The sequence below is a fragment of the Urtica dioica genome, chromosome 2 (assembly GCF_054948205.1).
Source record: "Urtica dioica subsp. dioica isolate 48M chromosome 2, U.dioica_male_clone48M_v1_H2, whole genome shotgun sequence".
NCBI classification, from domain to species: Eukaryota; Viridiplantae; Streptophyta; class Magnoliopsida; order Rosales; family Urticaceae; genus Urtica; species Urtica dioica.
The window spans coordinates 53,978,450-54,038,893 of NC_142757.1; the positions used below are offsets into that span (position 1 = coordinate 53,978,450).

Below are 60,444 nucleotides of genomic sequence, written 5' to 3' on the forward strand. Positions count from 1 at the left end.
AATCATAACTAATTTCTCGTAATTGGGTGGCCCCATACATTACGTAGGTCCGCTCCTGCGTATAATTTTGATTTCATGATTCGCAAGAATATGTCGAGTATATCACAAAGTTGATTTCATTTTTTATTTTATTGATTAGTTTATAGAATTCACAGCTGTTCTAACATTTTTCACCATATAAAACTGTTAACAAGCTATATCAGAGTTTTAAAATAATAAAATATATGGATCGCATTTGTTTTATTTTATTGTAGTAGCGACACAATGATTTATATTTCGGCGTACGTCGCCAATATTATTGATTAATGAGAGATGCGAGACCACGTTATTTCAATAATAAGAAGGTGGGTGACATCGGCCACGTTTTTTCCTGGAGATAGACATAATATTCAGCAGTGTAATATGGTGGTAAATACAATTTATCTATATGAATGATTAATTTCTTCAACTGTTCATTCCTAAAGGCTATAAATACAGTAATCATTAGAAACTCATACGAACGCTATATAATCGATTCATGGCGAATATTATTCACGGCGAATCACTCTCTAAGCAAGATCTTGTTGATTTTCTTTCCTCTGGATGCAAGCCTAAGGATCAATGGAGGTATACATACATATATATATACGTACATATACATACATACATATATATATACGTACATATATATACATACATATATATACGTACACATATATACATACATATATATATATATATATGATTTGTTTTTTCTGTAATATTAAATCAGATTGTAGTCTCTAAAAGTCTTTCTCTAAGTGAACATTCATGAGAAGTTCTTTTTTTTTTTTTTGGAAAAATATATAGTACAAAACAATCATTTCAATTTAAATGATTAATAAATAGTTAAAGTTTCAAGTTTTCAATAAAATAACTAAAATTACATTTTCAAAAACTGTTTTGACGTTCTGATTAAATTTGTTGAGGATTTATGTAAGCAAGTTATCATTTTTCATAAATTTACTAATTTTAAACAAACTTTAGCTATTTTGTAGATCTATCTTTTTGAATTGGCTATTTAGTTATAATAACCCATTTTATTTCTTCTAAATAATAACACAATGGTCCTTGTATAAATTACTTTATTTCAGAATCGGTGTTGAACATGAGAAGTTCGGGTTTGAGCATGGAAGCTTGCGTCCAATGAGTTATGACCAGATCTCAAAGTTGCTTCATACAATTGCTGATAAGTTCGGTTGGGAGAGAGTTATGGAAGGTCACAACATTATAGCACTTAAACAGGTCAAAGACACACATATTATACACTCATTTTATTATATATAAAATCTCAGGTTGAAAATTTTACGTGTAATTTAATTTTATGGTTTAATTTAGGGAAAGCAAATCATATCTTTGGAGCCAGGTGGTCAATTGGAGCTTAGCGGAGCTCCAGTGGAAACTTTGCACCATGTTCGTGAAGAGATTGATTCTCACCTTTCTCAGGTCAAACTTAGACAAACGATTTAACCGTCCGTACATAACTAATTAGTAAATATAGTTTTTTTTTTTTTTTTTACGCAATATCGGATTATTTGATTTAAGGACTAGGTGGGTTAAACTCCATATAAGGGTTCTTTCATTAAATAGACACAAATTTTATATATATATAAAAAAAGTAAATGTATATTTTTTTTTTGTTTTCATTAAAATTTATATATAATTGATTTTTACTAGCCACAATTAATTTAAAATATAAAACATGTGAGATATAAATATTCACCAGTACTAAAATAATTGTCTCGTCAAAGATTTTTGGTTTAGTATCAAATTTATACAACCCACGCGGAGCGCGATGAGGTCTGCATGACGCGCACTTTTGGAAAATTTCTCCACTTTGCTTTCCTTACTATGTTTCGACTCTCGATTGTTTAGTTTTGTTGATAAATTACTCCAAGGAGCTTATAGAAGCTCATTTACTCCTTTAAATCTGTAAATCATCAAAAAACACTCTAGAACTATCAAAAGCACCATCTTATATACCGATATATTTAACACACATATTGGATTATTTGATTTTTATGTGTATACACATAGGTGAAAGCTATTGCAGAGGAAATGGGAATTGGGTTCTTAGGAATGGGATTTCATCCGAATTGCAAAATCGAGGACATTCCTGTTATCCCCAAGGTACGTATTTTAGTAATATATTTTTTGTAACACTTCAAATAAGTTCCGTTTTAGGAGGTATCGACATATATATCACCGTGTGGCACTATATCTATAACAATAAATAATAAGAAGCAAAACCCCTTCCAATTTTCGTCCAGAGGGCTGCCACGTGCATTCGTCAGACGGCGATACGTGACGACTTTTGTTTTTTTTTTTTAATCTTTTATTATTTTTGTTCTCTTTTTTTCTGGTTTTTTTTTATCTGTCTCAAACTAAACTGGTCTATATAGACAGAGGAGATTTATAATGGAAATTTGGACATTTTTTTGAGCGGTAGACATTATATTTTATGTTTTTATATTAATGTCCATTTATAATATAAAATTATATGTAACTATGAAAGAGACAGGAGAAAAATATATAAAGAACATAAACGCTTTATCATTCTAACAATAGTTAGTCATATCTTTGATAATCTTTTTGCGGTATCACTTCTAATTAATGTCATTTTTACAAGTATATTTAAGAGGGGAAAGAAAGAATAAAAAAAAATGGAAAGCTAGTGGATTGTATTCATTTTATTGAGATCTCGTGACAATCCTTTAGGGTCTTTTTATATGCATTTGAATTGGATGCAATTCACTCAAATATTATAGACTATTTATAACAGGTGTTAATCCCTTAGCATGTATTCTTTTCAAACTTAATTCCTCAACTATCCCTTTTATTATTGTTATATCAGAAATACCTTATTTACGATTTTATCTGAAAGTTTTTTTTTTGAACTGTTCACAATTTTCATCTAGCTTTTTTTGTACCCTTTGCTTACATTTTACTTTAGATTAAGATTAAAGGTAAACTTGTCTGAAATTTATAAAATAAGGTTTTATAGATTGTTTAAATATGTGGGATATTTTTTTATTATATCATTTTTTAATGAGTTATAATTTGTGAATTTTTCCCTATCATCTTTGATATACCTTGTACATTATTTCAGTAATCCTCTACTAAATTAGATTTTTATTTTTTATTTTTTTTTAGTTTTACTAAATTAGTATTTTGAAATTCAGGAAAAGTTTGCTATTGTTAAGGAATTCTTTCTCGAACTTGGCCCTGCCGGACCCGACATCTGCTACCGAACAACCAGTATTCAAGTGAGGGAGTAATTTATTTAAGCATTATTTCAAAAGCATGATTAAATAAAGAGTTTAGCAAGATTTTATACCACTTTTATGACAAAACATGTCATGAAAACTGCATTTGATGATAACTATATCAGAAAAAATTGTATCAGTGACATTTATAATAAAAAAAAGTGGAATAACGACTTACTAATATAGATCAAGGAAAAAATTCTTCTATTTAATCATATTTTTGGAATAATCTCATATATTAATGTGATTAATTTATATATTTTATAAAATTAATAAAATATGCATATATAATCTACACAGGTTAATTTGGACTTCAGCTCTGAACAAGACATGATCAACAAGTTACGCGCTAGTCTTGCTTTACAGCCTGTGAGAGCAACCATATTAATTATAAGTTTTTATTTATCTTAATATGTTTTCTTTTTGTGAACTTCTTACTATTTTTTTACAAGAGAAATTGACTCATTTGTCACAAATTTCATTATATTTTCTCACTTTCCACAAAAAAACTAATTTGGCCCAAAATAACACCATCTATGTCAACAATGCTGACATTTATTTTTGCCCGTCACTATTAGATGTCAACATTGTTGACATAGATGGTGGTATTTTGGGCCAAATTAATCTTTTGGTGGAAAGGGGAAAAAATGTTATGAAATTGATGACAAATGAGTCAATTTCTCTTTTTTACAATGACACTCAACCACATTTTGGTGTCTCCTTTTATGTTTTTTTTTTTTTTTTTTAACTTTCAATTAATTTATGGGACGGTGTTCTAGTTTTTCTTTATTATTGCTAGAAAAATAATTTCGTTGAGGAGACATTGAATGAGACAACAAAAGAAACCAAGATCTGAATTCATTACTTGATTTTGATGTTATAAAATATAACTTAAAATAAATATCAGATCAAATTTATATTGCCTAGTAAATAATGTAAAAATAAAAATAATTTAATATGAAAATAGTATTTTTCATTATTTATTTATTGGAATTTCGATAATTTGGTTATATATATAGTATAAAATTTACATTAATTTAACATATTTTTTAATTTTGTACTTAATGTTGAATGATATCTCAAATACATATATATTGTAATACGGAATAATATATTTCAACACTCGATCCGAATATATATATTACCAAATAAAAGGAGGGTTGTAAATTGTAATGACAATTCTACAGGTTAAAAAGAGAAATTTCATTTTGTAGACCCAAAAGTTATGAAAATATTTCAATTAGACTCACTAGTTTAAAAATATCTAAAATTAGATTTTTGTACCAATTTCGGACAAAAATACCCCCAACCCATTAAAACCTCTCTCTTTCTTATTCTCACTCTCAAAAAAAAAAAAAAAAAAAAAAAAACCGCCCCCCCTCTCCTCTCAAAATCCGACGATCTCCTCTCAAAATCCAACGAGACCCAACCATCACATCCACAAATCCGACCGTCTCCGACCATCATCTTCAACCACCATCATCTTCAAGAACTCAACCACCACCATAAATGTAAAAAAAAAGGTTAGTTTTTTTATGTTTTTTTCAAGGTTTTAGTTGCGTAGGATGATATAATACAAGATAAGTAGTTATTTAAGTTGATTTATATGTGATTTAGAGGTAAAACTAAGTTTTAGGGTTGTCAAATTTTCTGAAAATTTTTGGTTGAACATGAATACATTAAATAAAAAAAATACCGGATTTTTTCATTTTTCTGGCAACCTGTCGGATCCGGTCGGATCCCGCCAGATCTGGTCGGATTTCTGGCAGCCTGTCGGATCCGGTCGGATCCTGCCAGATCTTGCCAGATCCTGTCGGATTCTGGATCTTGCCAGATCCTGCCAGATCTTGCCAGATCCTGTCGGAATTTCAGCTTGAATTTCATCGGAAATAGTACTTAAATTTCATCCTAAACTATCGGATTTCATCGGAAATAACGTTAAATTCCGGGTTCTTTGACCTAAATCAACAAACTTTTTTGTTTCCTACACAAACTATATCAACATAACTATAAAAGATGAATGAATGAGCATACTAACCCATTTCGGCGGGATTGAACGAATTGGATACTCGAAAAAGATGAAAACAAGAGGAAATGAGAGAGAATGAGAGATGAAAAATGGTTATACTACCTTGAAAGAGTATTTTTGTCCGAAATTGGTACGAAAGTCTAATTTTAGATATTTCTGAACTAGTGAGTCTAATTGGGATATTTTCATAACTTTTGAGTCTACAAATTGAAATTTCTCGGTTAAAAATAGTAGGCCTAAAAAATAGTCAGAAAATATCTTCTTTTTCTTTTAATACAGAAATTAAAAAGTATGGTATTTAACTTCTTTATTTTCTTTATTGAAAACAGTTAGCAACTGCTTTGTTCGCAAATTCTCCTTTCACAGAGGGAAAACCAAATGGTTATCTCACCTTTAGAAGGTTGCTTTTACTATCGAATTACGAAAAACTTAGTTATCAAACATTATATATACATGCTAAGCAATTAATTTATTTTATTACATATGAAAAATTATATAGCGAAGTTTGGAATAATGCCAATAAGAATCGCACCGGAATGTTACCATTCGCCTTCAATGACTCTTTCGGGTAAGTCTTATTATGGCGCAAAGAAATGTTGATTTTTTTTCCAGATACATTTTTTATTATCATTAATGACGTCATTATGGGTTTTTGCGCCACAGATTCGAGAAATATGTTGAATATGCCCTAGATGTTCCGATGTTTTTTGTTCGAAGGCAAAACAAACACATTCTCACTCAAAATACTTTCCGGGTTAGACATTCCGATGTTTTTTTTTTTTTAAAAGCATGTTTACACAATAAAAATAAATGGTAACTATATATTGAAGGTATGAAAATGTGGATTTTAATTTTTGTACATTCGCAGGATTTCATGGCCGGAGAAGTTCAAGAAATCCCTGGCGAACTTCCAACCATCGATGATTGGGAACAACATATAACATTACTATATCCTGAGGTTGATTAATATATATATATATATATATATATATATATATATATATATGTGCGTGTGTGTGTGTATTATGTATATATTCATTAATATTAAATTACAATGAAAGAAATATACGATCCATTAGTGATTCCTAGTCTAAACCTAGTTAGTAATTCCACACCACTTTCAAAATTAAGTCAGTCGTGGATTCAATCCTCATTCGTAGCAAAGTTACCTTAAAAAAAAAACATATACTATTAATTAGTTGTGATGATTTTTCAGGTTAAACTGAGGAAGTACTTAGAGCTGAGGGGGGCTGATTCTGGGCCTCTAGGCATGTTATATGCATTACCTGCTTTCTGGGTATTTTTATTATTCCTAGTTATTAATTATTACTCGAATCCAAATATATATATATATATATATATATAATACATATTAAAAAAAAATTCTTCAATTGTTTTCTCGTTATATATATATATATATATATATATATATATATATATATATAAACAGGTGGGCTTATTATACGATGATATTTCACTTCAAAATGTTATGGACTTGATATCCAATTGGACCGACGAGGAGAGGGAGATGCTAAGAAATGAGGTAAAAATTATGTGTTAATTTTTTTAAAATAAATTATATGTTAATATCATTTCTTATATTATCTCAGTTATTTTTATTATGTCTTCCATGGGATATTCAAATATTTTTTATTGTACATATTTTTAGGTTCCTAGAACTGGCTTGAATACCATTTTCCGAGATAGATTACTTAGGGACATTGCTCAAGATGTTGTCAAGTGGGCAAAGGTAACATAAATAAATTTGATCTTGAACCATTCTCTTATTTTTATTGTTTTGGTGTCGTTTAATGGAATAGACACGTCGTTTTCTGGTAGGATGGTCTGGAGAGGAGGGGATTGGGAGAATCAAGCTATCTCGATGAGGTGGCTGACGTGGCGATGACAGGTAAGACTTTTTAGCACCAAAATTATTCGTTTTTTCAGCCAGGAAATCTTTTGAAGCAAGATAATAAAAAAATTATTAAAAAAATTATACAAGAGTGGTGTTAAGTTTAGCAGTTTAAGAAAAGATATATGATGTATTAATCTTGTAATTTCAGGTGTGACAAACGCTGAAAAGCTACTAGAGATGTATGAAGGAAAATGGGAACAACGCGTTGAACCACTTTTTGAGGACATAATGTATTGATATGATTTAATTTTATGCATCTCTTTAGTTGTGTGGCTGCTTCATTATTATTATTATCTTCTTTTTTTTTTGGAACTTTCTTTATTTAAATTAATGTTTGTTGCTTCTATGTTCACTGCCGAATGATTTGTATTGACCATAAAGCGGGAATTTATACAATCAAAATAAGGTATATAACATTGATATACAGTCAATGTGTCGTATTCTAAATTAAAACTTATAATACATTTACTTATCTGGTATGTCCCTTAGTTATAGATGAAGAAAGAAACAATTATAGATGAAGAAACATCTTCTTCCCCCTTTTTTTAACCACTAATCTTGGCTTTACACGACGTGGAATATTAGACTCTCTTTCTCGTTTCACCGAAAGTCTAAATTTTGAAAACTTGACTTTGACATTTTTTTTTTTTGAACTTCAGTCATTATGGGTTTCTAAGTTTCAGACTTTTTTTTAATCTAAATCGCATATACTTAATAACCGGTAATATTTATTTATCGGTAATATCATAAATTTATAATTAGAAGTAATTAGATCAGTAACCAAAAAGCTCGTCCTACTTTTAAAAAATAGCTCAATAGTTTCATTTAATATAAAAAAAATAGCTCATCGGTTCGCAGTAAATTAAATTAACTAAAAAGTTAATTTAATATAGGTTGGTGGACTATTTTTTTAATAACATAAAACTTAAGCTAGAATCTTAAAAGTAACCTGTAATAAAATGATTAATTGCAACAAATTTTTTTATAACTAAAATTTATTTATACCCTAAAAACCCGGATCAACAATAGGATGAAAAAATTAGGACCATTATACTTGAAGCTGATCGAGTGATCAAAACAAAGAGTCGTTAATATGTAAGTTGAAATTTGAGTTGCATCGTAATTATTCGTGCGTACAGTCTTTTATGATCACTCAATTTCATTCCCTTCATTTTGTCGGCAGCGATACCAAGTCAGCAACATTAAATGATTCTTTGCATTTTTATTGATAACACGTGACGTTAGCATTAATTGATACCACCTCCCCGGGGAAGCCACGTCACGATGATTTGTTAATCGTATAAAACGTTTTATATGATTATATACTAATCCAGTGTCTATCTAATCGTATAAAACGTTAAAAAATTTCAAATAGTCAACATTTCGTTAATTTTTTATAAATAGTTACATAAATCTATTTATGCTATCAAAATTATTTAAAAAAATACAAAGTATATTTTTAATAAATATGTGTAAATAATGTTGGTTATGTCATACTTCTGATTATTTACGAAATATTTTGGCTATTTACGAAAAAATTATAAAACGTTGGTTAAAACGCAAACATTTATGTTGATATATATATATATATAGTGCTTATAACTAAGACCTAACCTACTTTTTTTTTCTTTCTTCTTTTTAATTAATTTATTAATCAATATCTAATTCCTATAAAACAGTACTTGTAACTCTGACCTAGATGTATAATTTTCACCACCTTGATCTTTCTTCTCTTCTAGGCCGCACCAAAGTCGCTTCATTTCAATAATGGAATATGAATTGAAACAAAACCACCAAACTCTGAGCAGCCGTGTCTCCAACGATCCGATCGGGTGGTTTGAGGACATGGCGGAGAACGCTGTCGCGGTTCAGACACAGACTCTTCGCCGGATTCTCGAGCAGAATCGCCGGACCGAGTATCTCCAAAAATGGCTCGGAGAAGAAGTACGAGTCCAAGACTTGGGAGACTCGGAAATGGAATCGCTCTACAGAAAATCAGTTCCACTCGCAACGCATGCAGATTTTGAGCCGTTCGTTCAAAGAATCGCCGATGGAGAGACAAACCCTATTCTCACTCAAAACCCTATAACTTGTCTCTCTCTAACGTACGTATCGTTTAAAGTCTTGTTCTTAATATATAACAATTAGTTATTTCCTATTATTATGACTGTTACATTTGGAATCTGGATTCTGTTCAGGGTAAGTTCTTAGGGTTTCCATATGGACACAAAAACTAGACTGGATCACATGTTCATTATAATATTTTTTTTTTCCGACATGAACAAGGATTTTTAATACATTTTTTCTCATCTAAAATAAAATTTTCGCATCTATTACGTAACAACCTATTCTTTTAAAGAACGTATAATTTTATGATAAATGAAAGAGATTGTTTGATTTATTTTTTCTTGCGATAACTTTTTTTTTTCTCACAGGTCTGGAACCACAGAAGGGAGACAGAAATATGTTCCTTTTAACATGGACTGTGTAAATATTCGCCGTACATCATTGCTAGTGGACTCGGCGTTTAGATCAAGGTATATTCCGATCATTAATCACATAATTTACGTAAGAAATCTCACGTTGAAAACGAATGGGAACCTCTGGCATACTTAATATGGTTATGGACATGCACGAAGGCACAGGTGGAAGTGAGGGGTGAGAACTTTTCTATATTAAAAATAAAAAGTAGAAGTTTATTGGAAAAATGGCATGAACTAGCCAATTCAAACTATGGCTTTTGCAAAATAGCCATAGTTTCATTAGGTTAACCAAAATAGCCATTACTCTCATCCCTGGACTAAATTAATCCTGCCTGGATTAAATTTAATCCCGATATTTTGTGTGGATTAAATTTAATCCTGCCTGGATTAATAATCGCAGCTTGGCTATTTTGCTTATACTTGATAAACTTTGGCTATTTTGCAAATCCTTAAGTTCTATTTGGCCATTTAGCCGCTTGACCCAAGTTTATTATAGACTTAAACTCAAACCAATGACCATTAATTAATTGGGTTTATATGACAAATATTCACTTTAGTATAAATTGAAAACTAATACGAATAAAACACTATGTCGATGAAAAAAACATACCAACAACAAAGTTTTTTTTTTTTTAAATCTATTAATGATCATTTTAATACGAAAAAAAAAAATCAATACATTGATTCAGAGATAAAAAAAAATGATGTAACTAAATAACCAATTTAAAGTAATGAATTTGCAAAATAATCAAAGTTTGTCTTAATTTAGTGAAATAATCAAACTCTGTAATAATCTGGTTTCAAAAAAAAAAAATTTGACCCCAAGATTAATTTTTTTTAAAGTGAAATTGTTTATAATAATCGTCAAAATTTTAATCTTGATTGTCAAAAAAAATTTGAAAACGTAAATTTGGCTACTTTGCTGAAAAGTTGAAACTTCGACTATTTTGCTAATTAATATGTTTCAAATGACTATTTTGTACAATTTTTCTAAAAAAAATTAATTTAAAAGAAAATGGTTCAGTTAACATTAAGCGAATTCTTGACGTACGACTTTCATCTATTTGAAATTACAGGGTATGAAAACATTTAATTAAAATTTGATCAGGTAAATAATAAGTTTTTGTCAAATAAATAGTAACAATTAGCCCCCTGGCGATAATTTTGGCTTCTATATGTTTACAGACCGCAACAAAGCAAAGCATAGACGTTATAAATTTCAGATCTGATTGAGCCCTTTTCTGTCATTTTTATTTTAGAAAACAAATTACTAGAAGTACATGACACGATATTATTGAAATTCAAATGACTAGATATGAGATGCGAAAAATAAAACAAAATTAGCTTCATCTTAACTACGAAAAATAAAGTGTTATTAGTTGTAATTAAGTACTTTGGTAGTGTCTTTCAAGCGAGGGTACATAAAAAAATTATTGTACGACAATTTCCTCTACAATATTTACGCGTAAAGTTTGGTTACATATAAAAAATCTTACCTTTTCCCTTTTTAGGGCATACCCAACAAAGGAAGGAGGTAAAGTCCTAAGCTTCATGTATTGTAACACAAAATTGCCAAAAACAAAAGGAGGTTTAAATGTCGGATCAGTCTCAACCCTCTTCTTGAGCAGCTTAGCGAAAGCTAAGAAGTTATCGGCCGAATGTAGTCCGTGGGAAATTGCGTCTATGGGCGAGCACAAACAATTGACTTATTGCCATCTCTTGCTCGGCCTCTTCTTCTCCGAAAAAGTAGATTTCATCGTCTCCAATTTTGCGCATATAATGTTGCACGCATTCGCTTCTTTCGAAAATATTTGGAAAGACTTATGTCGCGACTTAAGTGAAGGCACTTTGAGCCCGAGGGTCGAGTGTCCGAAGATGCGAAAGATGGTCTTAGACATTATAAACGTGTCTCCAAACCCTAGTCTGGCTTCGAAGATCGAAGAAATGTGTCGCAATTTGGAGGGTTCCGATTGGTCTGGCCTAGTTCCCAAGCTATGGCCGAATGCTAAATATGTACGTTGCATAACTACGGGAACGATGAAACATTATGCCAAAAAACTAAGGCATTACTTGGGAGATTTGCCCATGGTTTGTTCTTGGTTTATATCTTCGGAGAGTCTCATCGGACTTAATGCAAACCCTAGCGCTGAACCTGAGTGTGTCAGCTTTTCGGTTGTTCCATACGCTTCATATTTCGAGTTCATACCACATCACAAAGAAAAAGGAGTGACACGTGGTGTTTCAGTGGGAGATAACTACATACAAGATGAGCCAATTCCACTCTCGCAAACCAAAGTCGGACAAGAGTATGAGATTGTGCTCACAACTTTCACCGGTAATTCTCTTGACTCAAGTATACATTTTGTGGTTACATGTCATTTTGCTAATTTCTTTCGAATTTTTAGGTAAATATTCCTTTTATATTAGTATGAGAGTGAAATTTTGTATGTGGTTACATATCCTACACGAGTTATTAATTTTGTATCATTTTAGTATATTCCATAAAAAATAAAAAATAAAAATTAAGCTTTTTGGTAACTTGTTAAACTTATTTAAAAAGTATCATTTAAGCAAAATCATACTCTTAAGATTGAAAAATTGCTATAACTTGCATCATTTTATTCAATGGTAGAATATAATTTATATCGTTTCGTGTATAAAATTGAGAAGTTATTGTAAGTTGACAAATATAATTTAAGTTTCTTAAATGATAGCTTTCATTAATTTTTTTTTTTAATATTTGTATAAAAAATATGCATAAAACACCATATTCAAGAGTTGGAGACTATTTTGCTAAAAGAAAATAGTTCATGCACAAAAAAATTGTTACTTCTATATAGTATCTCTCTTCATCCATTCCATAATATCTCATCCCTAGGGCTTTACCGGTATAGACTCGGAGATGTAGTGGAAGTGGTCGGCTTCCACAAAAACACGCCGAGACTAAAGTTCATACGCCGAAGCAAAGTGTGCTTGAGTATAAACATCGACAAGACTACGGAGAAAGACCTCGAGATAGTAGTGGAGAGAGGTTCCGAGCTTCTAAGCAAGAAGACAAACGCGGAGATGGTCGACTATACGAGCCACGCCAATCTAGAGAACCAACCGGGGAATTACGTAATCTATTGGGAGATCAAAGGAGATGATATTCATGATGATGAGAGCATTAATGCAGTGCTTCAAGAATGTTGCACGGAAATGGACAAGCTGTTTGGCGACATTTGCTACGTTGTGTCTAGGAGAAGCAATGATATAGGGCCTCTAGAGCTATGCATTGTGGAGAGAGAGACTTTCAAGAGGGTTTTCGATTGTTTTGTCGAAAATGGTGGTAATGTGGGACAGTTCAAAACTCCAAGATGCACAAATAATCAAGCTATTCTTGGAGTGCTTGAGGATTGTATTGTCAAGAGGTTTCACAGCACAGCCTATGGGAACTAAAAAACTGAAGACGGATAAATTGTCATTTTTTATTTGATCATAGTTCAAACATTGAGATGTTGATTTTTGTTGATTAAGTTGTTTAAGAAGTTTGTTGGATAATTCTGATTAAGAATTTCCGAATCAAATTGATGATATTTTGGTTTGGAAATCGCTCATCTATTTGGGTAAGATTTTCTAGTGCATATTTGTTTATCTTGGATGACACGAAATTAAACTTGAATCGCTCTACACACAAAATGACCGTTCGTTCAGAGAATCGAATGGAGATACTCAGATACATTCCCTATTTTCCCTCAACAGCCTATAAATTCTCTCTCCTTGACGTACGTATATGTATTTTGGTACTGTGACACATTTTGATTTTCAAAAAAACCAAAAAAGAAAAACCTTAAGCTTGATGTATTTGTTTAATTAAATAAAAAGATGACATGACTTATTTTAATCGAAGGGACACCAAAAAAGGACAGAAAATTTCATAAGATAATTATTCATAAAACAATTATTAGTGGCCCATGTAAGATTAATTTAATTTAGATCCGTCTGTGGTGTGTGATTAATTAATCCCCTGCGTTTCATGTGCTTGATAAAAGAACATCTAAAATTGTAAGAACTCTGAGGTTATAATAATAGTTTATGAAACTATAATATTTATTCTATATAAGAATGATAATGATAGTTTATCAACCCATCCACAAGATAAGATCATAAGACAATATCTGTATGTAGAGAATATATAATTCTTTTTTTACTAACGTGAATCCATATACATAGCTGTATATTCTGACAGAGACGACCGAAGAAAAATATTTCCGATAATTATTTTAAACTTAATACAGGTCATTTGTCGTTCCAGTAGTTGGCTCCAATAATCTAAAGAGACAGATGTGATATGAGAACACCAACTACATATCAGATATAATTAATCACACAAAACTACACTTGCAATCCATTTCGATCAGAAGGTAAGTTCAAAGATTTCTGAATCTCAATAATAAGATCTAATTAATTTCATCAAAGTAGCTTTTACGTAGAAACAAGCAGAGCTACGAGATGTCGATCGATGAAGACCCGATCGAGTGGTTCGAGGAGATCGCAGAGAACGCGGTGGCGGTCCAGACTCAGACTCTCCGACGGATTCTCGATCAGAACCGCGGGACCGAGTATCTCCGGAAATGGCTCGGAGACGTTCGGGTCCAAGATCTGGAGGACTCGGAACTCGAATCGCTCTACACAAAATCGGTCCCTCTCGCGACCCGTCCAGATTTCGAGCCCTTCATTCAGAGGATCGCCGACGGAGATACAAGCCCTATTCTCACTCAACAGCCTATAAATTCTCTCTCCCTCACGTACGTATATTTTTGCGTGATACATTTTTAATTTTGCACCCACAGTTACTAATTGCATGAGTACGTACGTACATCATTGTGTTATATGTATCACAGGACTGGTACCACAGAAGGAAGGCAGAAATATATCCCATATACCCTTGAATACGTAGAAACCTTTCAAAAAGCTATGATGGTTGATAACACTCTCATATCAAGGTATTTCTCTCATAATTCCGCCAGACCCAGAATCTTTTATTTATAGATTTATATTTTAAATTTTAAATATGTTTTTTTTTTTTTGTATGGGTGATGTAGCTAAATAGCCAATTTAAAGTTATGAATTTATCAAAGTTTGTCTTAATTTAGTGAAATAGCCAAAATGTGCAGTAATCTAATTTCAAAATATTTTTTGAACCCAAGATTAATTTTTTTGAAAGTGGTAAATTGCTTATAATAATCGTCAAAAAATTTAATCTTGGTTGTCAAAAAAATTTTGAAAACGTAAATTTGGCTACTTTGCTGAAAAGTTGAAAATTTGTCTATTTTGCTAATCACTAAGTTTCAAATGGCTATTTTGTACACTTTTTCCTTTTTTTTTTTTATAATTGATTTCGAATGAAGATCAACACGCATTTTTTTACTACCCCTCAAAACGGATTTTTCATTTCAAAACTAATTATACTAATATTTATATATTAAATTAGGGTAAATTTGAGATTTTTTTTTTTAGGGTACATCTATGATCTATTTTTTATGAGAAAATGGCATTAGTTGTCCCTTATTTTAAGATTGGTAAGATTTTATGCACTACTATAAATGTTGGATTCTACAACTCATTTTCTACAACGCTTACGACCAGTGGCGGATCCAGACTCGGAAGGCGGGGGGGCGGGGGGTGGGGGGCCAAAACTGAATTTTGGCTGGAAAAAAAAAAAAAAAAAATTAAGCCTGATTTTTTTTTGGGGGGGGGGGGGGGGGGGGGGGGGGGAGGGGGGGCCAGGCCTCTTGAGGCTACAACGTGGGTCCGCCAGTGCTTACGGCTAAGTGTTCTACAACTAAGTGTTGTAGAAACTGGTAATTCTACAACACTTATAGTAAAAAAAATACATTTATTTTGAAACAAATGTAGAATGAGGAATAGATGCTTACCGCTAAAAAAAATGGGTCAATCCAATCTATTTCCCATTTTTACAATGTTGTCACAAGACACTCAGTTTTTGTGACAACATTGTCACAAAATAGTCGGCTTTTGTGACAACATTGTCATAAAGTGATAATAAATTTATCTGTTAAATATATATATATTGTTATGAAAACCAAATGAATAACTTGAATTGAATACTCTTTAAACACTAATATGGTGAGAATTTAGAAGAGGAGAATATGAAGAGTAGAGAGAAAATGGAAGAGAAATTCTAGGAATTTTAGGGATGGATTTTTCATTCACCATCCTCATGTATTTATAGTGAAAGTTTGTGTACATTAGTCAAAAGTTAGGTGTAGGGTAATTAATTATCTACCCCATATTTTTGACTTTATTTACCCTATATTTTTTACCTATGTGAGCATACCAATTTATTTACAACACTCCCCCTTTGGGATGCTCATTGATACATTTACATGGTCAGCTGCCTCATTAAAAACCTTACTAGGAAAAACCCAGTGGGATAAAAACCTCAGTAAGGAAAAAAGAGTACAGCTATGCAAAGCTCCCCCTGATGCAGACGTTGGTGCGGTCTTTCTACAAATCTTGCAATTTACACATTCCAATGTCATGAACATGTTTTCTGAAAGTTGAAGTGGGGAGCGCCTTTGTGAGGAGATCAGATGAGTTATCACAAGAACGAATATACTGGATGTTGATAACCTTGTTCTTCTCTAGCTCTTGGGTGAACGAAAAGAACTTCGGAGGGATGTGTTTTGTTCTGTCGCTCTTGATGAATCCTTCCTTCATTTGAGCAACACATGCAGCATTATCTTCATAAAGTGTGATGGGGTCTTCGATTGTTGGAAGACCACCGGTGGCTCTGATATGTTGCGTCATTGATCTCAGCCATACACATTCACGACTTGCTTCATGTAGTGCTATAATCTCCGCATGATTTGATGATGTAGCAACGAGCGTTTGCTTTTGAGAACGCCAAGAAATTGCAGTCCCTCCATACGTAAACACGTATCCAGTCTGAGATCTCCCTTTGTGTGGATCTGATAAGTAACCTGCATCTGCATAACCAATCAAAACTGGTTTTGTCTTGTTAGGATAAAATCATCCTAAATCAATCGTTCCTTGAAGATAACGAAGCACATGTTTGACACCATTCCAGTGTCTCTTTGTAGGAACTGAGCTGAATCTTGCTAATAGATTAACTGCAAAAGCTATATCTGGTCGAGTGCAATTAGCAAGGTACATAATGGCTCCAATCGCACTGAAATATGGTACTTCAGGACCAAGAATCTGTTCAGATTCCTCACATGGACGAAATGGGTCTTTTACCACATCTAGGGATCTGACAACCATTGGAGTACTTAAAGGATTTGACTTATCCATATGGAAGCGTTTTATCACCTTTTTCGTGTAATTTGACTGATGCACAAATATTCCATTTTTCACGTGCTCAATCTGTAAGCCAAGACAATATTTTGTCTTCCCAAGATCTTTCATTTCAAATTCTTGCTTTAAGTAAGAGATTACTTCTTTAATCTCTTCATCAGTCCCAATGATGTTTAAATCATCAACATAAACAGCGATGATCACACATCCGGATGTTGTTTTCTTAATGAATACGCAAGGACACAGAGAGTTATTGACATAACCTTTCTGTATTAAATATTCACTTAAGCGATTAAACCACATTCGTCCGGATTGCTTTAACCCATATAAAGATCTTTGTAATTTAATGGAATATTTTTCTCTAGGCTTCGAACTAGATGCTTCAAGCATCTTGAATCCTTCAGGGATCTTCATATATATTTGAGTATCTAGCGATCCGTATAAATAAGCTGTGACAACATCCATGAGATGCATATTTAGTTTCTCATGCACTGCTAGGCTGATCAAGTATCTGAATGTAATTCCATCCATTACAGGGGAATATGTTTCTTCAAAATCAATTCCGGGCCTTTGAGAAAAACCTTGGGCAACAAGTCGAGCCTTGTATCTCACAATCTCGTTTTTCTCATTTCTCTTTCGCACAAATACCCATTTGTATCCAACAGGTCTCACATCTACAGGTGTGAGTACTATAGGTCCAAAGAACTTGCGCTTGTTAAGCGAGTCAAGTTCGGCTTGAATTGCATTTTTCCATTCCCCCCAATCGTGTCTATTTTTACATTCAGTAACAGACCTTGGTTCGGGATCCCCATCATTTTCATTCATGACATCGCATGCCAGACTATATGAGAATGCATCATCGATTTCATCATTTCGGTTCCATTGTATACCTGTATTGGCATAATTAATTGAAATTTCTCGATTTTCCTCGTTTTGTATTTCTGGAATACATTCCTCCATTTTGGGGTTATTTTGTCTCTCTGCTCCTTTTCTTTTCCGGGGATTTTTATCTTTGGAACCAAATGGTCTTCCACGCTTCAGGCGTGTTGTGACTTCATGAGTGACTTTATTTTCAACATGTCCTTTTGGAATATCAATTTGCGCAGGAGCATTTGCAGCTGGAATGTATGATTTAGTCACTCTTTTAGTGTCTGTAAACGCATCAGGAAGTTGATTTGCAATACTTTGCAAATGTACAATCCTTTCCACTTCTCCTTCACAATCTTTTGTGTAAGGGTCAAGATGCAATAATGTTGGTACAGACCAAGTAATTTCCCTTTCCAGCTGTTTTTTTTCTCCCCCTAATATTGGGAAATTTTCCTCATCAAAATGGCAATCAGCAAACCGTGCTGTAAAAACATCACCAGTTTGAGGTTCTAGATACCTAACAATAGATGGACTTTCATATCCTACATAAATTTCAAGCCTTCTTTGAGGTCCCATCTTTGTTCTTTGAGGTGGTGCTATAGGCACATAAACAGCACATCCAAAAATTCTCAGATGAGATATATTTGGTACTTGGCCAAGTGCAAGTTGCAGAGGGGAATATTTATGATATGCACTCGGTCGGATGCGAATTAATGCAGCATCATGTAATATTGCATGACCCCATATTGAAGCAGGGAGCTTTGTTCTCATTATCAATGGTCTAGCAATAAGCTGGAGGCGCTTGATTAACGATTCAGCTAGACCATTTTGTGTATGTACATGAGCAACAGGATGCTCAACATCAATCCCAACTGACATACAATAATCATCGAATGTTTGGGATGTAAATTCACCGGCATTATCGAGCCTGATTTTCTTAATTGTATGATCAGGAAATTGAGCTCGTAATTTAATTATTTGAGCAAGTAATTTCGCAAATGCCATATTGCGAGTTGATAACAGACAAACATGCGACCATTTGCTAGAGGCATCTATCAATACCATGAAGTATCGAAATGGACCAGATGGTGGGTGAATAGGCCCACATATGTCACCTTGAATACGTTCAAGGAACGTAGGTGATTTTGTTTCAACCTTTCCCGGTGAAGGTCTTATGATAAGCTTTCCAAGAGAACAAGCTTTACATGGGAAAATATTACCTTGAGGGATCTTCTGGCCCTTCAATGGATGCCCATGTGTATTTTCAATAATTCTTCGCATCATAATAGAACTAGGATGACCCAAACGATTATGCCATGTCGTTAAAATTGAAGACTCAATGACTACCGAATTTGATTCTATCGCATTTATATATGTGTAGTGCAATCCAGTAGGGAGCATAGATAGTTTTTCTAAAATTTGTTTCTTTCCGAATTTGGATGTCGTAAGACACATATATTTCATGGTGCCTTCAGTTATAGACTGAGTATTAAATCCATGAGAATATATGTCATTAAAACTCAACAAGTTTCGTTTGGATCTCGGTGAAAATAAAGCATTATTTATATTAAATTCTGTTCCATTTGGCAGTGTGAAATTTGTCTTACCAATACCTTCAATCAGATCTACAGGACCTGATATTGTATTCACAAAATTTTTCGTTGGTTTTATCATTGAGAAAAACCTTTTATCATTCAAAATAGTATGCGTTGTTCCACTATCCGGTATGCAAATTTCTCCAGTACCAACCATTTGGTTCGCCTCACAATTTGCTTTTTCCATATGATAACTTCAGATTAAAACAAAAATAAAGTTAATGAGAAAGACGTACTTATATTATATAATACTAATGTGTTACAAAGTCTTGAAAAATATTACACATATTATACATAATTATATTTAAGTAACTAGGTAAAATACTGGACTTTACTTCATTCCCAAGCATGGGAAAAACATACATGCATCATTAATCTAGAAGTCTTCTGTGAAAACAGCAGAATCAGCGACAGTGTGCGCAAGATCACCATCGAAGTCGGAAGCATTAAGATGAGTGGAGTCATCTAAAGGTTCTTGGTCAATAAAGTTGACCTCTCTCTCTTTCCCCTTCAAGGATGCTTTATATAGATTGCACAAATGTTGAGGAACACGGCAAAGTCTAGACCAGTGTCCTTTTGTGCCACATCTATGACAAACATCTTCACTACCCTTGGAAGTACTTGGGTATTTTCCCTTTTTGTGTGGATAATCGTTATTCTTTTCATCTTGCTGCTTCTTATGATAATCTTTCGTGGTATTGTAAGAATGGTTATGATTATAACCACTTCGACCACGTCCGTATCCACGTCCGCGACCATGACCACGACCACGACCACGACCACGACCTCGACCTCGTCCTCGACCCGGAATATAGTTCCGTTGTTCAGTTTCTTCGGAGTTGACAGCGTTTACTTCAGGTAACGCTTTTGAACCTGTCGGACGGGATTGGTGATTCTTTATCAGTAATTCATTATTCTTCTCTGCGATTAGAAGACAAGTGATTAGTTCAGAATATTTTGTAAATCCTCGAACACGATATTGTTGTTGCAATGTTACGTTCGATGCATGGAAAGTGGTGAACGTCTTTTCCAGCATGTCATGATCTGTCTTTTGGTCTCCACAAAATCTCAGATGAGATACTATTCGGAACATCGCAGAGTTATATTCGCTGACTTTTTTGAAATCTTGGAACCGTAAAGCGTTCCATTGATCACGGTATACTGGAAGCATGATCTCCTTTTGGTGAAAATATCTGTCCCTCAACTCCTTCCAGAGTAAACTTGGATCTCTGGTGGTGAGGTATTCACTTTTCAATCCCTCGTCAAGATGTCGACGAAGGAAAATTAAAGATTTTGCCTTGTCTATATTTGACGAGGTATTTTCTTCAGAAAGTGTTTCCAGTAAACCCAAAGATTCCTGATGCATTTCTACATCCACCTTCCAAGGCATGTAGTTTTGGCCTGTGATGTCTAGAGGACTGAAATCGAGCTTGACGAGATTTGCCATGATGATAACTATTATGAAATATAAAATTTCTTAGATTAATAATTAAAGACATATAAGTCTACAAGAATTGTAAGGAATAAAAATAAATACATGAATCCAAACATTACTACAACGAAATAAAATTCTTTCGGTGGAATTTCTATGGTAGAAATATAAGCATTAAACATTACAATAAATATGGCAATAAAGACTAGTAGTAAGCGAGACATTTTGAGCTTGTACCGAAAAAATGGTAGGAGAAGAGAAAAATATGTATGAGGTAGAAAAATTTGAGATTTTTGTGTGGTTAAAAATGAGTTGAATAGATATGTATTTATAAGGTAAAATATAGCCGTTTATAGCCGTTATATTACCGTTGGTATTTATTAATTTTGTGATAAAAATTATTGTATTTAAGCATAACAATGTGTAATAAACAATGTGTATATGTACGAGTATTGAAAAGATATAGCCAATTAAAGTAAAATATTAATTAGAGCAGTTAAAATAAATTTGCAATTAATAGCATTTTTCTATAAGGTGGCAGAGCCTCCTGTATATAGAAAATTGATATTAATTACAAGTAAGATATAGTTCACATCACTTTACTATAAGGAGGCAGAGCCTTCCATATGTATAGTACTATGATGTTATACATTAACAAAGTTAAAATATTGTAAATCACATCATATTACCATAAGGTGGCAGAGCCTCCTGTGTATAGTAATTTGGCGTTATACAATAAATAATAGTTATACGAGTTTTAGTGTTTAGAGTATTATACCTTCGAATCGATCTTGACGAGAGTGATCGTGCTGATAACGTGTTATGAAAACCAAATGAATAACTTGAATTGAATACTCTTTAAACACTAATATGGTGAGAATTTAGAAGAGGAGAATATGAAGAGTAGAGAGAAAATGGAAGAGAAATTGTAGGAATTTTAGGGATGGATTTTTCATTCACCATCCTCATGTATTTATAGTGAAAGTTTGTGTACATTAGTCAAAAGTTAGGTGTAGGGTAATTAATTATCTACCCCATATTTTTTACTTTATTTACCCTATATTTTTGACCTATGTGAGCATACCAATTTATTTACAACATATATATATATATATATATATATATATATATATATATATATATATATATATATATACACACACTCTAATTTACTCATAGATATAGATATGTTTCTCTCTAAAAAAGTTTGAATGATATATATTTTACTTTTTTTTTAATAATGTTGTAGGGCTTACCCAACAAAGGAAGGAGGGAAAGTCCTTGGCTTCTTGTATTGTGCCACAAACTTACCAAATACGAAAGGGGGTTTAAAGGTCGGGTCCGTCTCAAGCGTCTTCTTGGGCAGCTTGGCAAAAGCTAACAAGCTATCGGACGAATGTAGCCCATGGGAAATCACCTCCATGGCCGACCACAAACAATCAACCTATTGTCATCTTTTGCTCGGTTTGTTCTTCTCAGATAAGGTAGAATTCATTAGGTCCAACTTTGCCTATACGCTAGTGAGTGTATTCGCCTCTTTCAAGAATATTTGGAAAGACTTATGTCATGACCTAAACGAATGTACTTTGAGCCCGATGATCGAGTGTCCCAAGATTCGTAAGATAGTCTTGGACATTATCAATGCGTCTCCAAATCCTAGATTGGCTTTGGATATCGAAGAAAAGTGTCGGGTGTTGGAGGGTTCCGATTGGTTCGGACTGATTCCCATGCTATGGCCGAATGCGAAGTATGTACGTTGCATAACTACGGGATCGATGAAACATTATGCCAAAAAACTTAGGCATTACTTGAGGGATTTGCCCTTGGCTTGCTCTTGCTACGTTTCATCAGAGAGTCTCATCGGAGTAAATGAAAACCCTGGTGCTGAACCCGAGGCTGTCCAATTTTCAATTGTTCCATTTGCTTCTTACTTTGAGTTCATACCACTTACTGAAGAAATGGAAGCAATAAGTAGTGTTTCAGTTGGAAATAAATACAAAGAAGACGAGCCGATTCCACTCTCACAAACCAAAGTCGGACAAGAGTATGAGATTGTGCTCACAACTTTCACTGGTAATCAAATCTTGACTCAAGTTTATGTTTTGCTGTGACATTTTGGTCTATAAACTAGTTAATTGTAGCATTTTAGCTTAAATTTTCCATTATTGGACGAACCTAACTTTGGTTGATAGCTCTGCCCCTAAATAACTATTTCCACTAAGAATTTTGTTTTTATTCTGAATACTAACTAACTCTCATCATCTATGATTAATCCTCTCAAGGACTTTACCGGTACAGACTCGGAGATGTTGTGGAGGTGGTTGGCTTCCACAAGAGGATCCCGAAACTGAAGTTCGTATACCGAAGCAAAGTGTGCCTGAGTGTAAACATCGACAAGACAACAGAAAAAGACCTCGAGATAGTGGTGGAGAGAGGCTCAGAGCTTCTAAGCAAGAAGACAAACCTCGATATGGTCGACTATACGAGCCACTCCAATTTGGCGAACCAACCAGGGCACAACGTAATCTATTGGGAGATCAAAGGAGATCATAATGATGATGATGATGATGAGAGTATTAATGCAGTGCTTCAAGAATGTTGCACAGAAATGGACAAGATGTTTGGTGACACGTTCTACACTGCGTCTAGGAGAAGCAATGAAATAGGACCTCTAGAGCTATGCATTGTGGAGAAAGAGACTTTCAGCAAGGTTTTGGATTGTTTTGTTGAAAATGGTGGTAATGTGGGACAATTCAAAACTCCGAGGTGCACAAACAACCAGGCATTTCTGCGAGTCCTCGAGGAAGGTATTGTCAAGAGGTTTCACAGCACAGCCTATGACAACTGAAGAGGTGAAAGATACATGGATGAATAACCATATGGTTCAATAAAGCTTGTCGGAATATATTTTCGATACGTTCAAGCTCTTTTTTTATTTATTATTATAAAGTTTGTTTGTTTAAATCAAGATGTTGTTTTGTTATTTGAATCATCAAAAGAGCTTTTGTTGGATAAATTTGAGATATATCCCTGAAAACAAAAACCCTATGTTTGTTTATTTATGCACTCAGACTTGTATTTTTACCACTGAAAACAATATTAATATCATATATATAAAAAATTAAAAAAAAAAAACAAAGATAAACATGGACTTTATCAATAACTTAAAAAATCTGGCGGAAATCCAGTGATCCTACAATGGAAAGAACAGAATAATCGTCTCATTGTATTAAATGTGTTCTCTATTCAAGTTCACTATTGTGTTTACTAAAAAGATACAAACAATCCCTACAAACGGGCTAGCTACAAGTTAATACTGGTGACATTATGTACAACCTTGTAAGTTTCACAAACTCAATCCAACCAGTCTTGAGTTCAAATCCTGTCAATCTACCAAAAATAAATACAAAAATGAGAATCTGAGTTTGTGCTCACACATTGATCCTTACCCGAGTTTCAAGATTACGGTTTATTAATCCTGATTCCGGGTACATGTCTCAAGCCCATCTTCACCGCTGTCCTTCGAGCCAAACCCGGGGGCGTTTCAAGACCGATGGACTCACAAAATACGTTAGCCGATTCGACGAGCGTGGTTTTGTCTCTCCCGATTTCCCTGATTGAGTTGTAATAGCCAAGCCACGAATGATACGCTGCTTCTTTGACGCTCTCGTCAATCTTCTCCATACATTTATCCACCTATGTGTACGAATAAAAAAATAAAAAAATAAAAATTACACACCACAAATGATAAATGTGTACAAACAATTAGAGCAGAGTTCGAAAATGGAAATATGTACAAGATGAGAGTATGACCTTAAATTTTTCGTCTAAGTCGAGACGGCCTAACGTGAACTCTTCGAGAGGGAGATCGTTTAAATCTTCGAGAAAATATTTCTCCCATGGAGCAATCAACAATATTCCTTCTCCGCCTTTCCCTTCTCTTCCCGTTCTTCCAATACGGTGTATATATTGCTCCCGCGACACTGGTATTCCAACCTAATTATACCAAATTAAGTGTATTATACATAATCAACGGGTTAGTTTTCTTTTGTAGCCCTTTTTATAATCCAGATTGTGATAAAACGGCCTCTATAATTTTTTCTCGGCAATTTCTTGCATATTGGTAAAATAAATAAATATGATGTTTTCGGACATAAAACTTATTAATATATGCGTGCGACATTGCTATATTAGATTATAATTCAAACATTAATTAAAATTATATATTTACCTTTATAAAGTCAAATATAGGTGGAAATATTTCACTCAAAAATGAAATTTATAAGATTTGCCGAGAAAAAAAAAAAGTGTAGTATAATATATGGGACAAACTGTCACCACCCAGATAGTTCATATAAATATATGTATAAACAGAAACCCGTTTCGAAAATCAAGTGACGTACCTGAATGACAAGAGTAACATCGGGATAATTCATTCCGTTGGCTGAAACATCAGATGTCACGAGAATCCTCTCTTTTGATATTCTAAATTCCTCAGACACTCGAGATCGATAAATCTGAGGTTTCTTGGAGTGTATCTCCTTGACATTCATCTTCATCTCATTTAGGAGCTCGTACACGAGCGTAGTTATCATCGCTGTTGGACAGAAAACAATTACCTGAAACCGATAAATAAATAAAATAAAAAGTTAAGGGCACGCATGAAAGAAAGAGTATATGCCAAGAAATGTGATCTTTAGAATCTGACCTTATAGTCCGGCGATAGCATAATATGGTCCTTTAATAGACGGTGCACTATTTGAAAATGATATTCATGTGGCGCTACAAGATAGGATTGCCTAACCTGTATTCAGAGAGAGAGAGAGAGAGAGAGAGAGAGAGAGAAAACAAAATCAATACAAGGTCATCGCAAAACCAATACCTGATTCGAGCGTCCGTGATGAATGAACCTTTACCTTGGAAACAGTTTCAACATTTCCCAGACCAGTCGTGTCGATATATTCATGTTCTTTTTTCAGGATAAGCTGTGATATTCGGTGGACCTGGGTGTTCACAAATCATAAAAGTTAACACTAAAACTAAAAAAAAAAAAATTAACTGAGTTGATTGGTCAATGAACAAGGTTTGAACCTCTTTAGGTACGGTTGCAGAGAAAAGCAAGGTCTGTCTCTGACGAGGCAAACAATCGACAATTTTCTCGATGTCCAAACGGAAACCCATGTCCAGTAAAGAGCGAGCTTCATCGAGTATAAGCATTTTCGAGCACATCAACCGTGAAGATATCCCGGACTTATTCTCGATATGGTCCATCAACCTCCCCGGGGTTGCAACAATGATCTGTAAGAATTTGGCAGAATTGGCTTTTATTGCAAAAGATAGGCAAATGACTTTTTAAGAACACAATATACTCTTACGCAAGTGGTATTTTTGTTACTATTTTCATAAAAATATTACCTTTTCATGAAATGAACACCTAAGCAAGAAAAACATATTTAAAAACTATAATTAAACTAAAAACTTACTCTAAAAATCCAAAATTGTTTCAACTTTTATTCAGTAATGTTTTTAATTAAATCATAAAGTTCACTTACTTAAGTTGCCAAATATAAGTTTCTTAGGTTATTTATTCATTAAAAAGTTAAATATTCACATGGAAATCACTTAAACGCTACAAAATCAACAGCTTGAAGACCATTTGGCTATAAATAAATAAATAAAAAAGCATACTTTTTTATTTGACAATAAATTTTATGATTACACCAATTCAGTTCGAGGAAGAGGATGTATGAAAAAACCTGGCTAGGACCCGATTCGAGGCGTTGCCTCTCGTCTTTGAATCTTGTTCCGCCGACCAACGTTTGAGCACCGATCCCATCGTGGAACCTCAGAAGAGCATTCGCCTCGGCCGCCACCTGGCTCGCGAGCTCTCTCGTGGGACAGAGAACGAGCACGAAAATCGGATCCACGCCACGGTGACCCGATTTACTATTCATAGCCTTCAGAACTGTTTCAATAGCGGGAACCTGTTTGTGTTTAAACAACAACTCTAATAACACCAAGGCCGTGGATTCCCCGAAATTCAAGGGAGAAAAATAAAGGAAATTACCAAATAGGCCCCAGTTTTCCCGGTACCGGTTTTAGCTTTGACCAAAGCGTCCTTTCCTGTCCCAATAAGAATAAAATACAAACCATTCTAAATTTTTCCCTTCTGATATCTCTCGTTAAATCATTCAATTTCGTGTGCCCGGTCTTTGAGCGATTATAACACAAATTCGATATATAACTAAATAAATAAAAGTTGCAGAAATACCGTCCATGGCAATGGAAAGAGCAGCCTCTTGTACTCTGGTCATCTGATCATAGCCGGCCAAGCTCAGCGCCTTCAACGTCAATGGAGATATCTGAAACTCGTCAAATCTGAATAAAAATAATAAAAAAAAAAAAAAGGTCAATTACAAACAGAGACATTTACAAATGAAAAATTGATAACCATAAAGAAATCTCTAACCTTCTCGGACTAATAAAAGAACCTTGATCGTTAGCATCGTCTTTAGCTTCCACTTCAAGCAACCTCTTCTTCTGATTGATCTCGTACTTGATCACCTCAATCTGATCCGAAAGATCACCCCTGTATTCCTTGACAGACAACTTTCTTCTCTCGATATTCACGTCGAACTTCCCGAGCGCCGTGCAGCTTCCTCTCCTCCGCACATCCGATCCCGCCGAGCCAAACACTTCCTCGTCAGAATCATCATCGGAATCCTCGTCAGAGCTCTTGCTCGGATAAAACTTCCTCTCATTTCCCCGGGGCGAAACCCTCCTTCTCCCCGAATCTCCGCCGGATTTCCTATCAAGGTTCGAACTTTTGTCCCCGTCTTTTACGAAGCTCCTCCGAAACGGCTTCGAAAACGAAGAGTAAGTCCTGTTCTGTATCATCGCCGAAAGAGAAGTGTAATTCCTAGCCGTTAAAACACCGTTCCAATTCAAATTCAAACCCTCAGCTCCGTTCACGAACGGCTTCGAAAACGAAGAGCAAGTACTGTTCCGCATCGTCACGGAAAGAGAAGAATAATTTCTAGCCGTAAAACCGCTGTTCCGATTCAAATTCGAATTCGAACCCTCGCCGTGTCTCGGAACCGATCTCTGCCTCTGATCCGACGGCGGAGGCGGAGGCGGAGTCTCGGACTCGATCGGACCGTCGTCGGCGTTCCAGAGATCCTCGGCTCCGTGCTTGACGAACCGATCGGCTAGGGCTTTGACGTGGTCCCTAGGGCTCATCGGAGATGGACCGAGCGAAGCGGAGTCGGAAAACGGGTCGGGATTTCCGGCTTGGCCAGCGCGGATCTGAGATCGAATCCTCGCCTGGTAGAGCTGTTTCTCTTGGTCCAACAATGTCCTCTCTTTCTCTCTGGCTCGCTTCTCGTGCATTCGCTTCCATTGCCACTTGTTAAGGCCTCCCGGGAAGGTCCTAGGACCGCCTCCCATGGAGCGGCTCTGGACGGCGAGGATGGGAGGAGGTCGGAGAAGCTTGGCTATGGCGTTTTGGCGTTTGAGGAGAATCGAAGACGCCATGGCTGAAAAAACGAGAAATGAAAGAAGCGGTTTTTAGGGTTTATGGTTTATCGAAGAAACTTGGCGAACGAATTTTTAAAAACAAAAAACGACGAAAAGAAAAAAACGACAATTTAGATCAACGACAATAAATTCTAAACAACGTCCGTAAAACGACGAAAAGGAAAAACGACGATTTCGATAAACGACAATAAATTCTTAACAACGTCTGTAAAACGACGATTTCAATAAACGACAATAAATTCATAACAACGCCTTTAAACGACGAAAATAAAAACGACGTTTTCGATAAACGACAATGAATTTAAAACAAAGCCTAAAAAACGACGATTTCGATAAACGACTATAAATTTAAAACAACGCCTGTGAAACGACGAAAAGAAAAACGACGTTTTCAATAAACGACAATTAATTTTAAACAACGCTTGTAAAACGACACCAGAATTGTAAGCTTAACGTATATCAAAACCGATTGTCAAAATTTATTTTGAACTTCAATATTTTATATTATTCGCGCCATCTCATGTTTTCACTCTCTTTTAATTTAGCAACTTAATTTCTTTATAACTAACAGTGACACAATCACAAAACAAATACCACAAGACAGGGCATTATGTCAAGCGTCTCAAGTAGATTTTCAACAGTACAGTTCAGTCCAATTTTCCTTCTTCCCATTCTTGATGGTTACTTAAAGCTTCCAATTTGGACAAACAATTATCGATTTTTTTCAATTTTTTTTTTACGAAAAAATAAATTTTTTTTGCTCGGTTCTCAAGACTTGGATTCGCTTCTCGCCGCATTTCGCCTCGCGCAGCATCCAACAAAATATATCATTGACTACACACCAAAAAAAAAAATTGAGGGGCATTTTAGAAAATAGAAGAAAAATAAAAGGACTATATCGTCGCATTTTTTTATAGCTGAAAATTTTGACTAACCAACACAACAAAGAGTATGACATTAAAGATCGCAACCACTCGCCATTCCGTTTTCATGTACTGTGCAACTCCGGCCCTGTCACGCCAGTCAATTGCAAGTACAAGTTCAAGATAAGAAAAAAAAATAAGATATGGTCATAATTTATATTTTTATTTTTATTATTATTACTTGCAAGAATCGCAGTTATAGCACTTGACTTGACGGGAATTTTTGTAGAGTTTGCAATCCTTGTTCGAGGTGGTTGGATGAAAGCTCAAATCGTAGTACGAAGCGTTCACAGCCGGGTAGCCACATCTTCATAAATATTAAATAATTAAATAAATGCAATAAAAAAAATATACATTGTGTTAGTGTACAGCTTTATAGTTTCACTTTATAAAAATAAAAAATAAAAATAAAAACTTACTCGGACGGTGGTCGACAACACCCAGCCTCGATCGGGGTCAGTTTCGCCGATTTAAAATGCTTTAGAGACTGCGTTTGAACAATAATAAACTAATTAATTAATAGATAAAAAGAGTGGTATCTACAATAAGTATAAGATACCTTGTACTTTTTTGACAGGTTATTACAGTCCTGGGATTTCACGAGGCAGCTCTTCAAGTGATTCCAATTTCGGGTATCATTCAGCTGCGACAAAGATTCGATTTCAATATCTGATATCTTGGATCACTAATTAAAATAAGTCTTTTTTTTAAGTTTTAATTTACCTGGTTTAGAAACCATGAACTGTAGTCTTTGAGCTGATATTCCTTGTATCTGAAGACACTACAAGTGTGATAATCGATCCAAGCAAAGAAAGAAAGAACGAAAGAAAGAAAAAGAGGATAAAAAACGAACGATCTTCGGGGAAGGAAAAAAAAGCATGTTGCTTTACATCAACATCACATGATCGATCATCGAGTTTTCGTGATCTCTCATTACCTCAGACCGTCCGCATCGTGACCAGAACCATTGTTTGTTACGATGAACCTACAAAAAAAAAAAAAAATTAATTAATTAAAGCGCTCTATCGATAATAAAACTGAAAAAATCAACAATTCAGGCAGTGAAGCCGGAAATGAGATTAGTACTTACGCCAATACGGTGAATACGAGAATTCCGACCAATATGAAGCACAACATGATAAGATACTACGAGTGGAAAAACGTCAAGAAACACCCCGAAAAAACAACTCTCCCAATAAACAAGTAATAGAATAAAAAAATCATAATCTTGGAATCAATTTATAAGTAAAGGGATACGATCCATAATAGAATCACGTTGTTCTTTAGAGCACCAAGAAAGCCGAGTATAGACCTGAGCACAAAAAAAAAAGGAACAAAACATCGAGTAAAAAATGAAAATTCAAGCAAATCCGCACACATGTGAATTGTGATTCTCTTTTCATTTTGTTTCCCTCGAAATTTCCTCGACTTCTATACTCCATAGAGCCTTTTCATTTTCCCTCGCATATTCTCTAAATTTTCATTCTCTTCGTAGTAAATTCTGGGTTCAAAACATAAGCCTAGATTAATAGGAAAAACGAGGCGAGCTTACACAACGAAGATAACTCCGCCGAGGCATATAACGGGAAGTGTGAGCGATCTTCTACAGTTGTCTTGATGAGAGCTCATCCACACTCCGAACACAATCACACCCACTGCCAAAAACTGCTCCAAAATTTTTTTTAAAAAAATATAAAAATTAGGCCTTTGTTTATTTGGAATTTCAAAAATTATTAGCATAGCATAGGTTACCAACTGTTTGTTAAGACTTTTCAAGTTTCAACACTGATCAATGGAAAACACAATAAAATCCATGCATTAGTCTTTGTTTACCATCATTGAATTGGTGTTATTTTTAATATCACACATATAAGGAAAGCACAACTAAAAAGCCAGCTCAATTTCTTACTTGATCCATTAATTTCAGTTCCAGTTTTGACCAAAGAACTATTCTTTGAAACCAATGACACCAAAAAAAAATGTAAACATGTTCTCCGAAGATGGGTTAAAGGACTGAGCTTAGAAATAAATAAAGATGCTCTCTTAAGCAATGACATTGAAAGAAGCCATAAATTTAGCAAAGATTGAAACTTTATGGAAAAGAGAAACAAATCCAGAAATATAATTGCGATGCGTATACAGCTCAGTTGATATCAATAGTAAAAGAAAAAAAAATTTGCATAATTAGAGTGACCCAAAAAAACTCTCTTTTTCAGGGGCCTTAATGAATAAAAAAAAGGATTGAAAATGAAATTATAGTTGTGAATGACTGAGTTTGAGCAATAATACCATTGTGAGAAAGTTGATCCATCTGATCACGAATGTGCTTGTTCCTACACCCATTTACTCTCTCTCTCTCTCTCTCTCTCTCTCTCTCTCTCTCTCTCTCTCTCTGACTGTCCAAACTTTAAACCAAAGTGTCTTAGTATTCAAAATGTCATGTATATATTATATTTCTCAATCTGATGCTGAAGCCTGAAGGAAAGAAAGAAAGAAAGAAAGAAAGAAGAAATTAGTTTGTAAATACGCTTGAAGAGAAAAAGGGACGAGAGGAGGAAGAAGAAGAGGGTAGTTTGGTCATTACGTGACTAAAACTTGGATAGAGTTTGATATGTGAGGGCAATTTCGTAATTAAAAAGAGCTTGAAAAGAACAAGCACGTGGTTCAAGTTCAAGTTTGGTTGTTTGACTTTGACCTCTGTCCAGCCAACACGACACAGAATTTAAGTTAAAAGTGAAACAAACACTTTGACAACAAATCCAAAATTGACCCTTTTATGATAAATAAATAAATAAAAATGCAAATGCGTCATTTTTATGATAACTCTATGCAAAATTGTCCCCCTTTTTTTTAATAAAGCAAAATCATCTTTTAATTTTATGCTTATTGTTATTGCCATTAAAAGCTCTTGATGCTAACTGATATTAAATTTAAAATTTAATTGTTAGTTTTATTTGGCATGCGGAGAGAGTTATTGACTGTATATAAATCAATAGGGGTGTGATAAATACATATAAATAATTCTACTTTTACAAATACAATTACCATGGCAGCAGAGCTAAAGAATATACAAAACTCTCCCAGTGCTCTATAGAATGAAATACTAATAAGAAGAAGAAAAATTTAAAAACTTTGTATTGCCCTTTTTCTTTTTCTTTTTTGTAGAGGAAATGAAACAAAACTATTCCATTCTGTTGGTACAAGTTAGAATTGTAGATTTTAGCTCTTCTTTATCCAATGACGTCTCAACTATGACCTGAAAAGATTACATGGGTCAATCAATATACAAGCCTCTCCGAATTTGGCAATTTCATTAAAACCAAGAAAACAAAATTAATTAAAAGAGTACTCTAATTAAAACACATTGTAACTCTATACCTCCTGTACTTTGTTCCCGGACCGCGCTAATAACTTGTATTGATTCTCGAACATCGACGCCATGTAAACCTACAACGGCGAAAGAAAAAAATTGTATGACCGGATTTTGATCGATAAAAGAAGACAAGATCGTGTTTTTCTTTTGGCTTTTTTGCACCAATCAGTCTCATGACTATTCATGCGGTTGATATTTTGGTGCCTCAACTATATTTCTGGGTAAAATGGTCCTTGGACTCTTGATTTTGTAGAATTAATCATACTCAAAATATTGAAAATTAATATAATTATCATCTAAGAAAGTTAAAAACATATTTATTGACTTGAAAAGCTAATTTACAAAAGAAAAATTAAATAAAAGTTTAAAAAAAAAAAAAAAAAGATTCCTAGAGTAAGACTAAGATTTTGTTTAATGATAGTTATAAAACCATGAACAAAGTAATTTAATTTTGTAAATATGTTTGAAGTTGTTTAGGGTGGAATTTCATAAAATAGAAAATAAAATAAAGAAAAATTTTAATGTTATTATGAAAAGGAAAAGGAGTAAAGTGCTAAAAATTCAAGAGTGTGAAGACCATTTTGCTCAAAAAACTAGCTTAGCGACCAAAATGTCATTCACATAATTATTCAGGGACTAGCCGCATAAAAAGTTTTATTTTATTCTTCTTTTTTGTCCAAACCTGAAATGTTGGAGCTAAACCGGGGCTCAAGAAAAACCGGCCTTTAGAAACCGATTGTATCCCTTCAGTTTGTTCTAACTCTTTGATGAGAGACTCCACCTCGGTCCACTGTCCGAATGAAGAAAAAAAAATATGCCGAAAGAGCATGACAAGACAAATAAATTGGGAAAAAAAAGTAAAATATAAAAATTAAAAAAAAAATTAATAAAAAACCTCGGTGGCTGCTTCGGCTGGTTGTAGTCTGGTATCAAGGGGATCGCGATCGCCCACCACAGCCTCCAAGGCCTCGACTAGCGGGTCCGGCTGCGAAATTCACGAAAAAGAATATTACCTCGAGAAGAGTCAACCTTTTTTAATTTTTGGTCAACTATTAATCTAGGTGAAAATGTTTTACCATGATCTCCTTTAGCGATAGAAATATGCGATCGAGTGCGAAATCCAGCTGGTGAACTTTTGCTTCGACGATCTGAGGAAAAGAGAAGAGATTAATTAATTATTACTTTTTCAACCAGCTTCAAGATACGATTTTTTTTTTTTCAGAAGAAAAAAATTAGGAAAAGAATTTCATAACTAACCTGGCCAACTTTGAAGTACGCCGATGGATCCAATGTGGCGTCCCATGATACCTCGGTTTGATGTACTAATGCAGGCACTCCTTCAATCTGTATCAATATTTTATTCAGGGTTCATTAGGAAAATAGCCAATCTAAACGTTTTGACATTGCTAAATAGCCAATGTTTGGTAAATCTTAGGTAAATAGCCACTTTCAGTCGTAAATCTTATGTAAATAGCCACTTTCATATACCAAACGTTGGCTATTTACATAATATTTACTTCTGAAAGTGGTTATTTACCTAAGATTTACCAAACATCGGCTATTTAGCAATGTCAAACGTTTAAGTTGGCTATTTTCCTAATTTTCTGTTTTATGTATCCTCAATATGACAGAGAGAGAGAGAGAGTTTTACCTCGACAAAAATTCCGAAATAAGTGATCTTTGTTATGCAGCCTTTCACGACATCTCCGACTTGAAGCTTAGCCTGCAATACGATATCAACAAATCATATTTCCCACCCAAAAAAAAAGAGTGCATAAATTCAAAGAAAGTAAAAGATGAATAAAAAATTCCGTAGCTGATCACCATTAGGCTTCTTTTTCTCGCAACCGCTTCCTCTCTCTCTCTCGGCTTCACCGAAAACAAAAGCTTTCCCGATCTTCGGTTGGCCAGCACTACATTAGCTTTGAGTCTCTACAAGCCAAGCATTCGAGTATTCATATCACTCAAGAAAATAATAATAATAATAATAATAATAATAAATTAGAGATATCGGATCACTTGCTGCAAACCTGGCCGACAAACGACGATAAGAATTTGATTTTCTCTTGGTCGTAAATCGCGAGAATCTCTTCCATTTTCATCTCCGCCGAAACTTCTCGTCCGGGTTTAATTTCTTTCTTGTCTAGGCTCGAATCGATGAGAAAAGCACTGTTTGCGGCCTCGCCGATGATTCCCAAACCCTGCCTGTACTTTGACGGGTCTAAACCCTTCTGTCTCAACCAAGATTCGATCGCCAAGAACTTGTACTTCGAAGAAAGATTTCGGTACGGAAGAAACCCAATTAGAGACCCGAAAGACACCTGCAAAAAAAAAAAAAAAACAATGACTCGAACGAAAAAGAAAGTATGAGCACGAAAAGAAGAACACCGTGATTATACTTACGGCGAAACCTCTAGCGCTACAGCTTAAAAGTTCCACTTCTCCTCTATCTCCAGTTTTAAGCAGAGTCTCGAGTCTAGCCCAATCATCATATTCGGGTCCCTGGTTATTTATACGAATTCGGGGTTATCAAATTTACACTCCGAAATGAGATCAAAGTAATTTGAAACAAAGACACGATATATATATATATATATATATATATATATATATATATATATATATATATATATATATATATATATATATATATATAGCCCCCATGGACCAACCTTTATATCGGATGCAACTTCGAGATTCTCAATATCGGCAGGTTTCTCGACACTCTCGGGGTCGACTTTTTCCATGGACGACGGGTCTAACCTATGATAAAATCGAATATCTGATTCAGATGTTCAAAAGACGAACGATAAAAAAAAATGAAAAACACATATAAAGCCTGAGAATTTTGATAAGACCAAGGGTAGTTTCACACATAAGTTACTGATATTTATTGATAAACTCCGTTCACAATACCAGAGGTGATTCAATCTCTCCAACTCAATCACTCTTCTCGTTACCCCCAATAACCATACCCTGATGACTTATTTATACTAAAGACTATTTTGCCCTTCCGACTCTAACAAAATACTTATGTACCTCTTCGGCTTTCCTACGAGCGCTGCTTCAACCGACGAGTTTATATCGGAAGAAACCAAACCCGGGTCAGGAATCTCCTTCTCGACCGTATTCATATCGCCGCTAATAGAACTGGCCACGCTCGGATCTACTTGCTGGAATCCTTGAACACGCAATCAAAGAGTTAATTTTTTCTAAGCTTGTCAAATCACATACAAAAGTATCTTAGGACTTAAGAAACTAGAACACTTAAAAGTAGATCAGAGGAATAGATAGCCGAAATGGTAAGAGAGACTAGTGAGAGGAAGAGATTTTTTAGAGAGAGTACAGACCTCTTTCCTTTCTTTTATATTCTCATTAATAAATATATAACAGTTTATAGCAAAGAATTAAAAAAACAAAGGAGAGAAAAGAAGAATCCTTACGAGGTTTTTCAGTAAATAAACCATCCTCGAACCCGCCGTTTACACTCGATTTTACCGAACTATCAGAGACATCGTTCGCAATGACCTCAACAGCCTTGGCTTCAGGCTTGGGCCTCAAAGAGAAATCACTCGCTTCGAGCCCGTTCTTTTTCTCTTCCGTGCTAGTCTCGTCTTCGGGGATCACCACGGGCTCGGGTTTCCTCAGCAAAGTCATGTCGCTGAACTCTTCCTTCTTCACGGCCGGCTGACTCATCATAGCCAACGACAAGTTCCGTCTCAGCCTCACTCTCGACGGCTTGTCTTCGACATCCGGATTGTTCACCAACGACGGTTTCCTCAGAATGACGTTGGGAACGCTTCGCCTCACGACGCCAGGCTGGCCCGGCCTCTTGATCGAAACCGAACCCGGGCTCGCCACGTCATCGGGTTTGACAACTTTGAACTCGAACCCTTTCTTGGGCACCGGCCGAGCCAAATTCAAGCCGTCCAATGGGCTCGCCACGTCATCGGGTTTGACAGCGTTGAACTCGAACCCTTTCTTGGGCACCGGGCGAGCCAAATTCAAGCCATCCAATGGGCTCGGTGGCGGCGGCGATTGCACGGCGTTGGACCATTCGATTGGAAACACTTCATCGTCACCTGTTTTGCCTTTGTTCTTCTTGTTCCTGTTTTTATTCTTGTTCTTGTTGTAATTCTTCTCTACCTCAAGATAGCTAGCATCAGGGTCTGCTTTCCTAGCCATTATCTGGAACCCAAAAACATTTTAAAAAAAAATTAAAACCATGAACAAAAAACTCACTCCTATGATATCGTCAATCCAATAACTTTTTTTTCATCTTATTTGCTTACAATTTCAAAATCCAACACAAGATGGGCAATTCAAAGATTGAAACTTTAAATCATTTCCCAAGAAAGCTTCATGTTTAGTCACCACCAATCACAATATACAGTGACTCAACATGACTACTTAACTCAATTTTGGTGTTTTCCCGTGGGTAAATATATCTCCTTGAAATTGAAACTGGCAACAGTTAATTCACTCTAAAATTCTGTGCAAAGATTGAAACTTTAATGCCTTTCTCAACAAAGCTTTACGTTCTCAGCATGAGTTCTCACTCAATTTTGGTGTTTTTAAGTGATAAATATATATCTCCTAAAAACTCACATCAGTGGATTAATTCACTGGAAAATTCTGAAATTGCACAGAAAAACCAACCAATAACGAGAGAGAGAGAGAGAGAGAGAGAGAGACCTTGGCGATAGTGAGTTGTGGGTCCTCGCCGAGCAAGCGACCGAACTGAAGCTCCATTTGGTCCAAAGGGTCTAGCTTTGGCTCATCATTAGAAGCGAATACGGCGAATTTATTTGCATTGGATTTACTTCTGGAAAAATTCAGGGTCTTTATTCCCAGCCTCGTGAAAATGGGGTTTCTGAAAGATGGCGAAATGGAAGTCGTTGTGCTTGTCGTCGTGATAACGTTGAGAGCAAGACCCTCCATTTTTCCAATCATATATATCTCAACTTTCACAATCTCAGTTTCATTCTTGGTAACGAACGAGTGTTGGGTTTTGGGGTCACGCTGGGATTTTTTGCGTTTTATTTGTCTGCCTTTTTTTTTTGGTCGGGGAAGTTCTTCGGGATAGCGTAGTGAGAGAGGAAGAAGAAAACTAGTGAGAGGGAGAGTTTCCACGTGGCGTTATTCCTTGAGTTCTTATATTTTATTTTATTTTCATTTTCGTTTCGTTTTTTTTTAATACAAAATTTGTTGTCGTTTCCGTCTAAACAATTTAGTCGTTTTGGTTATCTGATAGATGTAATTTTTTAAGAGAAATTGTTTAATTTCATAACATTTTCCCACTTTCCACCAAAAAGTTAATTTCATAACATTTTTACACTTTCCACCAAAAGATTAATTTCATAACATTTTCATAACATAGATGTCAACATCGTTGACATAGATGGTGGTATTTTGGGAAAAATTAACATTTTGGTGGAAAATGAAAAAATGTTATGAAATTAGTGGTAAATTAGACAATTTCTCATTTTTTAATGGCTTGGTAGTTACACAAAATGTTAAGTATTTATGTCGCCAAAAAAATAAATAGTATGTAAGTGTATAAACCTGAAATCATTAGATATTTATGCCGTAATTTTCTATATATTCTATTATTTAACAAGTATATTTTTTTACCAATATAAAGACCAATAGTTATTTAAACAAATAGTCTGCAAACATAAACAACAACAAAAATTATAAAAACATATATAAATAATGTATATTTCATTATAGTAACATCATTGATAAAATCAAAATGTCAACAAAATTTTGGATCACAGTGGGCAAATGTATGATGTTGTTTGTTATAAAGTTAGCAACAATTACAATATGATTATATGGTTTTAATATTGTAAAATTAGGTCGAATACGAAGTCCCCGGAAATATAGTGGCAAGCACTTTAGCTCGTTTAGTTTTTAATTTCGACTACAATCTCCGTTGGTTACACGAGAACCCTTCTTGTATTGATTCGTTCAGAACAGCAAATTTAGGTGTTGAGTATTAATATAAGGTCCTCATTTTTTTTTTCCTAGTAAATACTCATAATACTTTAGCTAGAGAAGCATGAGAGCAATTTGTTGGGTTTGAAACCCGCTGCTCGGTACTTCGGAGCCATCGCTTAGCTCGACGACTTATCTTCGACGTCCCGATTATTCACCAACGGTTTCCTCAAATTGCCGTTGGGAACGCTTCGCTTCACGACGCCAGGCAGGCTCGGCCTCTTGATCGAAGCCAAACCCGGGCTCGCCACGTCATCGGGTTTGACAGCTTTGAACTCGGACCCTTTCTTTGGCACCGGCCGAGCCAAATTCAAGCCGTCCAACGGGCTCGGCGGCGGCGGAGATTTCACGGCGTTGGACCATTCGATGGGAAACACTTCCACGTCACCTGTTTTGCCTTTGTTCTTCTTGTTCTTGTTCTTGTTTTTATTCTTGTTCTTGTTGTAATTCTTCTCTACCTCGAGATAGCTAGCATCAGGGTCTGCTTTCCTAGCCATTATCTGAAACCAAAACAACAACAACAACAACAAAAATCTCTCTTCAAATTCTCCAACAAATCAAACCCAAGCCGGGCAATTTAAAGTTTGAGTCTTTATTGCCTTTCGCAACAAAGCTTTTTATAAAACCACTCTTGAAATAATCTCAATCCCATACATTTTTTATTTTATTTTCTTACAATTTCAAAATCAAACCCAAGATGGGCAATTCAAAGATTGAAACTTTAACTCATTTCCCACCAAAGCTTTATATTTTGTCACCACCAATCATAATATACAGTGACTTAACATGACTTCTCACTCAATTTTGCTGTTTGTCACTGATAAACATATCTCCTAAAAACTTACATCAGTAGATTAATTCACTCTAAAAAAATCAACCAAAAACATGAGAGAGAGAGAGAGAGAGAGAGACCTTGGCCATAGTGAGTTGTGGGTCCTCGCCGAGCAAGCGACCGAACTGAAGCTCCATTTGGTCCAAAGAGTCGAACTTTGGCTCATCTTTAGAAGCGAATACGGCGAATTTATTTGCATTGAATTTACTTCTGGAAAAATTTAGGGTCTTTAGTCTCAGCCTTGTGAAAATGGGGTTTCTGAAAGATGGCGAAATAGAAGTGGTTGTGCTTGTCGTCGTAATAACGTTGAGAGCGAGACCCTCCATTCTCCAATCGTAAATATATCAACTTTCACAATCTCAGTTTCATTTTTTTTTTGGTAATAGTTGGGTTTTGGGGTCACTGTGGGGTTTTTTTTTTTTTTTTTTTTTTTTTTTTGCGTTTTTATTTTATATTTTCGGGGAAGGTCTTCGGGATAGCGTAGTGAGAGACAGAGTTTCCACGTCGCGCTATTTCTTTGAGTTCTTGTATGTTTTTATTTTCGGTTTCGTTTAAAAAAATATTGATGTCGTTTCCGTTGAAGCAATTTAGTCGTTTTTGTTATCCTATAAATTTTGTCGTTTATATGACATTGTTTGCTTAAGAAAATCAGATAATGGCATTTATTGCCCCTTTTTTCTTTATTATTATTATTATTATAACTCATTTTAGACGTTTTTGTTACCTTATCAATTTAGTCGTTCATACTTATTTTAAGCTTTGTTTATAACTCTTGTCAAAATATTAATAAAGTTACTCTTCTAACTCTCATTAAATATTACCCTAACATTTATTTAAATCTTTGATTTCGTGACACTCTTCCCTCCAAGTTTGTGAGGCTAACCGGAGTTGACGAGAATGTACGTCCAAAATTGAAAGATGAATCAACATAACATAAATTGTGTGTTGAGCATAAAAGAAACAAAGAGAAAACAATTAACAATTGGAGGGTTTGGTAACATAAATTTCACTCCTCTCAATTTGAGATTTGGACGCCGATTATCCACTTTTATGAGAGGCAAACATTTATGTCTCATTTTATATTTGTTTCAATTTGAGTTTTGTGGGGGTGCGTCGACAAATATCAAATGTGGTCCGGGAAAATAAAAGAAAGAAGACCAAAAAGAGTATTAGATTCGGACATAAGCACATCAAAAGAGATAAAATATTAGTGTATCCAAGTCAATAAAAGAGATTTGTGATTAACATGTAATACTCGAGGACTTAGATATTAGACATGTAATACTCATTAGTACATTTCTTACAAGATCCACATTCGAGATTCTTCTTCAGAAATCTCCATTAATACTCGAGGAATTACGAGGAGAGAAAGACAAAATTTAATCTTCATTTACTGAGTAATAACATAATTAACATTAATCTTCAATTCTCAGAGTAATTTACCGTGACAAAAAATTGCTCAAACATATTATACATATATACACAATACATACATATATATATATATATATATATATATATATATATATATATATATATAGCAACAGCTTGGCCATCTGAATAAGGTCTCGTGATAAACACAACATCCACATCAGAGATCAGAGAAGATAACACATATCAATGAAAAATGCGGGGCCGTTTGGTTTAGTTTTCTAAACTCGTTTTCTGTTTTTAAATTCTGTTTTCTGATTCTAATTTTTAAATTTAAAAAACAGATTTAGAATTACGTTTCAGAATATTTTAAATGTTGTTTGGTTATGTTTTCCATTCAATTGTATAGAGATAAAACAGAAAACAACTTTTCATTGTTTTCTGTTTTCTAAACAAATTTCAAAGAAAACAGAAACATGATTCTAAATCTGTTTTCTGAATTTATAACCAAACAGTTTTTCTAAAACTGTTTTCTAGAATTTAGAATCAGAAAACAGAAAACAAAAATAGAAAAGTTAACCAAACAGGGGCGTACAGTTTTGTCACAAGCCTTACCTGTTTTTTTTTTTTTTTTTTTTTGGCCCACTGAATAACACTTTTTTTCCTGCCAAAAACCTCAAACAAAGAATAATATGCGACAATACTGATGATCTTGGATTATATTTATATGAATACCACGTGACAAAAAAAGCGCTCTAATAATATCCAAGAAAAAGGACCAGGATGAAATGGATTAGCGATTTTTTTTTTTTTTTTTTTTTAACTATATCTACATGATGGCATCTTTTGTAGTTCTAAACTTATACTGACGTATATTCAAAATTTAAGAGAGCAAAATTGGGTCCTTCAAAAATATTACAAAAGTAGGTATTAAACAGCTATATTTCTTTCTTTCCTTTCAAAATGTAATACTTTACTTCTTTTCACACACATTAAAAAAAAAAGTATATAAATTACACTTCTAGATCGTATGCCAAGTAATGCACATATTTGCTCAAACAAACACACCGAAAAAAATCAAGTTATACACAAAACAAACAAAATCACACCATATATAAGTCTGAAAATCCGAATTTCACAAGCAAAGAGAAAAAAAAAAAAAAAAAAAAAAAACAAATAAAATTACGTCACGTACGGAAATCCCCCGAAAATAGGCAAAACTAGCTTATAACTTTTAATTTTCCTAGCAAATATTGATAATAATTTAGCTAGAGAAGCATGAGAGCAATTTCTTGGGTACTAAACCCGCTGCACGGTACTTCGCGGCCTTCTCTTCGAACGAAAGGCATTCCTCTCTTTTACTCGCTTCAACCATCGCTCGTTTCTCCTCCGCTTGTTTGTGGATTCCCGCCATTTTGTTCTTCATTTTCTCGGCATACTCCGCTTTCTTTTTCTCCAAATTTTCCTGAAAAAAAAATTAATTACAATTTCATCCCTAGTAACATTTATAATCATTTAAAAATATTTAGTAGGAGGGATTTATATACCTCTACTTTTCTTAGCTCGGCCTCGACCTCGGCTCTCTTCCGGTTCTCCCATGCAGTGACACCTGATAATTTTTTATATGCCCTGCTCGGATATGTAAATTTATCAATTCCTAGGAACAATTGAGTTAAATACTTGTATACAAAAATATCTTGTTAAATTGAAAATCAAGGTATCAATTGGGACATGGAAATATATATATTTCTAAATATACATCTACCAAGTTCTACGTATTTTCATACATGACGATATGATCATGTTTGGGGTTTTTTTTTCCCATGTTAGATATAAAAAAAGAATTGATATACATATATATGTTATATATTATATATATATATATATAAAATATTCCCTTACTTATTCTCGGACTTTGTCTTTTCACTTTCTTCCCAGGCTTTGATTAAGGCCAACCTTTTCTCAGTCTCTACTTGAGCAAGCACAACATCTAAAAAAGAAAAAGAAAAAGAAAAGGAAAGAGCAAAAGAAAATTACACAGTTGTAATAAGGCAATAAACAATTATATAAATACTCTGAATTTGCTATCTTTTTGTCCTTCTTCCAATAAGTGTGAAACTGATTCATTTCTTTTAGTCTATTCAAATAATTTTAGTAAATCACACAATTCACTAGAAATAACTAAATCCCCAGAAAAATGTATTACCTCTGTCTTTTGGGGCATCTGAAATTTTCTCATCCGAGCTTTTCTCAGCAGCAAGATCGGCAATTTCTAGCAATATTTACAAATGATCACAAGTTTTAGTGACGTTATGTTTACTAAAATTAAATTAAATGAAAGCAATATCCCAATAACATTTTCATTTCAATATATTTCTTTGTTGCCAAACCTAAAACCGGACAGAAATCAACCAATATTAAATATTTTTTAATAAGATATTTCTCTTCTTTACAGCTTTCTTTTTCCCAATAAAGACCTTTGCTTTTGGTTCTTTTTATTCTTATTCTGAGTTCTGACTCATGGGCTCCACTAATAATCATGAAAGTTCTTGGGCGCAAATGTAATTATCAATTCATTTACTGGTTTTTTGAAGTTCTAACTTATTTACGATTTTTTTTCATTCATATACAAAAATTATTATTAAAAAAAATAAACAAAGAAAAAATTTCCTCTAAATCAAGTTTTTATTTAATATTTTTAAAATAACACAGTTTAATATATATATATATATATATATATATATTATTTTTTTAAGAAAAGTTCAAAATAGTACTACACCTCCGTTTCTGGGTTTTCAGTTTTTTTACAAATAACCACTTGAATATAAAACAACCGAACAAATGAAACGTTAAAGTTTATAATAAAAATAAAAATAAATAACCGTTAAAGTGTTCAGAAAGACTGTAAATAAAACAACGAAGAAGGACGACAAACAGACAAGAAGACCATGTCTTTGTAAATAAAGATTTCAACAAAACCAAAGAAGATAAATAATATAATCCAAAGTTGTGTAGTGTTTTGTTTCTTTCGATTCTAGGTTAAAAAAAAAAAAAATTCTAGGTTATGTAAACAAATAATTGATTTCACATACCTCACGTAAAACGACGGAACAATGAAACCTTTTCATCTTGATTCAAAAGAAACCAAAAAACAACGACGTTACAGCTCATTGTTGAAGTACTAAACAATAATAATTTTAATAATAATAATAATAAACACTGTTCGTCATAAAATCGTGAAACTCAAGCAAGGTTTTCTCACAGAGCGAACTTGAGCTTCTAGCCATCATAATATACTAATAACTATTTTCTAACCACCATAACTAAAACATTTAAAAACAAACCGATTTTTTTAAGAAGCATGGATTTTTTTTTTTTTTGGTGTCGTCGAAGTTGTCCATGAGGTATCGATTTATTATGATGCATCATCTAATTTTGTATAAAAAAAGTATCAAAATTAAAAAAGGGCGATACAATTAGTTTTTCAAAGGCTTTAGGTACGATGGCTAAAAAAAAATATTACCAGAAACTCGAGTTTCTGCTCTTAATTCTCACATAGATATATATAAAAAACAAAAATCTACGGTAATAAATTATTATGAACATCCAAAATGGAAAAAGAAAAGTTCAAAAGCTGCAACTAAATGAAAGCATATATGTACATGACATGAGTAATAATCACTCGATAATATATAAAAACTTACTTTGAACAATGGAAGGAATTGATTTACTATCTTCAACAACTTTCACGGTCTTCTCATCAGAAACATCTTTCTTATTAGCTTCTTCTTCTTCTTCTTCGTCTTGTTTTTCGTTTTTCTTCACCTCGATTTTCGGCTCTTTTTCTTCATCTTCCTCTTTCTTGTCTTCATGGCCTGTGGGCTTGGGTGGTTCCTTTTCCGGTAGACTTGCATGCACAGGATCAGAGCTCTCGGTGCTCTCAGCTTTCTTGGCCTCTTCGTTCTCTGCCATAACGTAATCCTTAAGCTTAGCCACTTTGGTAGTAGACTCTAAAGAGATATAATAAATATATATATGACTTTTTTTTTACTTGTCTAGGGAAAAGGAAAGGCTTAGGAATTGTCACTGAATTTTTAGGAAGAATTTGTGATTATTACAAAAACATGAGATGGGAAGAAGGAAATGAAGAGAAGTTATTTTAATTTTTTTTTTTTTTTGGGGGGAGAGTGGTGGGTGTTGGTTTATATGCACAACAACAAAAAAAGCGGAAGAAAATTAAAAAACGACAAAGGATTTTTTGGGGTGTGACAAAAGCTATACAGATAATGATCCTATTTGGTAAAATCATTTAAAAATTATTATGAAATAAAGTTAGATAAATATCAGGGTTTAATATGTAAAGATAAATTATTATGTTTAAATATTTTAGTTATTGGGAAAATTCTAATTTTTTAAGTTAATGGATAAGGGTGTGCTTAAAAATTTCTAGTTTATTTAATTAATCAAAATTATGTATTTAAACTTAATTCTTTTTATTAAAAACTCGTGTTCGAATTTTTTCTATTTACTTTAATAAGTATGGTATATATATTTTATGTTTTAGATGTTTCTCTTCCCTATAAAGTTAAAGTCATTTAACTAATCTGCTTTTTCTTTTAACTATGGGATGTGGATTGAATATGAGTAGAAAATACATGAAGCAACCTAAGAATTATATTTTATGTTTGGAAAAATAACACATATATACTTTATATTTTAATAAAATATTGAGTTTAATTTTCGATTTTCAAAAATATTGGGTTTGTACCATCTGTTTAATTGAAATGACTAAATTATACTCTATAATAGATAACAGCGCCGAAATCTTCATTTTATTTATTTTCATTGATGTTGACTTTGATATAAGAAACCGAACCAAATCTCAAACCAGTAACCTAACTCTCAAATTTTCAATTTTAAAATAAAAATAGTCTTAAATCGAAATAGACTAATAAAATTAATACCTCGCAAGATATAGCTTCTTTCTGTGTTCGAATTGCAAATCCGAGTTTTGGATTTCACGCTCGAATCATTGATTTTGACGACTATCGACTGACGATTCAGATATTGTTGTTTGTTTTTTCGTTTTTAAATAAATTACATATAAAACGCGAATAAATAAGAGTAAAATGGAGTTTACGTATAAATATTATAGTCAACATTAATGAAAAGTCAACTAAATGAGATTCGGAGCACTGTAATATATTTTAGGGTATAATTTTATTATTTTAACTAAATAGAAGGTACAAACTCGACATGCTTGAAAACTAAAAGTTAAATTCAACATTTCACTAAAACACATGGTATATATGTCTCATTTTCCCTTTATGTTTTCAATTTTTTTTTTTTTTACTATTTCATTATTACATCACATGCATACCTAATATTATTGGGTATTTTTATGCAAAATAATTGTTGGATGGAATAAATTAATTTTTTTTAATATATTTATGGAGATTGAATATAACCCTCGCATAAGAAACCCCACAACAATTCGGTAGTAGCATGGTGCCACCTGAACTATATTTTAGATTGTAAGATTCTCAATAGTTAATTTACTGCTTATCGATATCGCATTGAGTCAAATTTTATGTGTATAACTCCTGTCATAAGAGTTTTTCACGGGCATTTTGGAAGAAAAAAGGTAATTCGTGCCTATGGGTAAACCGCAAGATGCCGTGTTTATATCGAGAGATTTTCTATGAAAATAAATTTTACGATTTACCCCATGTAATAATAGTTTATAAGTACTTATTTTCATATAAAATTTATTGGTAAATTTGATATTTTGCGGTTTACTCTTACAAGTCAGTTTAGTACTCATCGGCGCAAATTATCATTTTTCTCCCAAAATAGCAGTCGTAAACTCTTACAAGAGGTATATCTATGAAGTTTGAGTCACCATGCAATATTGATAAGTGGCAACTCAATCCTTGATCAAAACACGCGAATGCTTATGTTTAAAATTTAGTTCGTATTTTCATATGTCTCGTAATAAATATAGTTATTCATTAAAGTCCCATGTTGAGCAAATTTCCTAACTTTTACCAAAAAAAAAAAAAGTCATAAAACTTGTATTCAGTATCATTTTTAATATTTCATATATCTAATTATTATTTTTTCGTGTAAATAAATTATCAAGATTATTTATTAAAATATTTATTAGGAATTTTTTAGTAAAAAAATATATAATTAGTAAAAATTCCCTTAATAGATTATAAATAAATATTTGTATGTGCTCTAAGATTCCCTTTTCCCTCGCCTCACGTCACATTAATGTGATTCCTAAAATAAAACCAGAAATAATAAATAAATAAATAAAAAGAATAGTTTTCAATGTATAAATATAGGAATGTATTGTCTCAAAAATATGGGAATGTTATGAATTGGTTTGAGGAACGAGAATCAGCCAGGTGGCAAGTTGTACGCGTGAAAATACCAGTTTTACACGCCCCTTCGTGTGAGATTATCATTGCCTTGAAAAGCTTTAATGGGCCGTCATAATTGTGGCCCACAATAACAGGTACGCTCACATGGCCCGTTTGCTGACTCAGGGATTATTTACGGAATTCGCCACTGAAATACCAGCCTGGTTAAAAACCAACTATAAAATATATAATTTTGAGCAATTTTTTTATTTATTTTTTAAATACCGCGCAAACACATGACATGCTTTTAAAAAAGCTGAACGCCCTTGAAAGCTTTTGTTATTCCTTGAAATAAGAGACCATATGAAATTCTACTATAATTATTTTTTTTTCATTTCTTTTATTTCCTCACGCATTTTTTTTAAGTACATAAGAGACTTATGTCTCGGATCAATAAGTCATTCTCATTAAATAACTATCGGAATGTTTTCTTTCGTCGTCAAGGATAAACTTAATTAATTGACAAATGATGTCCCTATGAGTCCTTTATAAATTATCTTATTTTCAAAAGCTCATCAATTCTCAAAACACCTCACATTTAAGATATTTGACATTGATAGACTCTAATTACGCCTGTCATTATTGAGTAGAGGCTCGCTTGCGTTTGAAGTCACAATTTCTATGATGAAAATGATGTTATTTTTAGTGATTAACTTTCATTAAAAGTGACGTATAATATATATAAAGATAGTTAACAAATAGTCGATAGCGATCATAAGCACCGGTGGCGGAATAAGCGAAGGAGCATGGATAAATATCTTCTTAACTTTTGAAAATTGTAATTTTACCTCAAATTTTTATCAACTTTTATTTTTTGTCTAAAATTTTACGACTTTTTTAAATTTACCTCCCATAATTTTTTTTCTTCAAATTTTCTCCTCTAACTCTAGTTCCTTCCAGACTCTTTGGTGAGGCGTATTCTCTCTGAGAACAGACTCTTGTGAGAGCTTCCATGGCAGACGATGATGGAGGGGTTGAGGACATTATCAAGCGTACGAGTGTCCTTGGGGTGGTCGACGAGGACGAGGACTGGGACTTAGCGGAGGAGTCTGCGGTGTCCTTCGCGAATGAAGGAATTTTGGGGAGGCTAGTGACTAGGAAACCAATTAGACGGCAGGCTCTGGGGGCCCTCCTAGAGGGGCTGTGGAGCCTGTCGAAAGGTTGGCGACTGAAGCTACTAGACACCGATGGAACAGGAGTTTTTTTCCAGCTTTGGTGCAAAACGAAGCAGGAGAGTCTGGCGGTGGCAGCCAAGGAGGTGTGGTTCTACGGCCAAGGCGCGATTCTGGTCCGTTGCTGGCCTTCGGATGGAGACTGGCGGATGGTTAATCTGAACGACATTGGCCTTTGGGTGAGGGCTGTGGGTCTCCCACCGGGCATGGTGACGGCAAAGAACGCTCAGAAGTTGGCTAGTGCGGCGGGATCGATCTCCGAGCTGAAAATTGATAATCTAAAAGATGTCATGTTCAAGAATTACTTTAGATTCAAGGTTGATGTTCCTCTGGAGGGGAGGCTCTGTCCGGGCCGGTTTGTGCCTTTCGGTGGGAAGAAATTTTGGATAGAGTTCCAGTACGAGAAGCTCCCTCCCCTGTGCTTCCAGTGTGGCGCGCTGAACCACGACACGAAGTCGTGTCCTAACCCGATGTTGATGATTCGATGCGAGGATGGTGAGGAGGTCCAGGCTATAGGGACGTGGCTCAGAGCGGATTTGAAATCTGGAGGAGCTTACCAATCGCTGGTTCGAAGCAAACCGATGGTTTTTAGATCCGGGGCTACCACCTCGAAGGAGGGAACTGCTGAGGCCATGGACGGGGCTAAGGCAGAGGGTAACCAGGCGACTCCGAGAAACCAGACGACGGGTTCTCCAAGGCGGCCGGGTTATGCGTCGGGATCGGCGAGCCGGGATGAGATGGGAGCTCACCAACCTGGGAATCATGGTCCGGCGCATGGTCCGGCGCCGATGGACTCTGAGCCGAGTGGGTTCTCGGGGGCGAAAGCTGTTGTAGCTACGCCGGCTGAGATTTCGAGCACGGCCGAAGAGGTCGAGATCCAGAAATCGAGCACGGCCATCGAGGTCGTGACCCAGACGACCGATTCGACTCGCCCGGAGGAGGCGACCCACTGGAAGACGCCGACGGTGCCAGAGGGGGCGACTACGACGGAGAAGGATGCGAACCAGGCGACGGAATCGTCTCTCCCGGTTGAGACGGGCCAGACGAGGTCGTCGACCCAGGTGAAACCGCCATCTACGACCCAGACGGAGTCGACCGCGCAGCCGAGGCAGGTCCAAACTGGGAAGTCGCCGGCGCGTGGGCCCGCTCCTGTGCCCCTGGCTTTTCGACCGTTGGGACGGGACACTCATTTCCCGATTTGGCGGAGCATGGGAGCTGCGTCTCCGGGTCCTGAGGAAAACCTTGCTGCTGTGGGAGATCTGAGAGATGCAGAGAGTGGGTTGGCTTTTCAGAAGGATAATAGGAAAAAAAAAGGAAAAGCAAACGTACGGTGGGTGTTGGCGTGGGGCACGAGATTAAGAGAGATAGGGGCACTGTTCCCACTCATCTTGAAGCTGCAGGGCCCACGCCCAATACACCAAAAGATATTAATTTGGGCCACGAGAATATTGGGCTGGGCTTACAGAGTGGGAATTCTGATTGTGGGCCTAGTCTCAATCGGCCAGGAGCGAATTTGGGCCTAAAGGCTGAGGGAAAGGCTGCGACGGGCCCTATTCTCACTGTTGAGGGTGGGACGGGCACCGATCCCAAGCTGTCGGCGGACCGGAAAAGCGAGAATGGAACGGGGAAGAGAAAGTCAAGCGAACGCCTCAGAATTGGCAACGTCAAGAGAATGGCACGTCTTTCTGAAGCGGGAGGTGACGGAAAAAACGGCTCAGAGGAGGCGACACGCTCCCCCACGATTGCTCAGAAATTGGCGCGCAAGTTTGAAGCAGGTGGCGGAGAGACTAGCAAGGGGATTCTCTTCGCAGGGACCAGGTCGGAGCCTTCCTCCAGTACCCAGACGAGCCAGGTTAGCCTCCCTTGCCCTAACACTCAAGATCTAGGGAATAGAGACTTACTTTCTGCTACACATGACCTTGGGACTAGAGATTTATTTTCTGTTACTCGCACTTTGGAAGTTTCTAGTTCTCTAGATTCGACCTTAGTTTTTTCTTATGAGAGAGCGGCGCCCCTCGAGAGCGAGGGCCGCCGAACGCGATGATAGGCGTTATCTGGAACGTCCAGGGGTTAGGTAACCCCGGGACGAGGTCAGCCCTCCTCGCCCACGTTCGTGACCATAGTCCCGATTTTATCTTTCTATCGGAGACTAGGCTACGGCGTGAGGGGGCTGAACGGGTGAGAGTGTTGCTGGGTTTTGACGGTTGTATGACGGTGGACAGTCTTGGTAGGAGTGGAGGCTTGATGTTACTTTGGAAAGAGCCTGTGAGATTCCTACTCGGGACATTTTCGAGATATCACATCGAGGGAGATCTGGTTAACGAGTTAGGCGAGAGTTGGAGATTTGCGGGGATCTACGGTGATCCTGCGAGCGCCCAGAGGAGACATACTTGGGAGCTTCTTCGTCGCCTCCGGAGCTCTTTCACGGGTCCTTGGTTAGTCGGGGGCGACATGAACGAAGTCGCCTCCAACTCAGAGATTAGAGGAGGCAGAGACAGGGGTCCCGGCCAGTTATCCGCTTTCAGAGAGATGATTTCGGATTGCGACATCCATGACTTAGGTTTCGAGGGAGATCCCTTCACCTGGCGCAGAGGGAGTATAGAGGAGCGCTTGGACAGATGCCTTGCGAGTCACGAATGGAGCAATCTCTTCCCTTCGGCCACGGTTCGACACTTGAGGTTCTGGAGTTCGGACCATAGACCCCTTCTTCTCCTTACAGCGGGTTTCAGAGATCGTCGGCGGAGCAGGAGGCCGAGACGTTTCTTCTTTGAGGAGTCTTGGATTGGTGAGCCTGAGTGTGACGAGCGGATCCGTAGAGCTTGGGAGACGGGCCAGAGTGGCGATCAGAGTCCGAGCTTAGCTGTTGCGATTTGTCAGTGCAGACAGAGCCTCTCCCACTGGGGCGGGGAGCGGAACAGAGAGATCAGAGACAGGATTGAGAAGCAGAAGAAGATCGTTGAGCTTGCGGGTCTTTCGGGCCCAGATTTCTGCATGGAGTCCTTCAGACGAGAGGAGAGACAGCTTGACGCCTTAGTACAGAAGGAGGAGCAGTACTGGAGACAGAGGAGCAGAGTGTCCTGGATGCGGTGCGGAGATAAGAACACGAAGCTTTTTCACCGCAAGGCTTCTGCTAGGAGGAAGAGGAACGCTATCCGAGGCCTGGAGGACGATCACGGGGATTGGCACAGTGGAGACTCTGAGATAGAGAAGATCGTAGCTGGTTACTTTGGTGACATTTTCTCTTCAGCGAGGCCCTCTTCGCAGAGAATCGAGTTAGTTTCCGCGAGCGTTCAGCCTAGGATCTCTGAGGCCTTGAACGCCGAGTTAGAGCGCCCTTTTGAGCCAGGGGAGGTGGAAAAGGCGCTTTTCTCGATGGATGCGATCAAGGCACCGGGAAGTGACGGCTTTCCCGCTATTTTTTACCAGATATATTGGGACGTCGTAGGCGAATCGGTCATGAAGACCTGCCTTGGGATTCTTAACGACGGGGACGAGGTGGCCACCATTAATGATACTGTGGTCACCCTTATCCCCAAAATCGAGGACCCGAGACGAGTCAGTGACTTCAGACCGATTAGCCTGTGCAATGTGATCTATAAGATAGTGGCCAAGTGCTTGGTCAACCGTCTCAAGATTACTATGCACGACGCTATTTCCGAGTCCCAGAGTGCCTTCGTTGGGGGTAGACTGATCTTCGATAATGTCATGGTTGGTTTCGAGGCTCTCCACACGATGAAGCGGAAACGCTTCGGCAATGGAAAGTGTGCGTCTCTGAAGCTTGACATGGCGAAGGCTTTCGACAGGGTCGAGTGGGCCTTCCTGGAGTCGATGATGCTGAGACTTGGATACAGCACGCGGTGGGTGCACCTTATCATGAGATGCGTCACCTCATTCAGATTTGCCTTCAACATCAACGGCTCCATCCGAGGCAGTGTGACTCCTCTCAGAGGTCTCCGCCAGGGGGACCCTCTCTCTCCTTTCCTTTTCCTCTTCTGCTCCGAGGGCCTCTCGAGCCTCTTTCGAGCGAGTGAGGAATCTGGATTGATTTCAGGAGTCCGGTTCCGGGAGCTTCATGTGTCACACCTTCTCTTTGCGGACGATAGCTTGGTTTTTTGCCGAGCGACACCTGACGAGTGTGAGAGGGTTACGGACATTTTACGGACTTATTCTGAGGCCTCGGGCCAGATGGTGAACTTTCATAAGTCCGATGTTTGTTTCGGTACGGAGGTCAGCGATGAGGAGGGTGAGGTTCTGGCTCAGATCCTTGGTGTCAGGAAGACGGACTGCCATAAGCGATACCTGGGTCTTCCCGCGTTCACTGGTCGGAGGAAGGCGGAGCTTTTTGGTTTTGTGAGAGACCGCGTTTGGGCTAAGATTAAGGGTTGGAACGGCCTCTCCCTCTCTCAGGCTGGCAGAGAGGTCCTCATTAAATCCGTCCTTCAGTCGATCCCCAGTTACGTGGCCTCTTGCCACAAGATCCCGCTGCGTTTGATTAGAGACATCCACTCGGCGATAGCCAGATTCTGGTGGGGGGGTGGAACGGCGACGAAGAAGATCCACTGGTGCAAGTGGGAGGACCTCACGCGTCACAAGTCAGAGGGCGGGATGGGCTTCAGAGATCTGGAGAAGTCCAACCAGGCCCTTTTGGCTAAGAGTGTCTGGAGGCTGCTCAGGAGACCGGATAGTCTGGTTGGACGTGTCTATAGAGAGAGCTACTTCCCCGACGGTGATATTATGACGGCTCTCCCTGGCTCGTGTAGCTCCTCCATATGGCGCAGTCTTCTTTGGGGTCGTGAGATCATTCAGTCCGGTTCGAGATGGCGGATCGGGGACGGGGAGTCTGTGTTGGTCATGGGCGACAGTTGGGTTCCGAGGGACAGACCGGCCACCTGGATTGACCCCCCCTGGATTCCCCCCGATATGCGGGTAGCTGAGCTTATGAGACCCGATGGTAGCTGGGACGTTGATCTTATCACAGCGATGTTCGGTGAGGAGGACGCTGCGGCGATCCTGAGCATTCCGTGTGGGGGTGAGGGCACTCCTGACATGCGACGCTGGCATTTCACTGAGAACGGAGAATACTCCGTTAAGAGTGGCTTCCGTGTCGCGATGGAGCGAGCCAGTACTCCGGTCGCCAGCTCTTCAGACCCGACGGTGATGGAGAAATGGTGGACGAAGTTCTGGCAGCTGAGAGTTCCTCCTAAGGTGAAACTCTTCTGTTGGCGAGTCTGTTTCGGCCAGATCCCGGCCAGAGCAGTCTTGGTTAAGAAGAGGATCACCTCTGACGACAGCTGCCCTGTCTGTCAGGAGGCGAGAGAGACCGTTTTCCACACTTTTTGGGGTTGCAGGTGGAGCAGGAGAGTCTGGAAAGAGGTGGGCTTCGGCCACATTCTTCCTCCCTTCAGAGACGGCGATGCTTTCGACGCTATCCTCAGAGCGACGGAGACCCTTGAGGTTCGTTTCCATGAGCTTTTCATTACCATTATTTGGGAACTTTGGAACCACAGGAACAATGTCTTGGCCGGGAGATCAGCTTGGAGCCAGCCACAGCTAGTCCAGTGGACGGTGAGCTTCCTCGAAGAGTACAGAGCGGCTACGGTTGTGGAGACTCCGACGAGTACGAGGGTGACTACGACCCCCAGATGGACCCCCCCTAGTGACGGGACCCTCTCGATTAATGTTGACGCGGCACTCGCTCGCGACCGTGGAGGCTTCGGTGTCGGTTGTATTCTCCGAAACCACACCGGAGAGGTGATCGCCTCGCAGACGCTTTTCCTGGCTAGGGGGTACTCCCCCCAGCTTGCGGAAGCGTATGCTGTCCTCCAGGGCATAGAGCTTATTCGCAGCGTCGGTGGCAGGAGAGCGGAGATACAGTCTGACTGCTTGGGGGTGGTGAGGATGATCGATGAGGGCGTGACGCCTGCGACAGAGCTTGGGACGATCTTGCACCGCATCTACAGAGAGGTGAGGGGGCTCGAGGGTTTTCGCATTTTGCATATTTCTCGTCTTTGTAATGTTGCTGCGCATAATCTAGCGCGCTACGCGGTTAACCATCACTCGTCCTCGACCTGGCTGGGTTTAGTCCCGCCTTGTTCGGAAGAGGCCATTAGGGCCGATGATCGCGAGTTGAGGTCCCGCGCGGCCTCCTAGGGCCCTGTTTGTTTGAGTTTTCTGTTTCTTTACCGTTTGGTTCTGTTTCACTCCTATCTTTGTAACCACGGTATTCCTCCGCCATACGTGAGGGCTTTTATGATATTCCGTGGCTCCGACCACGTTTCCTCAAAAAAAAAAAAAAACTCTAGTTCCTTCCTGGCTCCACCTGTTATCATACAATATAAGTAAGGAAACAAATTTGTGGTCACCTTTTCCACACATAATATATATATATATATATATATATATATATATATATATATATATATATATATAGCAAAAAATTAAGTAAATAACCAATCAAAACGTTTGAAATTGTTATATAATTAACATTTCGTAAATCTTAAGTAAATAGCTATAAATGTGACGTGACCTAATAAATGAAAGTAACTATTTACCTAAAATTTACGTTTGCAAATATATAAAAGTGATTATTTACTTAGGATTTACGAAACGTTGGTTATTTAGCAATATCAAACTGTAAATGTGATTATTTATCTAACTGACCATTGTATATAATATACACAAATACATATAGATACACACAGAGAAGGGAATATTTGGGTACGCATGCAGATTGTGCTTTGGGGTGAGAAATAATGGCTTATATTATGATTGCATCTACAAAGTGAAACCTTTGGAGTAAGGCAATTTCTCTTCTGTGGTATACAATCAAAATATTATTAGATGTCTAAAAAAGGGCATTACTCATACATGATACATCATCATCATCATCTGGCTCGTTGGACCATTATCTCTTTGAACAGCTACTACCTAATCAAAGTATCAAATATGGAAATGAAGGGATAAATAAAAACTTGCCAATTATACATATTTATGGGCCCTGAAATCATGAAAGAATAAAGGGTTGGTCATCTACCATATGTATGCAAATTGCATGAGAAGTAAATGACCAAATTTATTTTCTCTTTAATAAAGTTTTTTTTTTCTACTAATGCCTCGCAAGTTAGAGTGATTCATAATACTGGGTGAGTCACTTCTCCCATGCGAGTTTGTTTGTTTGTTTAGAAATAGTTTATAAATTACTATGTGTGTGATAATTTAATTTTTAAATTTATTTTACGAGTAATATGTTCTTTTAAGTTTTAATTATCGATTTTGCAGCATTTGTTTTAAGGAAATCTATCAATTATAGGATTTATGATAATCATATGTAATATTTAAAAGGATGATTTGGCTAATAGTCGATTTAAAGTTAAAAATTTGCAAAATAGTCAAAGTTTGTCTAAAATTAGAGGAATAGTCAAAATATGCAGTAATCAGGTTTAAAAAATAAAATTAATCTTAGGATTACTATTTTTGAAAGTGATAAATTGTTTATAATAATTGTCAAAAAAATTAATTATGGTGTAAAAAAAAATTTTGACAACGTAATTTTGGCTACTCTGATAAAAATTTGAAATTTGAGCTATTTTGCTAATTAATTAGTTTCAAATGACTATTTTGAATAATTTTTCATATTTAAAATGCTACAAAATCAATAGCAGATTTATGAGAAGAACAAAAAATTAGCAAACGAAAAATCATGTGTGATTGTTCAAGCTTAAAGCCTTTTAACAAAATATTTCAACCGAAATAGACTAACATTCCAAAAAATGACGTAGTTTTAATGTGATTTTGTGACACTTGCTTAGTTTTAAAGAGGTGATTTTGGACCCGTCAATTCCGTCCAACATTTTTTTTATCCATTTCTTAAAACTTTCTGGTTAAACTTAATAGAAAAACTATAATGTTTCAAGTGTTTGGATAATTTTATTTAAAATGTTATGTAAAAATAAATGGTCATTCCGATTGACAGTTAGTTAGCTGGGAACAAAATATTACCGATAAAAAAATTAACAAGTTATCCAAAAATCACTTCGTTAAACTGATGCCCAATCCAATATGTGGCTTAAGCTTTAACATTCAATTTAGAGAGAGAAAAAAAAAAATTCTGCCTAACTGAAATCTTTGGTCGACATTAGCAATTTTTCTGATTTTTCTTTTTCATTTTATTAGAAAGATACGTTGGCAATTTTGAGTTTGCAAAAGAACTCGTCCTTTCACTTGGATGGATTCTTATCCTATTGAATTGACCTCTGAGATTCAATAAAAATCGTTACTGTTACCTAAAGTAAAAAATAAAAATAAAAATAAAAATAATTCCCACCAAAGAATGATGAAGGAATAAAGATTAAGCCTAGCCCACGGTTCGATGTAGAACTCACCCACGGTTTCTGCATAAATTCAGAAAAATAGCTAATATACTGATTTTTTGTGCCCTTCTTTCCTTTTGTATATTTGAAGTTTATTGAACTCGATGAAGGCTTAAATTGTGGCTATTTTAAAGTTAAAACCATGTTCTTATCCTTAATCGGGCTTTGAAGCCAGAAAGTGAACATCAAAATATATATTTTTTTACTACTTAAAACAAAAAAGCACTCACATCAAGAAAAATATCATACGGATCAGTTTATAGTCTTTTTTGCTCGAAGATTAGTTTATAGTCTCACACTCTCACTAACATGATATGTTCTAGACCTTTTGACAATATGACTTACAAAGTCAACGAAATAAAAGGGTTTGCCAGTTAGCCATAATTAGCCCTAGTGGAACACTAATAGCTATTAATCTTGTATTAAATTGAGCTACACTTTTAGTTTTATACCAATTCCCTTAAAGAAAAGTGGGTAAAAAAATAACAATTCATATATTGGGACTAATACTTTTTGTTTAATACCAAAGCTATAATCTCTACCATGGCATTTGGAATGACCATGCATGGCATTTGGAATGGAATGAAAGGTTCCGCTCCACGAAGAATTCTGTTTCGGAAAATTATTCGAGTTTTTGTTATGTTCTTCCATCATATTTTTTTTAATATTGATACATCTGATAAATATTTACCATCCGAAAAGAGGAAAAAACGGGGTCTTTGTCTAAAGAATGGCAGTTAGAAGATTATCAACAACTTATCTGTGCAGCTGGTATGGAAACAAGATGCACAAGAACTCATTAACATGTAACTTTCCTACGGTCGTATGTATAGAGTTAATGCAGATTGTTTGGAATAATGCACTCTTATAACTCATACTTTTCATTATCTTCGCTTATCTCACTTCGTTATCTTCGCTACGATACACATATTTCAACATTTTTTTCCCTGAAATAGAATTTTGTTCCATTGTTGCCAGAATTTTGACCAAAACGTAACCCAATGTTTCGTTTTAGCCGGAATCCTTAATCGAACGCAACAAAATTTTATTTCATTCGAATGCCCACCTAATATCTTCGTAAATATCACTTAAAGATTAACTAACCCTAACTACCCCATAAAAACTGTCTTCATAAGATAACAAGGATCATTGAGCGTTTTTTTTAACCTTCTAATTGATACTAATTGTTGATGTCAAATTCTGGGTCGATCAACAATCACAAATAATAATATACTTGTATTTGATTTTTATTTAATGAGGGTTTCAGAAGACGTCGTATAAGAAACAATATAGAAATGAAAATGATATGATAAGAAGAAAATAAGAATAACTTTATTGATCGTGAAACTGAATTACAAAGGGGGCGAGGTGACGAGTTCACGAAGGCGAACTCAACATTGAAAATGATGCAAGCGTAATGAATAATGATTGAGAGATAAAAATCGTAATCCTCTTTGCGAATCTACATCTGATCTTCTATTTATAGACGAGGCGGAGCTTCTTCGCTGAAGACACATGCTTCTTGATCTGTTCTCCTCGTCAAGGGTGAAGTCGTCTCAGATCCGGTCTTCGCGCGTGGTCTCCTCTTTGACTGACCGATTCTTCTGGCCAGACGGACGTGGTCGAGCTGGAAAGTGCGATTGGGCTTGGGCCGATGTGCCGAGATGATACTAGGCCCAGAATTGATCCTGCGAATCGATCTACATAATGGATTTGGGCTTCGGTCGGGCTAAAGCCCATCCGAGATAAATGTTTTATATAATTGAATTTTTATACCCCCACACTAATGATCTCATTTACTTTGAGAATCATAACCTACCGGAATTTGTAGAGTGATGAATAAACTTATAACTTCACCTGAATCATATTGTTGAAATTGTACAACAATGTAACACCTTATTTTTATACTTAATTTTTTTAATCAATTACTATAGAAATTATGCATATAATATTTGACCATTTCAAAAAGTAAATATAAAAAATACAAAATAATTATCTAATAAATGTGAAACCTTAATATTAGTCACCAAATCTAAAGTTTAAATACTTTCAAATATATGACTAATAGCGTTTTCTTATTTTTCCAATAAGAGAGATTTATTTAAAATAAAAGTATGTATGACAATAAATGTCATGACAAACTATATTTAAATGTCAAAATGTCATTTTTTTTAAGGACAATGCCAAAATATCATGAAAAACTGTTTTATTGACATTTGTTATCATATTTTGGAATAAATTGCTCATACTAGATAATGGAAAAAACATACAACATGAAAATACTTTTGGAAAGAAAAAAAAAACCTATTAGCTACAATTCCCAAAAATAAAACCTATTTATAAAATCATAATTATGACAGAAGCAGAAATCGGTGTTCTTCAATTTGTTGCATGCAGTTTCAATTCAATTTCTTTGTTTTTAACTCTCGTGTCTTAAAAAAAAATGAATTGTCACTTCACAGTTCACACATGTTACATTACATAGAGAAACGACACAAAATAAAAACTAAAAAAAATACTGAAATATACGCACACTGAAATTGAAAAACTAATTATTAATTATAGAAAAACTAGATCTGTATAGTACGAACGTTACTTGTTTGAGTGACAAAACATTGGGTGTTCCAAAAAAGAGACGCCCATGGTATTATTATTTGTTCTTTGTCTCCATTTCTCTTTCTCTTCCTTTCCTATAAATACTTCTCATGACATTTTTACTTCACTAAAATCCACATAAAAATATACTTCTATGATCTCAAGAACCATGGATGTTTTTATTCCTGAAGAATATGCAGTTTGGCGAAGAATGGAGAGGAAATCAAAATCAGGCATTAATGGCAAGAATAGAAATTATTCAACTTCCAAAACGGCGTCGGATCGGATCAAGGAGACGAAGAAAGCCGAGTCGATATCGCCGTCTAGTTTTGCCAATAACAAGTTTTTGGTCTCTAGTGAGAATATTGTTTTTACTTGTTTCTCTGCCTGATTATTTATTTATTGTTTTTAGGGTTTAAGTTGTGTATTGTAAAATTTCTTTATTGTTGATACATAAAACTGTGTATTGTGTAATTGTTTGTGGTGTTCAGGCTAATATTGTAAATGTCTTTTTAGTAGTTTCCAAGCTGGCTCAACGCATATATACACACTACATTATTTGGGTAATGGATTGAGCACAAAAATTGACAGGAATATTCTAATAGTTTAAGCGTTCAAATATTAATATGATTATTATTTTTGGATTAAGTGATGCAAAAGCTAGTATATATCTAGCTTTTGGGAAATACTTGGTGTTGTTCTGATATGATTAGAAACCACCGTTCAAAAAATAGGACTTGGGTCAAAATCTCAACTATAACTCGAATATCTTGATTACGAGTTACGACACTAACGAGTAATAAACGATACTGTCGTTTTTCATATAAACTCCATTATATTATATATTTATTTTTACGCAAAAATGGTATTTGCCCTTTTCTATTTTTCAGATAGTGATAGGAATTCACACTCCTTATCCG

The 60,444-nt window shown here is 35.8% G+C and overlaps 9 protein-coding genes across 9 annotated transcripts; 3 read left to right on the forward strand and 6 right to left on the reverse strand.

Moving 5' to 3' along the window:
- Positions 1 to 493: 493 nt before the first annotated feature.
- LOC149405703 (glutamate--cysteine ligase, chloroplastic-like) lies at positions 494 to 7,620 on the forward strand. The gene is made up of 15 exons (XM_089603874.1): positions 494 to 606; positions 1,113 to 1,263; positions 1,357 to 1,464; positions 2,056 to 2,148; positions 3,201 to 3,284; positions 3,585 to 3,653; positions 5,643 to 5,713; positions 5,813 to 5,881; positions 5,977 to 6,067; positions 6,182 to 6,271; positions 6,530 to 6,610; positions 6,764 to 6,856; positions 6,983 to 7,063; positions 7,153 to 7,222; positions 7,377 to 7,620. The coding sequence occupies exons 1-15, from the start codon at positions 518 to 520 to the stop codon at positions 7,463 to 7,465; spliced, it is 1,329 nt and encodes a 442-aa protein (XP_089460000.1). The 5' UTR covers positions 494 to 517; the 3' UTR covers positions 7,466 to 7,620.
- Positions 7,621 to 8,995: 1,375 nt separating this feature from the next.
- LOC149405704 (indole-3-acetic acid-amido synthetase GH3.10-like) lies at positions 8,996 to 13,244 on the forward strand. Its single transcript, XM_089606697.1, has 4 exons — positions 8,996 to 9,333; positions 9,664 to 9,765; positions 11,223 to 12,046; positions 12,590 to 13,244. Exons 1-4 carry the CDS (start codon positions 8,996 to 8,998, stop codon positions 13,147 to 13,149), a joined length of 1,824 nt encoding a protein of 607 aa, XP_089462823.1. The 3' UTR covers positions 13,150 to 13,244.
- Positions 13,245 to 14,007: 763 nt separating this feature from the next.
- On the forward strand, positions 14,008 to 24,004 carry LOC149405705 (indole-3-acetic acid-amido synthetase GH3.10-like). The gene is made up of 5 exons (XM_089607970.1): positions 14,008 to 14,114; positions 14,173 to 14,498; positions 14,595 to 14,696; positions 22,175 to 22,998; positions 23,208 to 24,004. The coding sequence occupies exons 2-5, from the start codon at positions 14,203 to 14,205 to the stop codon at positions 23,771 to 23,773; spliced, it is 1,788 nt and encodes a 595-aa protein (XP_089464096.1). The 5' UTR covers positions 14,008 to 14,114; positions 14,173 to 14,202; the 3' UTR covers positions 23,774 to 24,004.
- Positions 19,607 to 21,135, reverse strand: LOC149405706 (uncharacterized). The gene has a single exon (XM_089607971.1). It carries the CDS (start codon positions 20,938 to 20,940, stop codon positions 19,870 to 19,872), a length of 1,071 nt encoding a protein of 356 aa, XP_089464097.1. The 5' UTR covers positions 20,941 to 21,135; the 3' UTR covers positions 19,607 to 19,869.
- Positions 24,005 to 24,076: 72 nt separating the features above from the next.
- Positions 24,077 to 28,480, reverse strand: LOC149405707 (DEA(D/H)-box RNA helicase family protein). Its single transcript, XM_089607972.1, has 10 exons — positions 27,395 to 28,480; positions 27,197 to 27,303; positions 26,993 to 27,048; positions 26,682 to 26,909; positions 26,017 to 26,223; positions 25,842 to 25,928; positions 25,634 to 25,729; positions 25,329 to 25,544; positions 24,739 to 24,921; positions 24,077 to 24,621 (listed from the first exon to the last, which is right to left on the reverse strand). The coding sequence occupies exons 1-10, from the start codon at positions 28,456 to 28,458 to the stop codon at positions 24,388 to 24,390; spliced, it is 2,478 nt and encodes an 825-aa protein (XP_089464098.1). The 5' UTR covers positions 28,459 to 28,480; the 3' UTR covers positions 24,077 to 24,387.
- A 515-nt stretch (positions 28,481 to 28,995) lies between these two features.
- Positions 28,996 to 31,996, reverse strand: TET10 (tetraspanin10). Its single transcript, XM_089604577.1, has 11 exons — positions 31,674 to 31,996; positions 30,937 to 31,049; positions 30,642 to 30,696; positions 30,475 to 30,530; positions 30,322 to 30,369; positions 30,108 to 30,156; positions 29,944 to 30,027; positions 29,804 to 29,871; positions 29,566 to 29,691; positions 29,397 to 29,472; positions 28,996 to 29,295 (listed from the first exon to the last, which is right to left on the reverse strand). The coding sequence occupies exons 1-11, from the start codon at positions 31,725 to 31,727 to the stop codon at positions 29,230 to 29,232; spliced, it is 795 nt and encodes a 264-aa protein (XP_089460703.1). The 5' UTR covers positions 31,728 to 31,996; the 3' UTR covers positions 28,996 to 29,229.
- Positions 31,997 to 32,375: 379 nt separating this feature from the next.
- On the reverse strand, positions 32,376 to 37,903 carry LOC149405709 (Nucleic acid-binding, OB-fold-like protein). Its single transcript, XM_089607974.1, has 14 exons — positions 37,453 to 37,903; positions 36,201 to 36,945; positions 35,797 to 35,938; positions 35,430 to 35,520; positions 35,161 to 35,259; positions 34,788 to 35,078; positions 34,582 to 34,689; positions 34,409 to 34,480; positions 34,015 to 34,101; positions 33,834 to 33,905; positions 33,653 to 33,742; positions 33,440 to 33,547; positions 32,763 to 32,831; positions 32,376 to 32,640 (listed from the first exon to the last, which is right to left on the reverse strand). The coding sequence occupies exons 1-14, from the start codon at positions 37,708 to 37,710 to the stop codon at positions 32,566 to 32,568; spliced, it is 2,307 nt and encodes a 768-aa protein (XP_089464100.1). The 5' UTR covers positions 37,711 to 37,903; the 3' UTR covers positions 32,376 to 32,565.
- A 637-nt stretch (positions 37,904 to 38,540) lies between these two features.
- Positions 38,541 to 39,956, reverse strand: LOC149405710 (uncharacterized). The gene is made up of 2 exons (XM_089607976.1): positions 39,670 to 39,956; positions 38,541 to 39,257 (listed from the first exon to the last, which is right to left on the reverse strand). Exons 1-2 carry the CDS (start codon positions 39,913 to 39,915, stop codon positions 38,877 to 38,879), a joined length of 627 nt encoding a protein of 208 aa, XP_089464102.1. The 5' UTR covers positions 39,916 to 39,956; the 3' UTR covers positions 38,541 to 38,876.
- Positions 39,957 to 41,956: 2,000 nt separating this feature from the next.
- LOC149405711 (remorin-like) lies at positions 41,957 to 45,128 on the reverse strand. The gene is made up of 5 exons (XM_089607975.1): positions 44,665 to 45,128; positions 43,167 to 43,232; positions 42,863 to 42,950; positions 42,508 to 42,589; positions 41,957 to 42,425 (listed from the first exon to the last, which is right to left on the reverse strand). Exons 1-5 carry the CDS (start codon positions 44,930 to 44,932, stop codon positions 42,225 to 42,227), a joined length of 705 nt encoding a protein of 234 aa, XP_089464101.1. The 5' UTR covers positions 44,933 to 45,128; the 3' UTR covers positions 41,957 to 42,224.
- Positions 45,129 to 60,444: the final 15,316 nt, after the last annotated feature.

Coding starts and splice junctions, on each gene's coding strand:
- LOC149405709 (XM_089607974.1), bottom strand. CDS start 37,710: ATGATTGGAAAAATGGAGGGTCTTGCTCTCAACGTTATCACGACGACA. Junction 35,939..36,200: donor TTTATTTACTGAAAAACCTC/GTAAGGATTCTT, acceptor TGCGTGTTCAAG/GATTCCAGCAAGTAGATCCG. Junction 35,079..35,160: donor GTAGCGCTAGAGGTTTCGCC/GTAAGTATAATC, acceptor TTTTTTTTGCAG/GTGTCTTTCGGGTCTCTAAT.
- LOC149405703 (XM_089603874.1), top strand. CDS start 518: ATGGCGAATATTATTCACGGCGAATCACTCTCTAAGCAAGATCTTGTT. Junction 6,857..6,982: donor GGGAGATGCTAAGAAATGAG/GTAAAAATTATG, acceptor ACATATTTTTAG/GTTCCTAGAACTGGCTTGAA. Junction 7,223..7,376: donor GGCTGACGTGGCGATGACAG/GTAAGACTTTTT, acceptor TTGTAATTTCAG/GTGTGACAAACGCTGAAAAG.
- LOC149405710 (XM_089607976.1), bottom strand. CDS start 39,915: ATGGAGGGTCTCGCTCTCAACGTTATTACGACGACAAGCACAACCACT. Junction 39,258..39,669: donor CACAACTCACTATGGCCAAG/GTCTCTCTCTCT, acceptor TTTTGGTTTCAG/ATAATGGCTAGGAAAGCAGA.
- LOC149405711 (XM_089607975.1), bottom strand. CDS start 44,932: ATGGCAGAGAACGAAGAGGCCAAGAAAGCTGAGAGCACCGAGAGCTCT. Junction 42,590..42,862: donor AAGACAAAGTCCGAGAATAA/GTAAGGGAATAT, acceptor ATATCCGAGCAG/GGCATATAAAAAATTATCAG. Junction 42,426..42,507: donor CCGAGCTAAGAAAAGTAGAG/GTATATAAATCC, acceptor TTTTTTTTTCAG/GAAAATTTGGAGAAAAAGAA.
- LOC149405707 (XM_089607972.1), bottom strand. CDS start 28,458: ATGGCGTCTTCGATTCTCCTCAAACGCCAAAACGCCATAGCCAAGCTT. Junction 27,049..27,196: donor TCTTTCCATTGCCATGGACG/GTATTTCTGCAA, acceptor TTATTGGGACAG/GAAAGGACGCTTTGGTCAAA. Junction 25,929..26,016: donor CTGCAACCGTACCTAAAGAG/GTTCAAACCTTG, acceptor GTGAACACCCAG/GTCCACCGAATATCACAGCT.
- LOC149405704 (XM_089606697.1), top strand. CDS start 8,996: ATGGAATATGAATTGAAACAAAACCACCAAACTCTGAGCAGCCGTGTC. Junction 9,334..9,663: donor ATAACTTGTCTCTCTCTAAC/GTACGTATCGTT, acceptor TTTTTCTCACAG/GTCTGGAACCACAGAAGGGA. Junction 9,766..11,222: donor GACTCGGCGTTTAGATCAAG/GTATATTCCGAT, acceptor TTCCCTTTTTAG/GGCATACCCAACAAAGGAAG.
- LOC149405705 (XM_089607970.1), top strand. CDS start 14,203: ATGTCGATCGATGAAGACCCGATCGAGTGGTTCGAGGAGATCGCAGAG. Junction 14,697..22,174: donor GATAACACTCTCATATCAAG/GTATTTCTCTCA, acceptor ATAATGTTGTAG/GGCTTACCCAACAAAGGAAG. Junction 22,999..23,207: donor TGTGCTCACAACTTTCACTG/GTAATCAAATCT, acceptor AATCCTCTCAAG/GACTTTACCGGTACAGACTC.
- TET10 (XM_089604577.1), bottom strand. CDS start 31,727: ATGGGTGTAGGAACAAGCACATTCGTGATCAGATGGATCAACTTTCTC. Junction 29,692..29,803: donor TGTTGTCGACCACCGTCCGA/GTAAGTTTTTAT, acceptor ATATTTATGAAG/ATGTGGCTACCCGGCTGTGA. Junction 29,473..29,565: donor TATAACTGCGATTCTTGCAA/GTAATAATAATA, acceptor CTGGCGTGACAG/GGCCGGAGTTGCACAGTACA.
- LOC149405706 (XM_089607971.1), bottom strand. CDS start 20,940: ATGGCAAATCTCGTCAAGCTCGATTTCAGTCCTCTAGACATCACAGGC.